General features: G+C 29.8%; 9 protein-coding genes and 1 long non-coding RNA gene across 19 annotated transcripts in view; 6 read left to right on the forward strand and 4 right to left on the reverse strand.

The window, feature by feature from the left end:
- Positions 1 to 4468: 4468 nt before the first annotated feature.
- Positions 4469 to 5306, forward strand: LOC112708084 (calcium-binding protein KIC). The gene has a single exon (XM_025760214.3). The coding sequence runs from the start codon at positions 4575 to 4577 to the stop codon at positions 4977 to 4979; it is 405 nt and encodes a 134-aa protein (XP_025615999.1). The 5' UTR covers positions 4469 to 4574; the 3' UTR covers positions 4980 to 5306.
- A 1098-nt stretch (positions 5307 to 6404) lies between these two features.
- LOC112708085 (serine/arginine-rich splicing factor RS31) lies at positions 6405 to 9159 on the reverse strand. The gene is made up of 6 exons (XM_025760215.3): positions 8990 to 9159; positions 8734 to 8853; positions 7559 to 7671; positions 7215 to 7438; positions 6836 to 7105; positions 6405 to 6737 (listed from the first exon to the last, which is right to left on the reverse strand). Exons 2-6 carry the CDS (start codon positions 8837 to 8839, stop codon positions 6707 to 6709), a joined length of 744 nt encoding a protein of 247 aa, XP_025616000.1. The 5' UTR covers positions 8840 to 8853; positions 8990 to 9159; the 3' UTR covers positions 6405 to 6706.
- An 8007-nt stretch (positions 9160 to 17166) lies between these two features.
- On the reverse strand, positions 17167 to 19882 carry LOC112708087 (uncharacterized). 2 transcript variants are annotated; one of them, XR_003156244.3, is made up of 6 exons: positions 19460 to 19882; positions 18685 to 18809; positions 18471 to 18536; positions 18205 to 18277; positions 17808 to 17869; positions 17167 to 17684 (listed from the first exon to the last, which is right to left on the reverse strand). It is a non-coding gene; the product is annotated as an uncharacterized lncRNA (long non-coding RNA). The 2 variants fall into 2 exon arrangements; XR_003156243.3 differs by having other exon boundaries at positions 18652 to 18809; positions 19460 to 19817.
- Positions 19837 to 24004, forward strand: LOC112708088 (uncharacterized protein At4g14100). The gene is made up of 2 exons (XM_025760217.3): positions 19837 to 20890; positions 23660 to 24004. The coding sequence occupies exons 1-2, from the start codon at positions 20413 to 20415 to the stop codon at positions 23845 to 23847; spliced, it is 666 nt and encodes a 221-aa protein (XP_025616002.1). The 5' UTR covers positions 19837 to 20412; the 3' UTR covers positions 23848 to 24004.
- Positions 24005 to 24376: 372 nt separating this feature from the next.
- Positions 24377 to 32970, forward strand: LOC112708089 (chromophore lyase CRL, chloroplastic). Of its 9 annotated transcripts, none has more exons than XM_072201598.1 (10): positions 24377 to 27615; positions 27708 to 27757; positions 27997 to 28057; positions 28307 to 28342; positions 28527 to 28577; positions 29178 to 29270; positions 30309 to 30413; positions 30514 to 30609; positions 30970 to 31123; positions 32216 to 32970. In XM_072201598.1, the coding sequence occupies exons 1-9, from the start codon at positions 27442 to 27444 to the stop codon at positions 31108 to 31110; spliced, it is 807 nt and encodes a 268-aa protein (XP_072057699.1). In that variant the 5' UTR covers positions 24377 to 27441; the 3' UTR covers positions 31111 to 31123; positions 32216 to 32970. The 9 variants fall into 9 exon arrangements, with proteins under 9 accessions (XP_072057699.1, XP_025616004.1, XP_072057700.1 ...); XM_025760219.3 differs by having other exon boundaries at positions 32468 to 32970; XM_072201599.1 differs by having other exon boundaries at positions 32482 to 32970.
- Positions 31710 to 32753, reverse strand: LOC112708091 (uncharacterized). The gene is made up of 4 exons (XM_025760223.3): positions 32497 to 32753; positions 32362 to 32420; positions 32140 to 32257; positions 31710 to 32047 (listed from the first exon to the last, which is right to left on the reverse strand). Exons 1-4 carry the CDS (start codon positions 32751 to 32753, stop codon positions 31963 to 31965), a joined length of 519 nt encoding a protein of 172 aa, XP_025616008.1. The 3' UTR covers positions 31710 to 31962.
- A 1965-nt stretch (positions 32971 to 34935) lies between the features above and the next one.
- Positions 34936 to 38326, reverse strand: LOC112708092 (probable beta-1,4-xylosyltransferase IRX10L). Its single transcript, XM_025760224.3, has 4 exons — positions 37570 to 38326; positions 36282 to 36670; positions 35871 to 36112; positions 34936 to 35624 (listed from the first exon to the last, which is right to left on the reverse strand). The coding sequence occupies exons 1-4, from the start codon at positions 37673 to 37675 to the stop codon at positions 35111 to 35113; spliced, it is 1251 nt and encodes a 416-aa protein (XP_025616009.1). The 5' UTR covers positions 37676 to 38326; the 3' UTR covers positions 34936 to 35110.
- A 5211-nt stretch (positions 38327 to 43537) lies between these two features.
- On the forward strand, positions 43538 to 48011 carry LOC112708093 (glycosyl hydrolase 5 family protein). The gene is made up of 4 exons (XM_025760225.3): positions 43538 to 44002; positions 44921 to 45162; positions 46580 to 47106; positions 47503 to 48011. The coding sequence occupies exons 1-4, from the start codon at positions 43562 to 43564 to the stop codon at positions 47949 to 47951; spliced, it is 1659 nt and encodes a 552-aa protein (XP_025616010.1). The 5' UTR covers positions 43538 to 43561; the 3' UTR covers positions 47952 to 48011.
- A 5376-nt stretch (positions 48012 to 53387) lies between these two features.
- Positions 53388 to 57376, forward strand: LOC112708094 (uncharacterized). The gene is made up of 6 exons (XM_025760226.3): positions 53388 to 54130; positions 54477 to 54732; positions 56140 to 56176; positions 56287 to 56392; positions 56973 to 57083; positions 57174 to 57376. The coding sequence occupies exons 1-6, from the start codon at positions 53924 to 53926 to the stop codon at positions 57288 to 57290; spliced, it is 834 nt and encodes a 277-aa protein (XP_025616011.1). The 5' UTR covers positions 53388 to 53923; the 3' UTR covers positions 57291 to 57376.
- Positions 57377 to 69021: 11645 nt separating this feature from the next.
- Positions 69022 to 71442, forward strand: part of LOC112708491 (protein UNIFOLIATA-like) — a 3736-nt gene continuing 1315 nt past the window's right edge. Inside the window, exons 1-2 of the mRNA XM_025760632.3 lie at positions 69022 to 69575; positions 70160 to 70572. Of these exons, the coding sequence (XP_025616417.1) occupies positions 69098 to 69575; positions 70160 to 70572 (891 nt within the window). The 5' untranslated portion in view covers positions 69022 to 69097. The remainder of the gene's footprint in view (positions 69576 to 70159; positions 70573 to 71442) is intronic.

The raw sequence follows: 71442 nt of genomic DNA on the forward strand, positions 1-71442 counted from the left end.
GTAAAAGGTCTAACAAAATATAATATATATTTTTTATTTTCTTATATATATATATATATATATTTTTTTCAAAAGTATTAGGACATCCATTGTAATATGTATCTATAAACTACCATGCATGTAATCAATCTTCAGAATACGTACCAAAGCCAGAGATTAATGTTTATGATGACGATATGATTTACTATTTCCGGTAATAATAATATTTTAAGAAAATTATATATTTTTTAGGAAAAAAAATATTATGATTTTAAATGAGAGGCCCCATGTGAAATGGATGGCATCTTTGTCCGATTTTAATGAGATATAAATTATATATATGATTGAGAAGAAGACAATAGAGTACATAATAATATCAAAATCTTGGTAAGATTGAATGAGGAAGAGGAAGCTTCATGGAAGCCCAAGCTTTCAAAAACAGTTCCAAGAACAATTAAATTAAAGATGACATCTTAGCCAAGAATATCCCATTGTTCCCACCAAAGGCAGCTTCCTAGAACCTATCTCAAATTGATGGATATATATAAATAAATATATTCATATTTCATTACACCATTGAAAATAAAAATAAAAAATCAAACGAATTTAAAAAAAATGGCATGGAGATGACAATATGCCGACTTGGTTGTCCAAGATTCCATAAAAAATAAAGTATTTGACTTGGTATAAATTCCATCCCCAATAATGCGTAAAATCCAATGAAGTACTAAAACTTCTCTTGTGAACACTATTTTTCTCTTATTGACATATTAGCTTCGTGGTTTGAACCAAAACTACCTCAATATTTTAGACTTAGGGGACATAAAAAATATCTTTGTAATTATTTTTGTTTTGAATAAACACTCAATTCTATTTTTGTCTATTTTAAAATAGGACAAGACGTCTATTATCAATAAAATGTATCAAATTCGACCCTAGTCCATAATTAATGTGAGTCATAATAGTTTTTCTGTCATATTTCATCACCAAATTTGATGGAAGAGTCCTATGTGATAATTAACGTTGTTTATGTGAACGCTGACTCTTCGTTAAGTATTATGCTGGCTTAGGAGAAATAGATATGGATCAATCTGTCTCTTTCTTATATTTTATTGATAGTCATCGCCTTATCCTATTTTAAAATAAATATGGACCGAATTGAATATTTACTCTATTTTAAATAAATTACACAATTTTATGTGAAAATTTTTACTTATAAAGTAAACAAATAATAATAGGTACTTAAATAATTTTAAATTAGAAATTTTAGTATTGAATAAATTTTAATATTTATATAAGAACGAAGAATAATTTATCTAAATGATATTTTTGAAATCTATTCTGTCTTAAAATTGAGTTTGTTAAAAAAGTTATTTATTTACAAAATATATTTTAATAATTTTATTAAAAAATATAAAACTAATTTATCTAAAAAAAATAAATTTTAAAGACCAATGTGAATATATCCTAAAAGATCTATTGCTTTGTTTGTCCCACACAATTTATATATATCTGTTATATTTTCACCGAAAAATTGAATCCTTTTTCTTTTTAGCGTTAGAAAAATGAATAGATGTTAAATTATTTACTAAATTGCAATTATAAAGCTGAATATTTTTTCATAATATTACTTTAAAGGACTTTTAAGTTATTTCGAATTGTCCTTTTCTCTAATCATCGTCTCTTATCCATAACTATTTTATTTTCAACCTATATGATCTGTTATTCATATTGCTTTTATGTAAATTACAAAAAAAAAATTGAAAAACATGTAATACCCACTAAAAATTGTAATGTTTGGAATCTTCAATTAATCATGTTTAATGTCTTAAATAAGAGAATACAAGACCGCACTTAAAAAAGAATGCCCATATAATTATAGAATCTTGTCTCTCAATTTTATAAATCAATCTTATATTGCCTAAATAATAGTCTCAAATTCTTCTCTATTACTTGAGTATTGTTCATTGATATGGTGGCAATAGTCTTGTGTGAGATAATGTGACAATCTTTTTCTACTCAGGTTTAGCTGCTCTTTTCTAGTTTAACAAAGCTTTTATCTCATTTATATTTATTGGAGTCCCTCTAATTATGCAACATAAAATTTTTGGCATGCCAATTATAGGTGTCACATTAAATTATTAATAAAATTTTATATTTGTCGAAATAACTTTGTTATGTTATATATCTACTAACGCAAAAGTAAACAGTATTAATACTACTATAATCTAACTCTTTAACCTAGAATAAAGAAAAATATGAATCTGAAGCTAGATATTTTGAAGCGCATATCTGTAAAGATTTAACCGTTAAGTTAATTATTTTGAGTCATTATTTATTTTTTTAAATATTTTAAAAAGATAAATAATATAATAAAATATAAAAAAGGGACAGATCAACCCTTGTATATTTTAAAATAAGACAAGGTAAACCGTTAATAAAATTAAAAAATAAATAGATCGATCCCTATTTAACGGAGATCTAGCGTTCACATCAGCAACGCTAATTACCACGTAGGACTCTTCCATCAAGTTTGGTGAGGAGGGGTGACGAAAGAACTGCTATGACTCACGTTAGTCATAAACAAAGAGCTGAATTAGGTGCATTTTATTGTGTCATAAAGATACATTTTAAAAATAAGATTTAACTAATACGTGTTCAAATGCGCATGATAAACTTACTACAAGTGAAAAATTTTAAATGTTTTAGTTTAATGAATGTAAAATAAATGCATTAAAAAATTTAAATTTTTTATATTTTTAATATATTTTTTATTTTGTAATTTTAACATTTGTCTTTAGGACACATAATAGATAAACCCTTAAAAATATAATAATAAATATTTTTAAATATTTATTATGTATTCAATACATTAAAAGAGTAAAGGTATTAATTTTTGTAATAAATTTTATAAAATATTTTTTTATGGTATACTTAATTTATGTTTTCAGGGCACAAATTAGCAAAATCTTTAAAATTATTAAAGATTTATCTATCTTGTATTTTAAAAATATATGTTAAATTTATGAATTAAAATTTTTTTATTAAAAATATAAAAAATATAAGTTTTCAATATATTCATTTTATATTTATTAAACAAAAAAATTTAAATATTTTTACTAATGATAAACTAAATCCAATTATTAAAAATAGAAAACAAATTATCTATCTGTTAACTAACTTGTTAGTGTTAGTAGACAACACTTTAGGAAAACAAGGAACTATAATACCTAACCTTTTTAGGTTTCCTAGCTACCTATGTAACTCTAGGTTGGGTATAAAATGGACTTTGGAGGACTCTTTAATGAAGCAAACTTCAAACTAGGGGGTACCATCAATGCATAATACAAATCAAGACATGAGATAGAAGATTTATTACACGAGAGCTTTAATGACTACTTAAGACCTCATAAATTGTGCACACAAAAAAATTTGCCTTCTTTCATTCAGAATAAAAATGTGCAGAAAATAGAAAGAATAAGAGTGAATAATATATGTTATGTGTTTCATCATGTAAAATTGTTTAAATAAAATATAATTATAGATATATTGTATACCTTTTCTGTATCATATGTATATTATTAATCTGTATCGAGTATTGGCCTAAAAATAATAGGCAAATCACACACATACACCAAATTATCTTTAACAAATTATCCTTGCAGAACTTTACTTAATTACTTGCTATAGTTGTGATACATTTACTATAATTAGTTAGTAAATACAATTATATTACGTATATACAAAAAATTAATTATTATTTAGTCACTATATATAAACATATGTATTTAATATTTTATAAATTTTTTTATTATATTATTATAAACAAATTTGATATTATTCATCTATTATAGATTTGATTATTCTATTATTGTAAATTTGATATTATTATCCTACTTAATTATTTAGTTAAAAAAATGTGTAAGTCATCAATATGTGTACATATATATAAATATATAATAATTAATTTTGTAATTAAATTTTAGTATACATGTAGTTATTTTGTGAATAAATATATTTTGGATAATATTTGAAAGAAAAAAATCAGTGCTACTTCAGAATTTATATATATATATATATATATATATATATATATATATATATATATATATATATATATATATTCGTGGACAAAAAATTAACCTTAAAACAATCATTATAGAAATATAAGTATAACAAGAATTTAGGCAAGAGAAAAATTAGATTATTTTTTGAAAAATTATATTATAATATAATTCAATATGAGCTCTTAACAGATAGGAACATCAATCAGAATAGACAAATTGCTTAAAATTACTTGGATATAACTTAATTATTTCAACCCTATATAATGGGTGGGACCATGAAGAATAATATTTACTTCAAAAACAAACGGTTGAGATCAAATAGGAGAAGCTGTCCAATTAATTTGATGCCACCAAGTTAACAAAAACGCTACCATAAGAGAGATCCTTACAAAAAGGGAACAACTTTTCTATATAAAAGGGTCAATTCTCCTAACTAGGTCTCATTCATTCATTCATTCCTTCTTGTTATAATAAAAACTATTCAAACTCTTCTAAAAAGGTCACTTTCTTCCTTCCAAAGCTTCTTCTATGGAAACTAACACCAATATCAACATCAAGAGAAGAACTACAACCATGGATCAAGAATCAGAACAACAACAATTCGAGGACTTGCTTCCGGTCATGGCCGAGAAACTCGACGTGGAGACATTCGTCTCTGAAATTTGTGGGGGTTTTAAACTCCTAGCAGACCCTGAAAAGGGCGTGATCACGAGCGAGAGCCTGCGTAGGAACGCGGCTCTCCTCGGCATGGAAGGGATGAGTATGGAGGATGCTGAGGATATGGTAAGACAAGGTGATCTTGATGGTGATGGAAAATTGAATGAGACCGAGTTTTGTATACTTATGGTTAGGCTTAGCCCTGGCATGATGGAAGATGCTGAGTCATGGCTTGAAAAAGCAATTGAAGAAGAGCTAAGGAAATTCTCAACTTAAACATAAATTTATAACATGTAAGTTTAATGAAGCTAATCTATGTCATTAAAGTGAAGGGTGTATTCAATTAGAGGTTTTTATTTGCATAGTTAATTCAAATTTAACTGATTATAATTAGTTTGAGTAGTGTTATTTGAATATCTAAAAGTTTATAGCAGTGAAATACTAAAGTAAGATATAAGAATAGAAAATACGAGTTTAAATTATTTTTTATTTATCCGTATTTAAACTCAATTTAATTTGTGTAAAAATATAAGATGTTAGATTTGTAATTATTGCAGAAATCTCTTATTTGTTATTAATGAAAAGAATCTCTCTTGTGAAGCATAGGATTGGTGAGGTTTTTTAGAATTCATAACATTAGTAATTATTACTAATTAACATCATTTGATAGCTTAATATTCAGAAAATGAATCCTCTCCAGTTTTTTTAACACTTGACAAAATACAGTTTAATCTCTCACCTTTGATTCTATAAGTAGGACCAGAAATAGATAAGAAAAAGAGAATAATAAATGGTTAGATTAAGCACTGGATACCATCCAGTTTTTTTTCACTGGAGAGGATCCACTCTCTAATATTTATTAGGCATTCTAATATGTACACATAATATTTTTGTTTCTTTTCTCAAATGTATATTAAATAGAGTTATATCAACTTTAAGCTATTAACTCAAGTGCTTAAAATTGAGCTTCATTAGATATAGCACTTCCATAATTGAAATGAGAAAAAGGAAAGAACCATTGACCATTAATTAGTGGCTTTAAGTCTTTAACTGTCAAAGAAATGATATTGATAGATGGTTTTAACCTCCAAAAATAAACTATTGAAGAATGATGTTACTATCAGATGCTACAAAATTTTAGCACCCACCATTTTGTTGATCATGATGCCAATATGTACACGTATGGATAAGATCATTTTGTTCCCAAACACATGGCAATGTGATATCAACATGATCACACCAAATCCTCCAAAGAAAGAGGTGTCTTATTATTTCATTTAATGTTACACTTTACAGTTTGGTAAACAACTCTGAAATTTCCAATACTGGATTAATAAGAGAATACTAGTGGTTTTAACTATTATCAAGTAAAACATCAATTAATCGTTTAAGCAAATATTATATTATTGAACGTAATATATTTTTAGATATACATAAATAAAATTTTTCAATTATATATTTATTAATATTCATCCGATTTTGGTAAAATTTAATAGATAAAATATATATCTTAATCATTTCAATAGTTAGGATCATATACATTTTTAGCACTTTAAGAAATACTAAAAAAAAACCATGAAATCTCTTGTGAGTTCCTGGAATTAGTAACACCCAACAACTTGAAATGAAAAAAGGCAGCTTGTCCAATAATCAAAGCAATTAGAAAGTTCCAAATTCAGTGGTAAATGGTGACTCAGATAATAGCACGAGGGTAGAATGATATTGATTTTCAATAATAGTACTGTAGTAGACTAGTAGCAGATAAATAACATGTCACTGCAAATATATGCATTCATAATAATTCCTATAACCACAATTGGCATGGACTTACAACAAAGCTATTTGCAAAGCCAAACCAAATCAAACTAAAAACTGTGGGGAGTACCCTTTACTACACAATGTATCATTCCATTAGTTACTCTAACAACCAGAAAGTTAAAAAAAAAAAAAGGTGCCACTCGCGCCTGCTTCTTTACCACAGAAAACCGGGTCCCGGACCTAGCCTAAGTCCTTGACCTTCGAACTGGTGAACGGCTGTAGATACCAAAAAAAAGAAGCAGCTGCTTGAGCTATAAAATAAAATTAAATCATGCAATGGCCAATGATAAATATAGCATGCACGGTTATAATACCTGCGGTATCTGCCATAATCAGGACTCCTGTGCCTGCCATAATCTGGGCTCCTCTGCCTGCCGTAATCAGGACTCCTACGCCTGTCTGGTCCATTATATCTATCATACACAGGGCTGCGTGGATGACCGTAGTCAGGACTTGGCCGCCTGCGATAGGCCGGACTCGGTGATCTGTCATAACCACCTCGTCTCGGACTGTCATAATTGTCACCCCTATCACCATCATCCCTCAGTGCATACTCCACAGACACCACCCTGTCCAGTATCTTACTGCAAACAAAATGAGACCAGAAATTCATTATTTATACATAGCATTAGCACAAGAAACCAGCAAATTCTTACCACTAGATATCGCAGTATCACAATTCACAACACTGACCTCATATTCGTACACTCAAGAGCTTTCGTAGCATCTTCTTGTGTTTCAAACTGCACAAATGCAAAGTTCCTACGAATTCGAACATGAAGAACCTTCCCATAAGGTTCAAAGTGCTTTTCTATATCCCGAACTCTAGTACGAATTGGGTCAAAGTTGATCACAAATAGGGTTTTTGTCGGCTTCTGGTTTGCCCTTGAGCCATCACGATGACGCCCACGTTCACCCTGTAATGGTAAAACAAACAGACAACACAGATTACATAGGACATTGTTTTAGTCTGACAAAATGACAATCTCATCAAGAAGTAAATACAACCGAACATGCTAAAAAAAATAGTACCATACCCTAGCCCATTCAACAGAGAGCCTTCGCTTTTCATAGCCAAATGGAAAATTGTCAAGTGCACGAATTGCTTCTTCAGCATCACGCTCATCCTCATAATAGACAAAAGCAAAACCTGCAACGGAACTAGTATTAGAGACATAAATAATGATGAAGTGCTTCAAGCATGTTATCCCTCACCAGAAGTACATCAGCCAAATCAGGAAATCATTTTTCCCTGTCAGGAACAAAGGAATACAACACCTGAAAATATGAGTGGGGGTCTGATGGACAAGAAGCTGTAGAGAGGCGTGGAATGATGGATAAAATCATGATTGCAATTATAAGGTTTAAATCCAAAATTCAGATCTGATATTGTGAGTGCCAAGCATGCTTCTCCATTCAGACAGCACAGGTGAATTCAGAAATAGTACATTGATGCCCTATATGCATTGAAGCTAGGCATGGCTTAATAAATTCATTGATTGATTGATTGATGGTCCCCTATGTACATTCTGATGGATGTCAAGTGTTGGGTGATGAGGTAAGTGAGTGTTGAATAATCAGGTATGAAAATGCAGAGAGCAAGCAAGCAAGAAGGTTCGCTTCCAAAAAGGAAAATTGCAGAGGTTGGCGAGCCAAAAGATAGAACCTCAACGTATTTTTCCTTAGAGAAAGTTCCTGCGTCAAAACAAACACTTAAAAATCCAGAGGATTTCCCTAAAGACATTGCACAATTTTGGTGTTTTTTCATATATTTTCCAACAGGTTATCCGAACTAGGCAATTCAAGCCACAAAAACTACTCACATGTCCGCGCCACATCCAAAATATCGCCGTCGCAATATCTTAGGTTTCAGTGGCCTGTTTAGATCAAACATCAATCATATTTTTACAAAATGTGGTTTCTTGTGAGTGACAATCCCACTTCACAGCTCACTAATGAAAGTTACTATTAAAAAATCTTCATCATTCATTCCCTAGTCGACACAAGCAATTACCACCGATGAAATTGATCATTCAGAATGCCGCATTAAAAGATATACAAATAAATGAAAAATTGCATTTCAGCTAAACAAAATTGCAATTTGAAAGACACTAGAGCTAATACATTCAAAAAATTAAAACCTGCACTTGAGCCATTCATAACCAATCAGCAAAACTTTTTACCACATTACAGAATTAATAAAAAAAATTACCAGATTTCATGTCAACGCGGTCAATTCTTCCATACTTTGAGAACAATCGCTCCAGCTCCGATTGTCGTGTATCATACTCCAAATTCCCAGCAAAAACAGGCCTCATCTTCTTCTTTTAACCTTTATCAAACAGAAGAACTCAAAATCAGCCCAACAATTAACTAACAAAAAAAAAACCTAGAAACAGATAAACCAAAGAACAGAGAAATATCCAAATATCTTGAAACTTAAGAACCCTCATCGCATAGATTTTCACCTCTGCAATATTCACAAACCCTAAAATGTGAAGGGAGGAGGAAGAGGTTGGAGGAGAAAAAACTCAAAAAGGCGTCCTCGAAAATGGGGAAAAGCGTGGAATTTTTGGTGTGCGCCATTTTCAGCGTAGTTTGGAATAATCCAATAATCCCCAACGGGCAAGACTGCGATGGGCCTAGGATGACCCGATGAAGAGCGGGTTTTGATTGGGGACGGGGCGGGATCGGGTTTAGGGTATATCCGCCCCGGTATTTATCTTTTAGAAATTAGGGTTTATTTCATTCGGTGCCTCACTCTTTCGTAAATCTCAAATTCTCAATCCTCACTCTTTCTTCCTTATGGATATCGATAACCTTTTACTGCTCGCCAATGTCGTACAGCAAGTGCAAATGTAACAGGCTGCTGGCGTAGCTGCTGACGTAGCCGACCCCGGAGAAGTCATCGATCCTGCCGGTGACAATGAGAACGCTGAAGCTGCCGCTGCCCATGGTACCGCTGTCGGCATTCAAGCCATTGGTGTCGTCCCCGCCCCCGCTGGGGCCGTCGACGAAGGTGGCGACGGAGAGGACGAAGTCGCCGACGATGACGGGGAGGACGAAGTCGCCGACGATGACGGGGATGACGAAGGCGCCGACGGGGACGATGAGGGCGGCGAAGACGGAGACGATGAAGGAGACATGGATGACAATGATGGAGACGGCGACGGCGCGGGTGGAGGCGGTGCCCCGGGAGGTGGCGCCGCGGGCGGAAATGACGAAGCTGGAGGTGCCGGTGGTGATGGGGGTGACCAGAGTGAAGTCATTGAAGCAAGCTCGCCGTCTTCCTCCTCCTCCTCCGTTAATCAACTTTTCGATGGTCTGGCGAGGTTGGATTCATGTATCTCAAGTGTTGGCCAGACAGCTGTGATGACTAGGGATCATCTCCAGGTAAATGGTTTGTCTTTTATTTGTGTTTGATAAATGGTTTTGAACTGAGATTTACACATACAATATAATGCTCGTTTATTCAGTTAATAAATATTTTGTTAGTTAATCAAAAATTTAGTTTAGGTTAATCAACCGAATTGTTTTACATGACAAAACCGGTATTAACAGGAGAGTAAGAAGCCAAAACCCCAAAAGCCTTTTTAATGAACAGGTAGAGTAGAAAACTTTGCAATCCCAATTATCATGATATAAATATAACAAGATCCAATAAAGGACAAACTATGAATCCACATACTAATAGTCTAATATACAGAAGAAGATTTGATTATGGATACTAATATATAAGTTGTTACTTCCAGAAGGGCACTAGACCCTTGATAAAGCAAAGAAGCATCTAAGATTCTGAAATTAACCCTTTTCCAAAAGGACAGAATTAAAAACCAGAACAGTCCTAATAAAAAGTTGCACTAAATTCACAAATTTCAGTTAAATGATTGCAAAATTTTGTAGATGAATCAACAGTACCAAATGAATACAAGTTAGGAAGATTGGAAGCTATAATTACTTAACATCACATCAACATGATTCTAACAAAGCTACTATGAAGTATGAACAGAGAATCTGGTATTTTGTTTCAATTAGCTTTGGAGAGCACCTAGCAGTTCTTGAATTTCCTCCACATAGCTCAATCTACGTAACTAGTATAGTGCAAGTTAAACAATATACTAAAGTAATCATAAAATACAAATGCTAAATGTTTTGGGTAAAACACTTTCCTATCACAATTCCAGAGACACCAACCATTCTACATGCTTACAACCTAGTTTAACCATTCTAAATTAAAATGAACCAATATTTTTACACATTATAAACCAGTCAACCCCTAGCTGAACCAGTTCAACTATGAACCCATTTTGTATATGTTTCATACATTCTCTGATCAACCACACAAATTAACCAATTAAACCAATGAAGCAGTTCTATATCTGCTCTGCTCAGTTTTGGTTCATTGCTTGTTTTACTGAAATCTTCCTTTACTAAGTCCAGGATTAGGCTGCATGAGTTGGAAGTCCTGCCTGTATTTTCTGCCATCACTTGAAGCAGAACTGGTATGTACTGTTTTCTTTACCATTTTTTTTTGTCTATGTCTTGTCTCGTCTCTCTAAATATCACATTGTTTCTTTTTTTTGCTGTTTGTTGCAGGACTATTTCTTCTTTTTGAACTACGTTGTTCCTTTTTTTTCTGTTTGTTGCAGTAGTATGTTCGGAAGGTATGAACTTCGTTTATGGTTACAATCCTAAATTAGGTTACTGTTTCTACATAGAGATCGCCTTTTCTAATCTAGAGACACTGATGAAACATTCTTTGAATGTTCTTTTTCTGGTACCAATTAGGATTGGAATGATGTTTATTACATTTTGTTACTTGAGTTTTGATTTTTATGGTTGATGTTGTCATAGAATACAATTTCTCAATTACATATCAACTAACTGATACTAAGAATGTAAGGGTGTGATAGGTTTAGATCATTTTTATTTCTATTATCAATGAAAATGAAAATAATTAATGAAAATATGATTTAAGAATTTTCAAAATATTTTCAATGAAAATATTTTTAAAAAATGACACATGAAAACGATATTTCCTTTTCAATTTTTTCTTTGAGGCAGAACGTGGTCCGAATCTCTCCAACCTTTTTCATAATTTTATTTTTTATTTTATTTAAACTCATATCCTACTTGCTTGAAAAGATCCTCTCTATTTCTAATTTTTTTTTGGTCGGGGATCCTATATTTTAACTCGTATCCTACTTGCTTGAAAAGACCCTTTATTTTATTTTAACTCAACTCCTCATTCTTTTTCTATGCGGATAATTTTATTGCCTTTTTCTCTTGTGACTAAACCAAAAACTTTAATAAAAACACCCTTTTTTAATATCTGTTTTAAGTAAGTCATTAATTGAATATGATATTGCACTTATTATTGTTTATTTGGTTAAATTGTATCTCTTTACTAGAAATGCAATTAATTAATTTGGGATAATAATTTATTTTGTGTTTGATACTTTAAAAAAATAATTGTAAACTTGATAAAATATTAATTAACTAAAATTATACTTTTAATATAATTATAATTTTATATTTTAAAATTAGTTGTAAAAATATATTTTGAAAATAAACCAACCAAACATATTTTCATTGATTTTAGCATTCGGGAATGAATTCTACATTTAAAAACCAATTGCGTTTTTTAAAATATAAAAATTTGAAAATGAATATCATTTTCAAGAAATGAAAATAGAAAATGAAAGTAGAAAATATATTAATGAAGAGATCGTTAGAGTTTCTTTTCAGCTCAATAAAATCAAATTGCACCCATAATAAGTGAGCTGAGTAAGAATCTAGAAGATATCAGACTTAGTTTTTTCATAGTTTGCTATTCCTGTTCTCCAATCTCCACCTTCATAAATCTAGTGCAAAAGTATCCCACATCATTCATTGACTGCATAAGCTAAAGTGATTTGTCAATAATCTTATTCAGTGATTTTATCTGCAATTTTTCATTTGGCTCTCCAACTGTACTTTAGTTTCAATATTCCTTCCGTTGGTGAGAAATTTGAGTTTTATTGCTTTTAAGTGCAAAGTTATGCTACGATTTTCATTTTTTTGCCCACATTTTTCCAACCAATTTCTGAACATTTGCTGCAGAATGGCCAATGTCTTTCTTGTTGTTCAAGAGGCTTGCAAATTTGTTTGAGGGTACACTTAGCATTCGCAAAGGTGGACAAAGGTATATCTTATTGTTGGACCTTATTCTTGACTGTTATCTTATATTAGCCCAACAAAAGTAAATATACATAACTGTGTGGGTGTTCGTCTTTGTTGGTACATTTTTTTTTCTTGTTGCCTGCCATATTTTTCAGCTTAGGGACCTTGCTTGCAAACTGAATTCCCCGTGGAATTAACAAAAGTGGTCTTGTGTATTATATTTATTATTGTTATTTTTTATAATATGAATTATTAATCATGTTAGACAGACCAAATTAAATAAAAAAATTAACTATAAGTCATATTAGAGTGGTAACTAGTGAAATATTATAGTAAAAAAGTGCTAAAATAATGTAGAACTAACTTTATATATATATATATATATATATATATATATATATATATATATATGTACTTTATGGGTGTTTTATCATTTAATTTAATAACTCATTTACATTAATATGTTAAACTATTGGTTTATTCATATATTTTTTTCTTTTTATCAATACTATCTTTTATTCTCATCTTATAAGAAGCGGGAACAATCATGTTTCAATCTGTTTTTTTTCTCCTTTGCTTCTAATAGTTTTTCCATCAAGAACTTTTAAATTGGGTTTCAGATAGCCTCAAGGTACATATTTTCTTTTAAATAGTTTTTAGTGTCCTATTCTAAGTTTTATCTCTACTTATCTTTTATTGTATTTTTCTTGGTCATATGATGGATGTTCTTGCTTTTTTTTCTTCAGCGTTCTCTCATGTATATTTTGATGATTTTTTTATGAAATTCTGTGTTTGTTGTTCGTGTGAATCTTATTTTTTTTATTCACGCTCATGTTACTTGTTTTTTTTTATAGAGTTTGATTTGTTTGTTTGACTTTGTAGAATTTTGTTGTTGGTTCTTGTGTATGATGTTTATTAATATTTTTTATACAACGAGTTATTGATCACCATTAGAAAGACTAAATTAATAAAAAAAAAAAACTGTAAGGACTTGTTTGTGTGAATTTTTAAGAAAAGATATTTTTACGAGTTATCTTTTTTTAAAGATTTTTTGAAAAAGCAAAAATAATTTTATGTTTGGATATTTCATGTAACAAATATTTTTTTGTTCATTTATTATGTGAAAAACATTTTTTTAAAGAAAAAAGATCTTTTTAAAAAAAGATGTAAATTGTAGCTTCTCAAAAAAGATTTTTTTTTTTATATTTTTCTAGTGTTTTTATTTTTACTACTAGAATTTTGCCAAACACGCTAAAAAATAAAAAAGATATTTTTCATTAAATTTTTTTCATCAACTTAACGGCATCCAAAGAAGCGCTAAAAGTCATGTTACAGTCATAAGTAGTCAAAGAAGACTAAAAAAGAAAAAGTACTTTATGGGCGTTTTATTATTTAATTTAATAACTCATTTACATTAATATGTTAAACTATTGGTTTATTCATATATTCTTTTCTTTTTACCAACACTATCTTTTATTCTCATCTTATAAAAAGCACAAGGAACAATCATGTTTTAATCTGTTCTTTTCTCATGTGCTTCTAATATTTTTTCAATCAAGAACTTTTAAATTGGGTTTCAGACAGTTTCAAGGTACATATTTTCTTTTAAATAATTTTTAGTGTCCTATTCTAAGTTTTATCTCTACTTATCTTTTATTGTATTTTTCTTGGTCATGTGATGAATGTTCTTGCTTTTTTTTTCTTCAGCGTTCTCTCATGTATATTTTGATGATTTTTTTATGAAATTCTGTGTTTGTTGTTCGTGTGAATCTTATTTTTTTTTATTATTCACGCTCATGTTACTTTTTTTTTCTAGAGTTTGATTTGTTTGTTTGACTTTGTAGAATTTTGTTGTTGGTTCTTGTGTATGAAGTTTTAATATTATTTTTTATACGAGTTATTGATCACCATTAGAAAGCCTAAATTAATAAAAAAAAACTGTAAGGACTTGTGTGGGTGAATTTTTAAGAAAAGATATTTTTACAAGTTATCTTTTTCGGCTATGGATTCCTTGCTCCTACATTTCTGTAGGTTTATCATTAACCATCATAAAAATAATTATAAAATGTACCCCCTTTTTTTTTTTGGAAAATTGACTAATTAGATTTTGACCCCTCAAATTATTAGTTTTTAACTTTTCTTCCTTTCTCTTTCATTTTCAGATTCAAAGACCTTTAGAGAAAAGAGGTCTGCTAGGGTTTCCTCTCTTTATCAATTTCTGCTAGAATTTTCAATCTCTGTCTCTCTCTCTCTTCCTCTTCCCCTACCGGAAATCTCAATATCTTCCTCTTCCCCTTGCTGCCGCAACCTGCGCCCGCCGCCGCCGTCGCCGCGCAAGACGAAAAACTGAGAGAGATTACAGTTCTTGGAGAGCATCAACGAGACTGATTAAATCTCCTTCCGAAATAGAGTTCTGAGTTTTCTCCCTAAACCTCTCTAGCAGGTTTCTTTCCTTTAGATTCATTCATTTCCTTCTTTGTCATCCTTCTTATGCAAAGTTTCATTAGATTGAACTTGTTCGAATTGGATTAGTCATTAGATTGAAGATCATGCCAAACCCCTTTAAGCTAGCCAAGAAAAGTTTCTTAATTGAATATCTTATTCTTGTTTAAATGAACTATGATTTAAATTGTTTCAATGGAACCAAATTTAGGTGCTCAACTGCTCACAGAAACTATATGCATATATAATCAATGAGGAAAATGCTATTTCAGATAGAATTTTTAGTTATTAGCAGAGCTAATCTTAACAAATTATTTTGTTATTTGTAAATTACCAGTCTATAATTAGGAGTTTTAATTTATCTTTTTATTAAATATCAAGAAAAAAATGATCTTTATAGTGATTTTTAATTCAAACAAGTACAAATATCAAATTTCCAATTGACTTGTATATAAGAAAAAATCTTTATTCAAATATATGGGTTTAACATTGTCTTTTGATATGAATTAGCAATCTGGTATATCCAAGAAAAAATATGGCCAACAGATTATTATTTTTACCAAAACAAACGAAGGAATCAAGATCTGGAATATCTCTTGGAATCATAAAATCAACGAGGCATTCTGTTATTTGCTTGTTCTTAGTACTGTAATGATGCCTTGATCTCATTATCCAATTATATTTATTTGATTATTGTCTTAGTGATAAGTTGGAATTTCTGATGAGAAACAAACAATTTGCAAACCCAGCAGCTTAGTCAGATCATGGCTTCTCCTTCTCAAACTCACCTCAATGTTGCAATGCGGGTCCTTCTCAAACATCTAAAGGTCGATTGTCATTTTGTTTGACAAAAAGTTCAAGCGGGTGTGATGAAATTACTTTCAGTTCCTTCTTCTCGACGATTGACCGACATCCTTATCAAATCTTCCTCCACTCAATCGTTTGATGCTAATAAATCTTCCTAGAGAGGTCTGCTAGGGAGCACAAAATTGGGGCAATTGGTAAATTTTAAATTGCTTTTGTTACTATATTACCCTATTTGGTTGCATGTCATTGTTTTCATGTGTGTTTTATGTAGATATTAGATGTGCTTCTCTTGTAGGTTTAACTCTAATGTTATGTTTTATGAAGCTGTTTTAGTTTCAATATTTGGAGATTGATTTCCCCATCATCAGGTAGCTTTTTCTTGCCTTGTAATGATTCAACTCTTAACCTGCAGAGAGCTTTTTTAAATTATCCTCGTTTTAGCTTTTTATTGTTATATTTCAATCTCTCTTGTCCATCCTCTCATTTCTGGATTCTTTTTCTTCTAATGTTTCATGTATTCAGTCTTCATTAGAGCTTGATCATTATTTGTATCCCGGATAAAGGTGATGAATCAGGGCCAATCATACTTTATCTGGATTTTTATATGCAGCAAGTTTATTTGTACTTTCCCTCCATTTTTCCAAATAGGTTATTAGTATTAATTTTTTTTCTTTGTTATTTTGAAGTGAAATATGTAGTTTGTGTTTTCTTTCTCTTGTTAACCTATATTCATAGGATGTGATTTGGTGGGGATGTATATGGATAGAGCAAAATCCTTGCATATTTGATAGGATAAATTATAGTTCTTTTTACTACTGAAACTATTTAGTCTTTATGTTCAGTTGTCTGTCTGTGTGTGTAGCCAAATATAATACCCAGAAATTTGATATTGCTCCACTAGTTTTTCCTACCAGAGTTGTCTGCCTGTCATTACTATTGCTTTGATTCCTAAATCAATGTGCTGTTTTTTGACCTTTTGTGTGTGTGTGTGTGTGTGTGTGGCTATGCTTAGCCAAATATAACACCAAGAAATTTGATATTGCTCCACTAGTTTTTCCTACTGGAGTTTTCTACCTGTCATTACTATGGCTTTGATTCGTAAACCAATGTGCTGTCTTTGACCTTTTGGATGACTCTAGCTGAAAACTTGAACCACACTGCAGTATGATGTTAGCTTTTAATATCTCTACTTATGACATTTTCACTTTGCTAGATATTTGAAGCAGCAAGCATCTTTGGCAAATAGATCGTTATCCAAGTATAATTTTTTTAATACATATTTCTACAAGAAGCTTCAGGATTCTGTTTCGGTTAAGATAATATATTATCTTTATGCACATGCATAGCTGTATATTTAATTCAATCTTTGGAAAGAGCTCAAGAAGGGCAAACGAAGCATAGAAGTGCACATCATATGTGCACCATATGATATATTCAACACCTTCCAAGTACAGAAACCTTCCAACATCATCTCTGTCATATTGCTGGTCCATCATTGCCAGAGTAACACTAGCATCACTTTCTTGGGAGAGATCACCACGATGTTTTTCATCCACGCCATCTACCATGCAATCAACGTCACTGGCACTATCTGTTGTATACTCAACATCATAGGTGCTATCTGTTGTACGCCCAGCATCTGCACCTTGTCTACGACTCACTTTGGCTTCAGTCACTTTGACTTCTGTATTTTCCAATTCTTTTACCTGATCCCGGCTTTTTTCCTCATATTTGAAGATGGCAAATGCGAGTCTGGAAGACAGATCAAAGAGTCTTCATTTATTAGACTAATCTGACAATAGCAAAATCCACCAAAAAGCTAGATTTTATGCAGGTTACTCGATCACAAAACAATATACTTAAATGAATACATACCAATCCAAATTGTTCCTCCAGCAACAAGAAAGTAGGGTTCACTAAACAATGTGAACTTGTACCTGTAAATGAAAATTTAGTTATATTATCTAAACCAACAGAAGCTTCAAAAGTAAGAGTTGATCAAATGGAGAACAGTCTGATAAATATGGGGAGAGGATGATCTAGGAAAGATTGAGAGAAACCTTTCTTAGTTAAAATAAATAACAAAAATTTACAGACAGAAGAGCTAGTCATGAACTAGCAAAGAAAAAAAAAAGAAAAGTTCTGTTTTATGTTTTTTGCACATACTGCAGAGGCTCTAAGCTAATATATACCTGGCAATTATCCATAACAAACAAATACACAAGTTGATGCTTAAAAATTAAAATGTCTTCATGCTTAAACAGAGAATTACCATTCTGGTAGTGACTCATCCTGAAGAATAGGATTTTGCCATTTCTCAATGTCTTCTTCCCACCGTTTGTATTCTGTTTGGAATTTAAAACATAACAAGGTTTGTAAATATTACTGACAGAATCTAAAACCACTTAGAAACATTACTTTAGAAGCATTCATATCTTTTATCCCTTTTACGGTGTGTGTAGATCATAACATATAATACTAATGCAGATAAACCATAGTAAGGAAGAATATCAACTTCAATCCAATCAGACAACATACGAGTTAATGCATCATGGGCCAAGTCCTTTGCAGCTCTCTCAGAAGTCCCATAAAATTGTGTATCTCCTGCAGAGTAAAAGAATTGAAATTATTCAAACAAAAGCGCACCACACCACAAAAAAAAAGGTCGGCATACTACGTCTTGCTAGACATTTACTGAAAGTAATTTCATCACACCCACTTGAACTTTTTGTCAAACAAAATGACAATCGACCTTTGGATGTTTGAGAAGGACCCGCATTGCAACATTGTGGTGAGTTTGAGAAGAAGAGGCCATGATTTGACTAAGCTGCTGGGTTTGCAAATTGTTTGTTTCTCATCAGAAATTCCAACTTATCACTAAGACAATAATCAAATAAATATAATTGGATAATGAGATCAAGACATCATTACAGTACTAAGAACAAGCAAATAACAGAATGCCTCGTTGATTTTATGATTCCAAGAGATATTCCAGATCTTGATTCCTTCGTTTGTTTTGGTAAAAATAATAATCTGTTGGCCATATTTTTTCTTGGATATACCAGATTGCTAATTCATATCAAAAGACAATGTTAAACCCATATATTTGAATAAAGATTTTTTCTTATATACAAGTCAATGGGAAATTTGATATTTGTACTTGTTTGAATTAAAAATCACTATAAAGATCATTTTTTTTCTTGATATTTAATAAAAAGATAAATTAAAACTCCTAATTATAGATTGATAATTTACAAATAACAAAATAATTTGTTAAGATTAGCTCTGCTAATAACTAAAAATTCTATCTGAAATAGCATTTTCCTCATTGATTATATATGCATAGTTCATAGTTCATTTAAACAAGAATAAGATATTCAATTAAGAAACTTTGCTTGGCTAGCTTAAAGGGGTTTGGCATGATCTTCAATCTAATGACTAATCCAATTCGAACAAGTTCAATCTAATGAAACTTTGCATAAGAAGGATGACAAAGAAGGAAATGAATGAATCTAAAGGAAAGAAACCTGGTAGAGAGGTTTAGGGAGAACACTCAGGACTCTATTTCGGAAGGAGATTTAATCAGTCTCGTTGATGCTCTCCAAGAACTGTAATCTTTCTCAGTTTTTCGTCTTGCGCGGCGGTGGCGGCGTCTTGCGCGGCGGCGGGCGCAGGTTGCGGCAGCAAGGGGAAGAGGAAGATATTGAGATTTCCGGTAGGGGAAGAGGAAGAGAGAGAGACAGAGATTGAAAATTCTAGCATAAATTGATAAAGAGAGGAAACCTAGCAGACCTCTTTTCTCTAAATGTCTTTAAATCTGAAAATGAAAGAGAAAGAAAGAAAAGTTAAAAACTAATAATTTGAGGGGTCAAAATCTAATTAGTCAATTTTTTAAAAAAAAATGGGGTACATTTTATAATTATTTTTATGATGGTTAATGATAAACCTACAAAAATGTAGGAACAAGGAATCCATGGCCTTAATTAACCACATAAGCTAAAACATGTTTTTTTTAAACTTTATCGGATCGGGGAAAAAAAAGAAAGAGAAAATTATATAGACCAAAACATTAAAACAAATATTTTATAGATATTGAAAATTTATTTAAATAATTTTTTTCTACTATCTTTATTTTTAAATATTTGTTGTCTTACCTTTTTTTCATTAAAAAATAATCTATTTAGACTTATTTTGTATAAAAAATTTAATCGACAAAAAAAATGTTGGTTGCCTAGCAGAATTAAAATTTTTATATAAAAAAAGACTTGCATATAATTCATAAAAAACGCAAAATGCCAACGCGCTAAACTTCAAATAACATATAGTCTTTCCATTTTCGGCTAGAGATTTTAAATTGGAGTTTCATTTTTACTTTTAGAAAAAAAAAATAAAAAACACAGAATATTTGTTAAAGCATTATGGGGTGAATCTTGAACCTCATCTTTTATACTTCTTATCTAGTTTTGTTTTGTAAGCATCAATGGGGGCACCCATGTCTTCTTTGTTCTTTCTCCTCCTCCTTCTGCTTCTACTCCCCCTTTCTTTATCAATGGCATCAAAGCCACCACCACCAACCCCATCAGAGTGGCCACTCCAATTCCACTCCCTCATATGGTACAACAGAACCGGTGTCCTCCAGAAGGTGGACCTATGGTACGACTTCATAAATGGCAGAAACTTGAACATCATCGAAGAACAACTCACGAATCATGTGTTGTACGATGTTGAGTGGGACAATGGCACCTCCTTCTACTACACTCTTGATCCTTATCAGAGAGAGTGTGATGTGAAGCATTTCCCTGTTGGGATTCTGAGGCCAAATTGGCTTCATGGTGCTACTTATTTGGGTCAGAGGATGGTTGATAACTTTCTTTGTAATGTTTGGGAGAAGGTTCATTTCATTCGCTATTATGAGCATGTTGCAACTAAAAGGCCTGTTAAATGGGTCTTCTTTGAAGGTACATTGCTATTACCACAATTCATGTTTCCATTGGATTTTAATCATTCTCAGATATTGATTTCATGGGTATAATCTAAAATGTTAAACTATGATTTCGAAGGGTGTATCTAAGAAAATCCCTAGTATTTTGTTGGCTAGATTTTCAGTAAAATAGCTTAGATTTTTATTAGTAAAGATGGAAACATTATTTTCTATAGTATATTTCAATATAGTAGGTTAAAAATTAATTTATTGTAAATTTGAGTTTTATTTAAAGGTTGACGTTAACTAATAAATTACTACATATACAATCAGCCAAGTTTATCCGAGTAGTAAGTGAACTGAATTTATTTAAGCAGACCTAATATATGCATTTATTTTTGTTAAGAGACTCACCGGCCATAATTAGATGTGTGGTTCTTATAGAATCCGCATATTAATTGGGTGAAACTTTAAGACGATATTAAGTCGGTAAGTGAATTGATCACTCCACCCATCAAAATACTTAAAGCCTTGCAATAACAAATTGCAGTTATATGAAATTATGAAAGTAGTGTATTTGCTAGGGGTGTTCAACAAATAATAAAATTGTGGTTAATCGGTTAAAAAATCATAATTACATTTTGATTAACCAGTTTAATAAAACAATTTAAAAATTATATCCATATTTTTTAGAATTAGTTAATCAAAACCAAATTAAAAAAAATTAATTTTTAATCGGTTAACCAAAACCAAAATTAAAACCTAATTTCAAATTCACACTTCGTCTTCGATACTTCGACAAAAGGAAATGAAAGCAAACTACTCGGTTTTGTCGAAGTATCGAAGACGAAGAGTGAATTTGAAATTAGGTTTTGATTTAGGTTTTAGTTTTAATTTGGTTTTGGTTTTGGTTAACCGATTAAAAATCGGTTTTTTTTATTTGATTTTGGTTAACCAATTATAAAAAATATGGATATAATTTTTAAATTGTTTTATTAAACTTATTAACCAAAATGTGGTTATGGTTTTTTAATCGGTTAACCACATTTTGGTTATTTTTTGAACACCCCTAGAAGAGATTAGACTTACTAAGTTAATTGTTGATGGGGGTAGCTTTCCCTAGATGAGAATTTCGAGTTCTTTTCTTTGATGCTCATTCTTTGCTGCTTCTTTTAGTCTTGCAATGTATGATAAACTTGTCAAAAATTTATGCCCACTAATTTATGATGTTATACACTTTGTCTTGTCCACATTTCCAACTGTAATTCTTGAATTTAGGTATTGTTCGTATTTTTCTTTGTGTATGCACTTTGTGCAAGTTGACCCAGGAATGATTCTCATTATTAATCATGATAGATTAAACAGGAAATGCTCTTGGGACCATTCTTTTTCTTTTATCACCCTATTAGCCTGTTTTACTAACTATTTTTCTATCCAATATTTAATGTTTTACTTTCATTATCTTTAGTAGGTGTATGTGATAAGTATTGCTACCAAAAATTTAGAAAAGTAATTATAATTTATAATGGAAGGAATTTTATTATTTACAAATGTTACTTGTATTATTTAGAAAGAAAAAAAATTAATTTTTAGATTAAAAAAATAATTTAAAAGAAAAAAGGTAAAAAATTTGGGTTTTTATATGTAAAAAAATTAATTTTTGTATAAAAATTGATTTTTGGATGTAAAGACCAATTTTTTGGCATAAAAACCAATTTTTTAGTATAAAAATCGATTTTTTGATATAAAAATCGGTTTTTAGTGTTAAAATCAGTTTTTCCATATAAAAACTAATTTTTTATATAAAAACCGGTTTTTCTATATAAAAATCGGTTAATTTTTTAAAATCAGTTTTTGTTTTAATAACCGATTAAAAATTGGTTTTGAATTTTATTAACTGATTAATAACCAATTTTATCATATGAAACCAATTTAATTCATTCATCAATACTATATTTTTGGTTAACTAAAAAACTAGTTTGATTTTTAGATTAACCAAACCATGAACACCCTAGTATTTGCTCGGAACCACTAATTGTTAAATATTAGGGGTGTGCATGGCCCGGTCCGACCTGAAGACCCGACCCGCCCCCAGCACTTTAGGGCCTAATTTGGTATGATTTCATCGGGTCTAGGGCCGGGTAAGGGTCTCAAAAATAGATCCGGTCATTATTTCGGGTCGGGTCCGGGCCATGGCTCGGGTCACCCGAAGTCGGCCCGGTGGCACGGTCATCATACACAATTAATATTTTGTGTTATTAGTGATGGATGATGGCTATTCTTATGTGGAATTTAAGTATTGTAAACCTTAATATTTTGTGTTATTAGTTATTATAAGACTATAAGTTAATGTTTTATGTTTAAAATGCATAAGATTTTAGACTAATGCATAAAGTTGTGTTATTTGTATTGATTTAAATATTTGGTGTTATTATACAATATTAGTATTGATTATGATTATGCTTTAGTTTTAGAGAAGAGTCGATTCTTGTTTTTCTAAGTGAATTTTACCATGTCAAATCATAGTTGGAGCCTTAGAAATTTGGATATTTTCAGATATTAACTTATAAAAATGTATTAAAGTAATGTAATGTTAATGGCCTGATTTTCACCCGATTTTTACCCGGTATAATCGTGGCCCAAAAGTATATAAATTTCATCGGGTCTAGGGTCGAATTCGGATCTAATAAATAGGCCCGGTATATATTTCGAGTCGAATCTAAATCATATCAAACCTGATTTCACCCGACCCATGCACACCCCTATTAAATATGATGCTAAAGTATGGTTGGTGACACTACTACAGGTCCACCGGGGTACACTGCACATGTGATGACATTTGAGGTTGGTGCAGTTCTTGATGATCCAAATTGGCAAGCTCCTGTTTACTGTTTCACTGACGAGGCTAAGAAGGAAAATCCCAATCCCAAGATTCCTTCTCTCCAGAGTTTGATCATGACATGGATACCCTTTTGGAAAACGGCAACTATGTAATAGTTAGTAAAATGCTTATTACATTGTGTTTTAGGATTTGTTTCCTTTCTGTTGTTTTTTTTTTTAATTGATGTTTTCGGCAAAAATATGAAATATAAAATGCACCGCATGTACGTGAATGCAACCTATTTTTTAGAAGTAAACACAAAATTGAAAAGATTATGAGACTGATAAAATAGTATTTAAATTTTATTATTAATAAAATAATTTTGGAATGATCTTAAAATTTGACAAACATACTTTTGAATTCGTCAAAATATGTATCCCATGAAAATATTGCTAAATTGGCTACAAATACATATCTACGTAAAATTTTTAATTAATTAACTAAATTTCACTTGAAAAATCTTACTCCATAATTTAATTTCTTTTCTTGATGTACTGTCTGCATTTTCACTCTGAAACGAGCCAAAACAGCACCTCAACCTTCCCACTCTCATAGAGTCGCTGTCGCCAACATTGCATGGTCGTCATCTCGCCGCTAGGTCCTCTGTACCCGTCAGCTCCGTGTCATCTGTTGTCAGTTTGTGCTTTATGGTGGCTCACTTCTCTCCCTGTAGTCAAGCATAAGAAACACACATAGCAGTGACGTCTCATTGTTGAAAAATTTTCTATGCCGGTGAATGTGAATTTTCTGTTGTTGAAACAGAGACAGCAACAACGATTTCCTCAATAGCTTAAAGGGCTTTGGCACCATCATCATCAATGGATGAAACAGCCATTACCTTTTTTTTTTTACTTCAATCACTACGATTTTGTTCACTTCTTCTCTCCCATATCACCTTTGTCTGATTTTGGGACAGGTTCAAGTTCGAATTCAAAAACTTTTTCTTTCTCTTTCTTTTCACTTTTTTTCAGCAGTTACATCTTCTTCAGGCTTGTGTTATTACTTGGATTGGTTAGAGACAGAGAAATGGTGGTTAGTAAGAACTTTCTGAATGAGGCTCTTGAGTTATTGTATATAAATCTATTTGCTTTTTCTTCTAAATGAACTTTATTATTATTAATCTTCTTTAATTGTAAATTAATCTAAAATGGGCAATTTTTAGTGATTTGAATTTTTGAACTGATGGATTTTTTTAGTCTGTAAATTTGGGGTAATTAGAATCTATGAAAATTTTTTAATCTATAATCTACTGATGAGAAGTTTATAAAAATTTTCTAAATTTGGGACAATTTTTCAGGATTTCAAAGAGTGAGAGGATAGAATACATTGGGAAGGGGATTTGGAAAAAATAGGGTAAATTTGGTGTGATTTGAAAATTTTTTACTTATTGTTGTTTTAATTTAATTATTAATTACACCTAAGTAATTAGTTTAGGGATATTGTCATTTAAGCAAAATACAGTACTAGTTTAGCAATATTTTCGTTGGAAATGTGTTACAACGAATTTAGGGATATGCTTGTTAAATTTTAAAATTATTTAAAGATTATTTTATCAATAACAAAAATTAGGTACTATTTTATTAGCGTCAAAATTTTTTAGATACCAATTTAATATTTACTTTTTTTAATTTTACATTAAAATTAGTTATCAAACAAAAATATACATTAAAAATAAATTATATATATATGATTGAGTTTAATCGTTGATGATGTGTAAGTAGTTTGTTTTAATAATAAAAAAATAGGTCTTCATAATAATAGTTTTAAACATATTAGTTAAGAAGTTTAATAGAAAGAAATTTTATAACAACTTTAACGACACTTGTTATTAAAAAAATCAGCAAATATTTGCTTTTTAGATATTTGTTAAAGATACATAAAAAGTTAAAATAGGAACTTTGATACTTTTATGGATTAAATCTTAAAAGTATATTAAAAATGCTAAAATTTTCATCTTCTAATATTTTCTTTTTTAATATGTATCGTAAAAATACATGTTAATCAATTTTTTTAAAAAAATTACAGGAGATATTATCCTCGCAATCCTAGGAAATGGGACATTTAGTGGGTATTTGTTTAAAGATTAAAAAAAATATTCTAAGGGATTATATTTTCAAGAATATGTTGATTGGGAATAGTATACCCGAATATTATAAGAAAAATGTATTTGTTTAATGCTATAAATGGTTGAACATTCGTTTAAATATTTTCTAAAATAAATTAGGGTTTGTTTTATTATTTTTTAATGATAGATTTTTAAAGACGTAAAATATGAAAGTGTAAAATTGTTCGACTTAGTAAATTTTTTAGAATTGATTGGCTCATTAAAAATTATGATATAAAAAAATTTTAAGAGTTAAATCGAAATTCTAATGATCATAATATTAGGAGTTAATATTTTTAGTAAAAATAAAAAAATTTGTTAGTGTTAACTCAAATATAAAATAAATATAAATAAATAATATTGGCCATTTAATATTTATTTTTTTTAACTAGTATTTTTCAATTCAACAAGACAATGACTAATTTGTCATATATTTAAATTTTATTTAAAGATTTATCGTTGACCATTAAATTGTCACTTTCTACATATATAAGGCGGATTTCAAAATCATTTATCCTAATAAAATGATGAATTTTTGTTTATTGTTCACGGTATCTTTTAACCTGACTAAAAACTAATTTACTACATATTTAAATTTTATTTAAGAATTTGTCATTAGTCAATCAATAAACGAGGAACTCTTTGACAGAAAAGAATAACAATTATACATATAATAGTAATTCACATATTAATTTTTATTTCCTTAATATAAGAATAATAAAACTTTTTATTTTGAATAAAATGTTATTTTTAGAAATTAAATTTTAAACTTTAAAAATGAACAACTTAACAAGTGTGCCTCTCAATTTTTAAAGTGTGATCCTTTCATTTCATAATTAAATGTCCAAAACATAACAAAATGGATATAAATAACTAATATTAATTTATTAAAAATATTAAATGACTAACATTTTTATGTTTATTTTATATGAATTAACATTAGTTAAATCCTTTTATTTACTAAAAATGTTGATTCTTAATATTTTCTAATTCAATAATCATTAAATTAAAAATGTCATTACAAAAATTAATTAAAATCATTCTGATATTATAAATAAACAATTATTTATATATTGTTTTTCCTTTTGGACCCATTTAAAATGAAAAGAGTAATTAGTAAGTGTCCATAATTCATCACAAACAAAAAAACAGAGTCATTAATTTCACCTAAGAACTTCTTTTTGTTTGTCGATCCTGGGAAAGAAAAAACTGAAAACTGTGTTTTTCTTTTCTTTAATGAATTTTGGTGAATTTGTGAGTTGAAGGCAAAGAAAGTGGGAGTGACAGGTGGTGGCAAGTGGGGGTTGAAGAGAGATTGGAACCTCTTTTCTTTTCAGCTCTCTCTATCCCTCTCCTTCTTTCCGTGTTGAAGAAAAAGAAACGAAACCCTCTCTTACTCCAATTCCGAATTTCCGATGTTCATCATCTTCTAGAAACACTTGCTGTTTTCTAGTTACTGTGCCGATATGGTGTTTGTGTTAATGCCTCTACTAAAACCACCCACAACCTGAAACCAATCCAATCAAATTCAATTCAATTCCATGATTTGATTCCTCAAAACCAAACAGCACCTTCATTTCTTCGCCAAAAGATAGATAGATAGATGGGTAATAATGGGTCGGATTCGAACAACACAAATGTGTGGAACCGCGCAAGAGGGTTGGCTGTGAAGACCCTTTTGCTTATTGGCGGTGCTCTTCTCGTTAAACGCCTCAGCAAGTCCACCACTCGTTGGGACCATGCCCGTTTCGTTGCTAATTCCCTCACTGGAGAAAAGGTTTCTCCTTTTCCCCTTTTTTCAAAATGGGGTTTGTTTGTTTTGTTTCTGTTATTCTTAATGTGTGAAGTATTGTCTTTTTGTGTGTGTAGTATTCAAAGGAGCAAGCTGCAAGAGACCCTGATAACTATTTCAACATTAGGTCCGTTCATATTGCAATCTGTGTAACACTTAGAATGCATTTATATTGTGGTGTTTTTGTTGGTTACTATTGTTCTATGTTGTCTCTTGTGTTAGTAGTAAGTTGGCTAAGAGAAATTCTTATGTGCTTCTAGACCACATTTAATGCATGCTCTCGGAACATTCATTGGGAGTATGTGAGAATTTTTAAGTTGGTTGAGAGGAAAAACATTTACAAAACTTTGAATTTGGTCTTTGTAGAGCGCTTACATGCCCGGCAGCCGAGCTAGTGGATGGTTCGAAAGTCCTGTATTTTGAGCAGGTGAGCACTATGGTCAAGTCTCTAAGTTTCCCATAGTGAATTGAGAAAGAAAATGAGGAGGTATTTATTGTTATATCAATAGATTGCATTGCGTTTGAATCTTCCCAAGTTATCTGAAGGTGAATAACCTCCTACTTTCTCCTTTTACAAGGAATCCCACTTTATACATCCAAATCATTGTTTTCTTTTTCCTTATTTTTGTTTATGTTTTATAATTAGCCCAGTTAAGTTTTTTCTTTGTGCTTCCAGGCCTTTTGGAGAAGTCCGCAAAAACCCTTTCGGCAGGTATGATATGATGGGAGTTGCAACATGTATTGCATTTACTCTTTGTTCAAACTTGAATTCTTAATAGGAAACTTAGCTTCCATAAACCAGGAGCTTGTGTGAATGTTGTCATGAGTAAAGATTTTTGTGTTGTTGTTTACAATTGTCCCTATAGTACAAATTCTCATGTTTCATCGTTTTGCAGAGGTTCTTAATGGTGAAGCCCTGTCCAAAAGAGCTGAAATGTGATGTTGAGGTATGCATTTTGTCACTTTAATAATAGTGGTTAAGTTATCCAAACTACTCTTGTTTTCAGTACCATGATTTACATTGTAGTATTAATGGTGCAAATGTCACTTAATTTTCACACGTCTAGCTATTTTCATAAAACAATACTGAGATCCTCTTTAAAGTGTTGAAGCATTTCTGTTCAATAGAAAGGAATTGAATAGATAACTTTACATCATGCCTTCCTTACCAAAATGGAACAAAGAAAAACTCGTTTTGAACTTCATTAGACTTCTTTTTAAGTGTTTCTGGTATTATGTATGCACTGTGAAGCAGGTCAAATGGGGATAATTGTAATGAAATGTTAGTTGATATTTGGACTTTGTATACGAGTAATAATGCTACTCTATCTTGAACTAGATACCACTCAACTTCCACATTTAACCATAATTAATCCAATTATTTCCCTATATTACATTGATGCATGCTTTATATGCTTGTTCTGGTTTTCAGACACATGATTCCATTTTTTTTTTCTTTGGACGAATAGTATACCCTTTTCTTGCTACAAGTGAATGTTGTATTTTGTAGAGAACGAAATCGAATACTAACTTCTGTTCAATGGCAGTTAAGTACATATGCAATTAGAGACATGGAGGAGTATAAGAATTTTTGTGATCGATCAAAGGATCAGCGTCCCCAGCCGGAAGAAGTCATTGGGGTGAGCTGTCCTTCATGTTTGTAATTGTATTGTGATCTTAGCTTAGGGGTGTCTTTCTTCTGTATGCATTTGTCAACTTCTTGTTAGGGAAAGAGAAGTAGACAGGAACGAGTTTAGACTAAAAGAAACAAAAACTCTTCGATGTTAGAAATTCAGAGTTAAGGGTATGGTGCTGAAATCACGAAAATAAAGAAAAGCAAGAGAGAAAGAGACTATTAAATGGTACAAGATTGTCTTTTGGATGTTCGAGTGCTATGTAGATGTATACAATCATAAAAAGAAAGGCAAGTATAAGTTGTTATTGGGGAAAATTGGAAAATCTTAGTGTTAGGTTGTTTAGGAATTAGTATATGACATTGTAACTATTGTATTATCATTCTCCTTATGTTAATGATTTTTTTTCCTTAGTTATTATTATCAAAATAAAACATTGTAGTTACGGAATGAAAGCAAGAAGACCCTTTTGGTATTGGGAAAAATCTTGTGTAAACCTCCTAGGATCATCACTTTTATAGAGAGGAGCTCCCCTATCTATTTTAGGTGATTAGAGACTAGACTTGGCAAAATCAATCATTGATCTGTGAGAATTTTAGATTAAAAAAAAAAATCATATGGTTGCTGTTTTTATCAGCAGCAGTGGCTTGTGTGCCCTATAGTTGCTTGAGTGGTGGTTGTTTCTTCCCATATTGTGTATTGTATCGGTTTTGCAGTAAATCATGAAAAGAATTAATCACAAATGTTCACTCTTCGACTGAATTTAAAATCAAAGGATGCATTAACTCAGGAATCAAAGAAGAAATTTCTGTTTGTACTAAGGTTACTTCATATTCATGACTAAATTGTTAAGTATTGCACAAAAATCTGTTTCATCAACAATTTGTTAAGTATCTACTAAGTGGGAATTCTTGATAAATTTATGTCTGTTTGATACTTTGTTGTCTTTAACTGGAGTGAATCACACAAATTTCTTTATTTAAAGGTATCTAGCTTTTTAGTTAAGTAAACATATACTATAATACTTCATTGTTTGGATTGCAGGACCTTGCAGAACACTTGACAACAATACATCTTAAACGTTGTCCGCGAGGGAAGCGTTGCTTATATGAAGGTTCAACCCCTCCTGGCGGGTTTCCAAATTCATGGGTATTTCAATGAAACTATTATCTTTATATCCTATTTACCATGTTCTTTCTCCATTACCACTGTATTTTGATCAAACTATTATCTTTATATCTTTATATAGCAGAATGGAGCAACCTACTGTACTTCAGAAGTTGCTGTTATGAAGAACAATGAGATACATACGTGGGATAGAGGTTTCGATGATGATGGGAAGCAAGTGAGTTTACTTTTAACTCTTTTGTCTTATTTAAATGTTTAATTTGATTTCTTTACCTCTATAGTTCTAGTTAATATTGGGTGTGTTTATTTAAACCTATTTTTGAGAAGAAAATTCACTAACTGAAAAAATAATTTCACATTTTTGTATATATTTTATAAAACAATCATAATTTAAAAAAAAAAAAAACTTTTAACTTCCCTTGGGAAAACTATGTAGAATAATTTTTAGCAAAAATAAGATTTTTTTTAACTATATAAAAGAAAACAAGTTGTGAATTTACTCTCTCTTATAAAAGATCAGATGTGCCCAGAAGATGGAGAAAACCCTAAAAATGTATTGTTTCTTATGTGATTGCAGGTTTGGGGACCAAAGGAAGGCCCTTATGAGTTTAAGCCCGCACCAACCTCAAGCTTTAGTGATATGTTTTCTCCATTAAATTTCCCTCCTCCACCTTCCATGGATAGAAGAATAGAGGGTTCATTTGTTTTGCAAGATTGAAAATTCACAATGTGTATGCTACTACACCTGTGTTAATATTAGTGTCCTTTTCTTTTATCATTACTATCTTCCTGTTAATATTTTTGGTATCCGTCATTCAGTCTCAATTTAATAGCCATAGCGTATACAGAGCAGGTGTTTTTCTTCTTTTTCTTAGGTAAAGTTTGATGGATATTCATAGCATATTTATGAGAAGATAAGAGAGGTTAGTTATGATGAAACCAATAAGTTCTCTATTGACAGAGTGATGAGGAGAATGGATCTTCTAATGTTATTTTTCACATGATTCTTTACATGTGCTTTTCACCACTTATTTTCTATTACATGAATAGTGAGACATCATACATGATAAGACCATTTAAAAAATCATAGAAGATCCATTCTCAAACCATGACATCAACATTGCGTTTGAAATTACCTGAGTTGAGGTATTAGATTAAAGGGTTTTGTTAAGAGTATTGGTTAAAGTTATCATTTTTAGTAAGTCTTTGTTAAGTTGTGTTTCTTTCTTCTTTTTATCTATAAGCCTAATATCTCTTGACCATTGAATTTATTGAAGCTAACTTAAATCAAGTAAAAAAAAAATACAAAAACTTGAGTTGTAGAAAATATCTGTTGTTTCAATGTTTCTTATCACTGGTATACACTATGATATCAGAAGAAATCTTGTGTCCCAAGGTAATAATACAATATCTATTGAAGCTCTTTGCTCAGTCTTAGAAAGCAAAAAGAACCTAACATACTGAGTTCCAGATATATCAAACTGAACAGAATGAACAAAATGGAATTAGTGAAAGGTGAACAGAATAAACAAAAAGAAGATGAATAAATTAGAAGCACTTGTCTGATATCCTAAACATTGCTGCTATTGAGATAGAAGTAGAATCCAGCAGCAAGCACTACAATTCCCACAACAACTGCAATAGGAACTGCTTTCCTGCACAAAGTTTGTCACATAATGTTATGTGAGTGAATGATTCATGAACAAGAAGCAAGATATAAAGATGGATGAGTGAATGAATTGCTCACTCAAATGCTTCTTCTCTTTTGATTTCATCTTTCCTTGCCTTTCTAACATCAGTGTCATTTGCATTTTTTGTGACAGCTGGTGCATATGATCTAAACCTTCTTTTTGGAGCACCACAAACTGCATAGCAAAACACCACCATTTTTGACACCTACTTAGCTCAAACGCCCTACTTTCTTGTCTTCATAATAGTATTGAAATTGAAGAGAGAATGGAATAATTACCAGGGCAGAAATATTTATCAGGCAATTTCTCAAATGGGGTTCTCTCATTGTAAATATAGCTGCATCAATATCAATCACAAACATAAGATACATTAATCATTGACAGTTATTTTGAAGCAGAAGGAAGATTCGCACCCGCAATCACGACAGATATAGGCTTGCTTGGAAGTGACACGCATGGAGATCCTCGGAGTGGTCGAAGTAAGATTGTGCATTTGTTTAGGATTAAGCAAGAGGGTGAGTGAACCAGAGAATGATGATGAGTTCAAGGCAAAAGGGTTGAAGAGTTTTGTTTCATTTCTAACAAGGCTACCATTGTTGCCATGATGATACTTTGACTTTGACTTTGTAGTGCAAAGAGTGGTTGTATGTGGCTGCAGATGCAGGGCCATTGTTCTTCTTCTTTTGCTTTCTGTTCCTTAATTTGTGTCAATGAGTTTAAGAACAGAAGATAAAGCAAATGAGTGAATTGGTTTGGTTTGTGTATGAATCCTACATGGAAAACGTGGCATACATACTCCCCACACAGGCTTGACAGAATAATCATGTTTTAACAATACAATCATCAAATATTTTATGTAATAATTAATATTTTTATGAATACAAAAACTCACTCACTAATCGGCACTACTTAATTTTTGCACTTTTATTTCGCATTTTTATTGTAAATATAAATTTAATTTAATTACTTATAAATATAAATTAATTTTGATTATAATATTTATAAAATTTGACTATAAATATAAATATGAAGTCATTCTGTATTCCTGCATAAATGATTTGTTGATGGTTGATATTTTTATGTTCATGTAGAGTGGTTGTATTTTCAAACATTTTATATTTGGATTCACATTACAAAAAAAATGTTTGATATACTCAATTTGTGTGACAAATTATGTCTAAAAACACTATTAATATAGAAAACACCTTTGAATCCGAGTAAAATTATAATTATTATTATTAATTAATTATATATTTAGATTATCTTTTGATTAACAAAATGCCAAAAAAACTTGTGTATTTGTATTGATTGTTAATAATATTAATGTCAAAATAGTGTCTGCTATGAAAATGTGTAGCAAAATTATTTAAATTTATTCCATTTATTGTTATATAGTGTGAATTTAAAGAAATGCTTATATGTCTTTAGTGCATATTTAATATATTTTTTAAGAATATTTATAATTATTTTGTATTTTTAATATAATTTTTAAATATTACAAATAAAATTAATTCATTGTAAATGTTATTAGAATACGCATTAAATTAAATATCTTACACTTTAAAATAACTTATTTAATTTACTTGACTATCTTCTTGTTAAGTATTAGTGTGAAATGCTTTGACACTTAAAACATAATGTATTTATAATATATGGACATGAGACACGTGAACATATAAAATTTAAAATTTTATAAGACATGAGACACAATATATATATAAAATATAAAGTCTTTTTAAATGAATTACAATAATATATTACTATTTTATTAATATTAAAATAAAAAATATTTTTTAATTGTTTTTAATATCATTTTTTTATTATATAAAATATTTAAAATATTTTTTATTTTAATAAATAATAATATATATTATTTTTAAATTTATTTTAAAAATTCATGTTAAGAATAAGACTAGACACGTTGACACGTAATCATATTTAGATGTATCAAAATGTGTTCGAAGGTGTATCAAAATGTATTCGAAATTTTTTTTTAATTTTTATTAAAACACGATTGAATACGCAAACACAGCGAAATATCCGTCATTCGTAGTAATGTTTATTTTGGGTTGCTATACTTGGGTTTTCTTATGTAATCTTTTTCTATGATCTTTTTTCTTTTCCTTTTTCTTTTGGAATAAAAATCAACAATGAATGAATGAAATGTGAAATTGGGTCCAAGTTCAAATATTTTCTTTTCCTTTTCTTAATTGGTCAAAGGACACGTCATAAATTTGGAAACCAACCAATGACAAAATTCTTAAAACCACATGATAGAATACAAGGACAAACGCCAAAATAACCAACCGTGTTGAAAATATGAAACTCCATTGTTAATGCCAACCATATCAATAGGACCACCCTAGCAACCACTTCCTTAACCAACCATATAACAATTCTCTAATCTTCAACCTTTCTTTCATAAGAATCAATATCTTTTATGAAATCACAAATTAGTGATTAGGAAGAATGTAAAAAACTAATCATGTACTACCAAATCATCATCATCATCATTATTATAATACTCACATGATACTTATGATTTATAAACAAATTACAAACCATTAGTCCAACAAGAATCATTCATTAATCATTATTCTAAAGTTATGTACTGTCATCAGAAAAAACATACTTAAAGAAAAAACTTTGCCATCATCATTATTATTATTCTTCCTTCCATAATTGAAACTAAGTTGTTGACATAAGGCAACATCCCGTAGCATAAATACAACAATAATAATGATAATTGAGAAAATTATCTCAGCAATCGAAACAGGCTACACGGATCAAACAATGCTACTGTATTCTGTAGACAACAACACATTATAAAGAGTAGGGGCATGACAGCAATAAAGCTTGTAAATGAATTGTATTTGTATTTATCTAATGAATTGTCTTGAGAAAAAATCAAAATTTACAATCTTAACAAAAATCAACAACTCAACTACAAATCCCTATGAACACTTTGGGAGTATTGACCAAGATATGTAAAGAATTCTAGATGCTTTAAGAAAACTGTTACAATCATTACCAGGGTTTGAGATCACCGACCGGGCCGGCAGTCCAATTCAATAACTTCTCCCCCGGTTTCAGGTATATACTCCGGTCATGTGGCAGCTTACGCGCAAGGCCATTGAGTACTTGATGGAATGCATCTCCCGGTTGAGCTGGTTGTGGAAACAGCATAGCTTGCTTCATGGTAGGGTTTGCAAGCAATCTCTGCTTTCTTAAGATAACTTCAGGTGGGATTGATGTTAGTATAGTGTCCAATTTAGGGACATCTTCCTCATCAACAAAAACGCCTATCTCTTCCCATGGAATAGCATCAGCGAATGGCAGAACAATGTCATCGGCAATAATGATGGGAATGCAGCCGAAAACCACGGCTTCGACCAACCGTGGGCTCCACGGGGCCCAGCCGAGCGGGCACAAACAAAACACAGCTCTTTGCATGTCCTCATAGTATGTGGTTGGATGATCAGTGGAAATGTCAAACAGTGGATTGTCCTTGAAGTTCTCCCACACTGCTGCCCTTGCACCTCTGTAAAACAGCAAAGTACAGTCACTTTAAGTTGAAGAAATTTTACTATTATTCTATTTTGCTATAACATCATCAATAAATGGCACCAAGTTTCATACATTTACTCAGTTTTCAGGGGAAAAATGATCATGAATGGAGTTCATTTTAATATGCCTAATCAGTTCCAATAACCACTAAATAAAACCTAGAAGAATGAGAGCCATTGATCCTTGCCTTTTTGAACTCGATATAATAACTATGACATACCTTGCATAGTAACCACCTTCAGGGTCATTTCCGACATCATAAAACAGTCCTCGGAAGTAAACAAAAATGGACCTGGGAGTGTTTTCAGGAATTAGGTGGGCATATATTTTCTGTGGCGGAGCATATGGTGGAATAGTGATTGAGCCGTCTTTCAGGCATACATGATTCCTCTGACCAAATGTTTGGACCAAGGTAGCTCGCTTTAGCAATGTAAGAATTCCTCTTTCAATTGCTTTCTCTTCCTGTAACAAAATAACACAATAAAAGTGCATTTCATGACTCACCAGATCCATGTACAGCAATAGTGGAATCCAATGCATCTCTCAAGAAACCACATTATAAATTCAAATATCAAGTAGAATAAACAGTGGTATAATAGAAAACTTTTAAGCAATAAGCTATGCTCCTTACTTGATAATGGAAGCATGCTCCGAAGTCATGAGGGGTCAGAAAGAAATGATCTGCCCCTTCTGTCCGGTTCCAGTAAGGCCAGTTTGAAGAAATAAGCTGTATGGCACTTCGCATCATTCGCGGTGACTTAAAAGGTAAAGGGAGTCCATTTGGCGTCAAGTCACAGGTGGTGTATACGGGGGTGTAAAACCAATCAGCTTCTTTGGGATTAAGGGTTCGCACAGGACTCGATAAGAGAAACCGGTGCATAAAGATTTCGGCAGCAAACATATGATTAAGGCATCTTGGGTCCTTTTGCAGAATTTTCTTGTTATATTTGCTTGGAAGTTCGTAAACAAAAACCTTCAACCTTCCAACCGGATTATCTTCCAACACATCACCAGCACTACCTACAGTTGGTTCAACCATAGAATGCTTAGTGACCCATTTCATCTAAGTGAAATATAGAATGCTTTTGTTTTTATATGTTTTTCAGATACCGAAAAAATTTCCCTATGGCCAATTGAAATCAATCAAACCTATAATTATGATAAGGATATCATTTCAAATTTATTATTTTTTAAAGTGTTTGCTGGAGTTGCAGCTACCCTTCTTCGAAGTTTCCTTTGGTAAGTTTGCTAGAAATGATGAGGTGTTGAAATGGATAAGCCACAACGACAAAATCAATACAAAACTAACGCAAATGCTACTCCTCCTATCCTGTTAACCAGTTCACAGAACTCACCAAAGTAATGATTGAGAATAACAAGAGCCTATGTTCAAACATAAGACTCTCAAAATGTTTCTTTTTCAAATACTCGACGTTTCAATCAATGGCTTGGTGAATTCCTAAAATGGATTCCGCTACAAAGGGTTCAGGCTATCACCATCAATTGAACCAGAAAAGTGTTAGCATGTAGTATCTAAGTAGCAGGTTTGATTGAGACTTTGAAATTGGGACTTCTAGAATAAATTGCTACACCAAATGTTCAATAACAAAAGTTTTCTGTTTGAAATACTAAAATGAAAACTAACATATCTCAATTAAAAATACAAGTAATAAACTATTTAACAGATATTTCCTAGCAACCTCAAACCAAATAGATCTTAATCAAATCCACACTCAGAATACACATAAACACAACTTATGAAATAGTCTAACCAATATGGTAGCAAAACCGTAAATAGATTTATCATAATCAAAACCCCAAATCATCATAAGTGAACCAAACTGACTACTAAATCAACAGAACATAGACAAAACAGAAGACAGAAAAAACAAAATTTTCAAACTTTGAAGAAATCCCACCTGAAATTCTCTCAGTAGGTTGGTTTCGACCGAGCTCCACAGCACCAATTCTCAAAACAAGAGCAGCACAAAGAAAACCAAAGAAAACCCACTTCCAAAAATCCATTTTTATTCACACCCCAGACACCAGAAACACCTTGATCCAAGTAAACCTCACTAGGGTGCACCAAGGGTATCACAAAAAGTAGCTAGCTGCAGCAACTGCACCAAGGAACAACACTTGAGAGAGAGAGATTATAAGGGGAACAAGAATTTAAAGTCCAAATTGTGGTCAACAGAAGAAGGTAGCAATTATGGTGATGAATGACGGTTAAGATGTCACAAAGGAAAGTAGTTGTGAGAGATTTCTTAGCATTGAGGTTTCATATAGGCATTTCCTCAAACATCTGGAAGACAGTGATATGGGTTCTTCCCCAGCAGCACAGAGAGAGACACATATGAGGGACCAAAAAGGAAATGGGAGCTATGGTGGATTTGCTTTGAAGAAATAGGTGGCAATTAGCAATGTTTATCACACACCAACTTCAGAAAGAGAAAACAAATTGGAAAAAGATGGGTTCGTTCTTTCTTTTTTAAGAAAAAATATTGGTGAGGATTGAAGAAGAAGGAGGGAGGAAGAAGGGTGGCTAGTTTTGCAAAATTTCTGGTTTGGTTTGGTTTTTTTATTATGTTGGGTTTGATCATGCGTCCATCTCATAATAACATATGAGGAACAGAAAAAGCAAACTATGTTCCTAATTTCATCAAACAATTAATTAAAAAATATTAAAAAACAACCAGAATTTTTTATTTTTTATTATCAATTAATTATTAATATTTAAAAATATAAAATAAAATATATTATTAAATTAATAATTAAATGATAGACAAATATAATAAATTCTAATGACTCATAGTATTTCTCTTAATTAAATTAAGGCAATTTAATTTAATAATATAGTACCTTTTTCCTTGTGTCAAATATTCAAATGTTTCTTTCAACCTGAATTTGTGCTATTTTATTCATCGTTAAAAAAAATTGAAGTACTCTAGGAGCAGTGGCGGATCCACGGGGGACCTAAGGTGGCCATGGTCCCCCCAAATTTTTTTAAAAAAAATAGTAAATAGTAATAATTAATAATATTAAATTTTTTTATATATAATATTAAAAAAAATATAACTTACAAAATTTTATAAATTAAAAAAACTAAAAACTGCATTATGTATTAGATATTTGAATTATTGTTGTTCTTGTTAACAAATAGCCAATTCTAATAATTAATAAAAATGGTTCTATTATACTAGCCCAAGCCCATACTATTAATTAAAGTAACCCTAGTACATTTTTCAAATATTTGTTTCAAACTATCATAGGCATAGCGCCACTTTTCTCTCTCTTTTAGTGATTCCCAAACTTTTGGTCTTCTACTCTTCTCATTCTAATTTTCTTTCCATACCAAAACAAGACATATGAAGAAAAACCATTGAAGAGAAGTGAACAACAAAATATTAACCATTGAATGCACAACAAAGATTCAAAGAGGTATATTTCAATTTTTTTTTAAGTTAATGACAATGTCAAGTATTATTTACATTATTTATTTAAAATAATTAATTTATTTTTTTTTTATAATGGACAGTGTTCAAAGATTGAAGTGAGGACAAAACTCAATAGAATTTTTTTTTGTGAGACTTGGAACAAAAAATAATCAGGTAAATCAATAACTTTATTTTTGGTTATTATATATTTGTGTTTCTAAAATTATTTGTTATTGCTCAATAGGTTTAATATTTTTTTTTAAGAAAATAATATATATGCAATTATTTTTGTTTTTTTTGTTAGATAGTTCAAGTTAAGTTAAAAATGTCAAAGATGAAAACAATTCACTCATTTTTCAAGAGAAAAGAGAGAATATATGATGAACAAAATTCAGCTTCAGATTCTTTGAGTAATGTTCAAAATATTATTGAACAACCTGTGACACAACTTGTTGAGCAAGATATTCAACCCCCTGCTTCCAAAATAGCAAGGACTGAAATAGATCAAGTTAATATTGATACATTGATGCGTGATCCCGGAAAGCGTCCGCAAATTTGGAATTATCCTATCAATCAACAAGATGAAATCCGTAGAGCATACATAAAGTTTGGACCATATCAATTTATTATGGATGAGTACCCTCTTTCTGGTCTAGAAAGTCATCCTCGTCGTTTCAAAGCTCATTGGTTTAAGAGTTTTTCTTGGCTAGAATATTCGCCAGAAGTGGATGCTGCATTTTGTCTTCCATGCTATTTATTTTCTAGAAAATCAAGTCCATACTGAGTACATCTCTAGATCCTAAAGATGCTTTCAAGTTATTCAGTGTTTGCAACATATGCAATCTTGTAAAGAATTTCTATTCTTTAGATTTTTCTGAGCAAGAAAAGATTCAATTGGATTATGAGTTACAACATTATGAACTTGATGTGGTTAAAGCTCCAGATTTTCAGAATTTGTCTACTCTTGCTGAATTGTGTCAAAAATTGACAGAGACAGGAAAATCAAATATATATCCTTTAATTGATAGATTAATTCGTCTTGTTTTGACTCTTCCTGTGACAACAGCAACAACTGAACGGGCCTTTTCAGCTATGAAGATTATTAAAACAAGGCTTCGAAACAAGATGGAAGATGAATTTTTAGCAGATTGTATGATTGTATATATTGAAAAGGAAATTGCTTCAAAATTCACTTCAGAGATGATAATTGATGATTTTAGTTCCATGAAGCATCGTCGAGCAAGTTTAAAAATATCAAAATCTTAAAGTATGTAGTTGAACATTGACTTTTATATAATATAATTACTTTTTTGATATATATGCTACAAATCATATTTTGTTAATTTTTTGTTATATTTTATATTTAATTGGCCCCCCTCTTATGAAATTTCTGGTTCCGCCACTGTCTAGGAGAATATATTTAAATTACTAATCAAAAATATTTTCATAGAAAAAATATAAAATTTAGTTTTTAATGTATTTATTAAAATAAAAAACTTTACAAAAATTTTATATCCTTTATCAAATTAAAAAAAATAACAGTTTTCTACAGAAAATTTTTATGGAGACAGTAGAAGAGTGTTTTTTTTTCTTTTTATTAATTGATTATTATAAATAAATAAATTAATAGTTGGGTTAAATATAAAGCAAAAATTTTATATATTATTTTCCAATAATATTAAATATAAGATTTATATTGTTTTTGCCATAAACATTTAGCTCAAATTTTAGCAAATATTGTTTAGTTTAAACTTACTAAATTTTACATAAGTTTTGTTAAACTTGATATTATGTTAACATAATGTATCATAAATAAAAATTTTGCTTCAGCTTGTGCCATTTAGAGAACATAACCTTTTTCCTTCTTTTAAAAGGGTCTAAAACTTACGTTTAGCTTTAGTTTACTACTACAAAATAACTAGATTGGACCAAGAAATTTGGCGAGGATAATGATATAAATCAGATTCAATTATTAAAATTTAAAAGACATTATAAAACACTTTCCAGAGCTGACGGTTGGTTAAAAATAAAGTATAGGAGTAAATGGATAAATTTATTCTTAATTTTTTTTAATTAGTTCTAGATTTTTTTTAGTTAAATTTATTTTTTAAAGATTTTAAATTAATTGTGTTAATTTTTTTGTTATTTTTTTTGTTGACAGTATCAAAATTTATTAATGTGGCAGGTTAAGTAATACTACAATGTATATATAAAAGTCTTAATTAACTATTAGTACGATAAATTTATAAAATTAAATTAAGTCAAAATCTAATAAAGGGAAGAATTTGAGGTATTAGAATTCCTCAATTTGAAATAAATTTAATCAAATTTCATAAACTTATCATGTTAGCTGCGAATTATGACTACTTGGTGTGTGTTGCGATGTTATTTAACGTGTCATATCAATAAATTTTGATGTTATTAACAACAAAAGTAATAAAATGACTAACTTAAAATCTTTGAAATACGAATTTAATTAAAAAAAATTTTAAAATCTAATTTGGAAAATGAATAGTATTTTAGAGACTAATTTAACTATTTACTCGTTAATTCTTAAAATAATTCAAATATTGTTTATTTTTTATTTCAGTAAGACAAGTATTACGAGAATACAAGAGATTTTATAAAGGCGAAATTCAAAATTTTTAATATTTACTTAAATAAATAAATCAATACTTTAACCAATCTAAATCAGTTTCATAAAATTTAGTCTTTTACCTCACCAATTTTTTTCGGTAAACATCAAGATCAGCTTCAATTGTCTTTACCTCACCAATCTTTTTGGTAAACCTATACAACCACTCACCCAACTGATTTCAAAGGAGTTTGAATCTATGATTTTTTTTAATATCGAATAATAATACCTCAAATCAAAAAATAAAATTTTACTTCTATTTAGACTGCGATATTTATTATGTAGAAAATAATTTTATTTTATTTCATAAATCGTGAAAATAGAATTAGAGCAAGAAAGAAGAAGATAACACAGTCATGTATTCTAATTCAACTGTCTTGTTCAATGCAATCTACATTTAGTCTTCACCACAACATTGATAAAATTTTTACTATCTTTTTAAATATTACATACATCAATTTCTAAAGATTCAACCTAATTTTATCAGGATAAACCAAGATTCAACGTAAGCTTGACTTGTCCAGGTTAATTTACTAAATGAATATATTTAAAAAAATTTAATAATAATAAACTTATCATGTGTATTTAGTACACATATTAACTACTACGATATGGGAGAATTGGGGCTGTGCTAGGTTTATGTTCAAATTGTTAGGGGTTAAATTGATGCTTTTAAAATTTTGGCCATGTCATCTAACCGTTATAGTGTCACGTGTCATTTAAAATTACCAGCTTTTCGATGACGAAAAACGTCGAAAGGACCAAATTGAAGCACGGGTCAAAATTTCAAGGTACAATTTGAGCCAATTAAAATTTTAAAGACTAAATTGAGTCGAATGTTAAATTTTAAAGACTATTTTGAATATTAACTCAAGTTTGTAGTAGTAATATTTAGGTCGAGTTGTGCATAGCTAGAATAATGACATATATGATGGCGATAAAAAAAATATAAAGTGATATATAAGCATGGTCATTGACGGAGGAGTTAATAAAAAAATATATAAAATATTTATTGACAATTATATATATATATATATATATATATATATATATATATATATATATATATATATATAATAGTAAATTGAGATAATTTTGTAAATATTTTGCACAACTCCATTTGATGAAACTCTCGTATAAAGCTCCATCAAATACTTTGCCATGAGTTAAACCCATGTTTCAAATACTTGGGTGCAGCTTCGTATAAAAACTAACAAATCTATCATTTATCTCATGTCTCGTCTCAGTTGTTTGGATTATTTAAGTATCTAGCAAGTATAACGTTACGACGGTATATCCGTATATATATAAAGTTCCATCATTTTAGCACATAGAAAATAACGATGGATACAAAAACAAAATATAAAGTTATAAGTAAAATAGAAGTTATGATTTAACTAAATGAATTTTCTAAGACATTGGCTAAGAGAGTTAAAATATATGTTTTTTTACTCTTTGGTATTAATTTAGAAAAAAATAAATTTTATATTTGTGGATGCAATGTTAAATACATTGTGATCAATTGTAATAACACGAAAACTCATATTTAATTTTATGTAAAGTTAATATTTAAAAATCATTAAATAATTTGATATGTTTGATTAAATTGTCATCTAACGACTCTCAACTCTCAAGTATCAAATTCATATGAAGTTAACTGTACTTGAGTTTCTTATAATAATAGTGATATACCATCCTAATTAGGGTAAAAATCTCAATAATTAAGAGTTTTCCAATGATAGGAAAAGTTAGTCACGAGTGACCACCCTCCATATCCTAATAAGTAGCATGCATTGTGTGTATTCATATGCATTATTATTATTGCATAAGGCACCATCCATGGCTAGATTCTCTTGCACCAAAATTATTATTATTCTCTTCTATGTTCTTCTTTTTCTTCTTCTATCATGTACTACACTCCAAAATACCAAAACCAAAGTGAAGGCTTTTCCATTTCACACCAATGGAAGGTGGATAGTGGATGAAGAAGAAGGAGGGAAGAGGGTGAAGCTTGCATGTCTTAGTTGGATGGCCCATGGGCTTGCTGTAGTGGCTGAGGGCCTAAGCAAGCAACCACTTGACTCCATTACAAAGAGGATAAGGCCCATGGGCTTTAACTGTATTAGGCTCACTTGGCCTCTTGAATTAGTCATCAATGAGTCTCTTGCTTCTCTCACGGTTAAAGAATCATTTAACAGGCTTGGGCTTTTTGATGATATTAATGGTATTCAAGCCCACAACCCCTCTATCTTAGACCTTCCCCTCATCAATGCTTTTCAGGTAATTTTTTATGATAAACCTTCTCAATCTATGGCATGTTTAGTTTTTTTCTTTTTCTGTTTTATTTTTAATATTTGTGTGTTTTATGTGAAATTAATAGTGAAAATAAGAAATAGAAACGAAGTGAAATTTTATTATTTTTAAAAATTTATGTTGAAAATAAAAATAAAAATAGAAACCAATGTTTTATTTTCATGGAGTTCTATAATCTTTTTACTCTAAAAGCAAAAAGAATTATGTTGGCAAATTCAGATGTTTCTTACTTTTTACTAAGTGTAGCTGGTATTCATGTGAAGTATTTAAAAAGCATTTATTTATTAGAGGAAATAAAAGTTTCCATTTTTTCATGCATGTTATCAATAATTCAATACTTAGGCCCTTTAAAAATAGTTTATTAAAACTAATTTTCTAAAAACAGATTTGTAAAATTTGTGATTGCCATGTTTGGTAAATAAAAATATAAGTGATTTTCAACTACAAAAGTTGTGTCTAGTAAAATTGTTATATATTTAACATGACTTTAGTAGACATAATATAACCGTAATAAATAGTATTATAAATATACGATTCATTAATATATAAAATTATATTAGATTTTTTAACTTTAAAAAGTATAAATTAATTTCAGAAAATATCTTTATAGAACTATAGATGATTTCAAAACCATCTTTATTTTCTTAAAAGTATAGTCACATAATATTTTTTAATCTGTCAAGCAAAAAAAAAGATATTTATTACTTTTCAAAAGGATAAACTCTTTTTTAAAAAAATTCCCACTTTAATCCTAATGTTGGTTTCTAGTCTCAAAAAATAAATTGACCACTCTTCATTATTTTATTTTATTTTATTCACTAGTAATATTCTTTTCTAAAGATATATATATTTTTTTGTGTGTGCATATTTACTAATTTACCTCAGGCAGTGGTGAAAAGCCTAGGAGACAAGATGGTGATTTTGGACAACCACTGTACGAAACCATCAATGTGTTGTTCTGAAACAGACCAAAATGGGTTCTTTGGAGACAAGTATTTTGATCCACATGTTTGGATCAAAGGCCTTACCAAAATGGCCACCATGTTTAATGGAGTCACTAATGTTGTGGCTATGAGCTTAAGAAATGAGCCAAGAGGTCCCAGATCCAACCTCAAAGATTGGTACAGGTAACTAGGTTTCCAATCTACCCTATCTACTTCTGATGATTGCATTAAATACTATTTCTCTCTAAAAGATAAAAAATTTTCAAATATATTTAAAACACTAGTATTTCAGTCATTTTAACAGTAAATTTTAATTAATATATTACATATTTTTTTTATAATTGAAATAACAGTTAAAACTACTAGAACATTAGTATTGTTCTAGGTACATTTAAAATTTTTTCAAAATTTTATTTGGTTACTAAGACAAAAACAAAAAGTATTATACTTTTTTTCAATCTAAAAAAATAATATTCTCTGTATTTTCTAAAAGTAGCAATAAAAAATATATTTTTTTATCTCTATATGTTTGTCTCTTTGTATTTGTATTCCTATCTCAAAAATAGAATTTAAAGCATATACTTAAAATTCTAAATCTTATGCATACTTAATTTCACAGTAAAAAATATATAGTAGTTAACTTTATTATTAAAAAATTATTAATTTTTTTCTCTCAATAATTGAAACATAAAACGATTTCAAAACATATTTTACTTTAAAGAACGACAAACAAGCTTTTATAAAATGAATTTTTTTAACCAAGAAGCCATTATAATTAACATTTTTTTTTATAAAAATCATAATTTATAAATTTTATACACAAAATTAATTTTGTTCAAAAAAAAAAAAAAAACCTAACCTACCCTTAACTAACATTTGAGCTTCCTGGTTGTCATTATATTTTATCTTAACTTCATTATTCTTAGTGCATGTTTAGGTGCTATTATTTTGTTCAAAAAAATATTTTTTCAATGAAAAAAGATCTTTTTTTATTTTTTAATGTGTTTGGCAAATTTCTAATAGTAAAAATAAAAGCACTAGTAAAATAAAAAAAAAAAGATCTTTTTTGAGAAACTGTAATTTACATCTTTTTTTAAAAGATCTTTTTTTCTTAAAAAAAAAAGATGTTTTTCATGTAATAAATAAACAAAAAATACTTTTATATTGTTATACCTAAACATAATTGATAGATAAAAAGACTTTTTTACATGAGATATCCAAACATAAAATTACTTTTACTTCTCTATAAGATCTTTTATAAAAAGATAACTTGAAAAAAGACATTTTCTTAGAAGCTCATCCAAACAAGCCCTTAATGCAATTGTTGGCCGTCAAAAAATAAAACTATAAAGTATTAAACGGCTTTTAAATAATTAATCTTGATACGCTGATATTCTGATAATATAAAAGTTTTACATGACAATCCAAATAAATTCATACGTTTAAATACTTTTAAGTAATAAATTTAAAAATTAATATTTTTCATTTATGATGTAACAATATAATACGCTATTAAACGTATGTATAAAATTAAACTCTTTTTATATTTTCAGTATATAGAAATTAAATTCTTTAAATAATAATACATTAATATTGCTAGGTACATGGCTGAAGGAGCAGAAGCCGTTCATGGTGCAAATCCAAATGTTCTAGTAATTATTTCTGGCCTAGTTTGGGATCAAGACTTATCATTTCTTAAGAATCAACCATTAAAACTCTCCTTCAATGGAAAACTAGTATTTGAGGTACACCAATATAGCTATGGGAAAGGCCCAGGTTGGCAAATTGAGAATCCAAACAAAATGTGTGCAAAGATCTTAGGAGAGGCAATGAGGAACTCTAGCTTCTTACTGGAGCAAGGTCGACCAGTGATGTTGAGTGAGTTCGGCGTGAACATGAAAGGCACAAACTTGGGTGATAATAGGTTTTTGAATTGCTATTTGGGTATGTTGGCTGAACTTGACATGGATTGGGCTTTGTGGACACTTGTTGGCAGTTATTACATTAGAAATGGAGATTTTATAGTTGGAGCTGGTGAGGTTTATGGTGTTCTTAATGAGGATTGGATTAGGGTTAGGAATGCAAGTATATTGCACAAGATCTCAGCTGTTCAACTTCCTTTTAGAGGTAAAATATTATTTGTTCATACATTCATAATTTAATGTATTTATTAATTACACCAAAATTTTCTAAATAAACCATAATTATTAAAATTGAACCGATAATTAATCCGATCATATGATCGGGTCAATGGATTACTGGTTTAATTGATGGGTTACTAATTTATCCAATTAATTATCGTCACTGAGAGATTGAGAAATATAAAGATATAGAAATAAAAGAATTGCCATTGGACAAAATTCATGCAATTTTTTTTCATAAGAAAAACCACTAAAAAAAACATTTTATTTTATGTTATCTTAATATCATATCTTAGTATTTTAACTTTTAAAAAATAATTAAATAAAAATTTCCCATTTTATAAATTTTGGTCACCCCAACTATATTCCTATTTACATGCAGGGCCAGGATTGTCATCAAAAGCTAATAAGCAACACAAAGTGATTTTTCATCCGTTGACCGGTCTATGTGTTTTGACAAAGTCAACAGTTGACCCATTAAGATTGGGACCTTGTTCTAATTCTGATCATTGGCAATACAAACCACAAGAGACAAAGCTATCAATAGAAGGTACCCTTTTGTGTTTGAAAGCATATGGAGAAGGGAAGGCACCAAAACTTGGAAGAGAATGTTCAAGTCCCAATTCAACATGGAAAATGGTGTCTGATTCTAAGATGCACCTCTCATCTAGAGTCAACAAAAATGGTTCTAGTGTTAGGGTTTGTTTGGATGTAGACACTACTAATAACATCATTGTTACCAATACTTGTAAGTGCTTAACCACACATAAGTCATGTGATGCTGAAAGTCAATGGTTTAAGCTTGTTGATAGTGTGGGAGGAGGAGTTTAAACTAAATAAATGATGTATGCTCCATTATTCTACTAAATAAATTTGGAAAATTTTAGACCATACCATAGTAAATTAGTAATTCTCTTAAATTAACACATAAAATTTGAGTGAGTTGCCCTAATCTGTAATACACTTGTGTAATTCACTATTCATTCATGAGTCCTAAATAATTTTATTAACTTGGTTACTTCAAAGTTTAGTGCAATAATACTCTATATTCTTCTAATTGACAAAATGAGAATGATTTTTTTATGAAAGATGTTTGATTATATTATAGTGTATTATATATATTGTTTAAAGTTTAACATATTATAAATAAAACAAGCATATCGAATTCAATTAAAGTATGGATACTGACACGAATATACGATATGATATGATACGAAATATATGGATACACAAATTTAAAATTTTTATAAGATACGAAAATACGGTATATATATAAAATATAAAGTATTTTTTAGATATATTATAATGATATTTTAGTGTGTAATGGTATTTAAGTGTGTCTACGTGTGGTAAAGAGTTTTTTATTTTTAATTAAGGTATGATTAGACACAAAAGACATACATGTTGAACAAGTATCGATAAATTGTGTTCAAAATATATCCTATATGTAGATACAGCAAATAAAAAAAATGTAAAACACACGTGTCAACGGATATTCGATCATATTCGAAATATGTCTCACACGCACGGCAAATCAGATCCGTACTTTGTAGGTTTCATATTATCCTACTATTATTTGTTTTAGAATCGATTACCAACTTGTTCATTATGTTGTCACAAGAGTCATAAATCCTAATTCTTAAATTCAAGACTCTGTTAAAATGTTAGTTGGTTAATTATTTTGTGATTGATTCCAAGAACGAGCATCCTATCACGCAATCCCGGATTTGGAGCGAAAAAATGAAGCTTGAGAGCTACACTATAAGGAGCGTAGCTCTGAATAGCAGTGCAACCAAGAGAGTAGAGAGTTCTGGAGGTGACCTTTATGAAAGAGTAGGGATGTATGAACTATGATTGAAATCTTAAAATGTTAGTTGATTAGATATTTTAATGTAATGAATTTTTAATGTAGTAACGGTGAATATTATGTAAATCTTTTTTACAAAATTCTAAAAATCAAATTCGTTATCGAATTAACAGAATTAAAAATTTAATTGAAAATAAATTAGGTATAACAAAATAATATATTTTAGATTTTTTTTTGTATGTTTTATTATTTTAAAAATATTAACTGTTAAAAATTATATCACTCAGTTAAAAATTCTTTGACCGATGTATTGTTAATTAATTTTGTTATTTAAATCAGACCAATCTAATAATTGATTCAAAATTAACAGAGTTAAACTGACCGATTGAATTTGATTCTCATGATTTCTGGTATTGAAGTTGCGTACTTTTTAATTCCTAGGTGGAGGTGGGGACCACTTAATTAATATAGGATTTTGATTTCTAATTTTGACCCAACAAGATGTGGCTGTGTTTCTTCCATTCTTGGGGTAATTGATTAGTGCGGCTAATATGTGACCACTTAAAATGTACTTATTTCACATATTTGCCACCCAACTCATTACTCATCCTATTATGTAATAAATCCGTATATCATTTAATTGAAAAATACTGTATGTAAATCAAAATGTGAGTGCTACTTTGATTAACTTTTATAATTTATAATTTTATCTTTTATTTAAAATTCTTTTACCTTTTTATTTTTTAATAAAAAAATACCAATACATTTTAGGAATGGCTAGAATGTTACTATTTCACTTATCTATGCCAAAATACTTTTAGAATTTTGCAGTAAAACATGCTGTGCATATTATTAACGAGTAAAGCTAGGGAACCAAAAGCATATCAGCCAAAATCCAGCCAAATACTTTTGGATGAATTCAAAATTTTTACGAATTAATATATATGGATGTTTCTTCTACTAAGTATTAGAATGTTTCTTTTTCATATTAAATGGATGTTTTTTTATATATTTTTCGAATTTGTGATTGTTAGAAGTAGATAGATTAATGTAAGAAAAAAGAAGAAGGTTTTTATAGGTTTTAATTAGGTTTACTTAATCAATTTAAAATTTTTTAAATTTTGAATTTAAAAAATTTTAAATTAATTAATTATTGATATAAATTAATATAGTTTTATTTAGTTTTTAGTTGATAAAGTTTTAGTTCCTTATACTTTTCCATTATTAACATATTGCCAAATCAATTTCTCAATAACAAATTATCTTTTGAACTTCTTTTCAATTACATTTTTTATCTGTCGAGTTTAAAATTTTTTTGGTGTCTTGTCTATGTCTCAACTTTTATAAATGGAAGAATTAAATTGGATTCAAGAGCATAAAAATATATTTTTTTTAGATTAAAAAAATGAACAAAAAGATTAAATATAATTTTTTGTTGAACCCGTCATTAATGAACCAGCTCATTCTGTAAATGCTGCTGAAGAATTTCAAAATCATGCATCACATATATCAAATCCAAACCTTCAACCAATTGAACTCAGAAAATCAACAAGAATTAAAATATTATCAAACTATCTCAAAGACTATCATTATAAAACAACACAGTTTTTAGTTTCTAGTTTCATTAATCTTTTTTGTAGGTATCTAATTTTATAACAAATTTCTTATGATGCACTAAGTCCAAAACAATAAGATGTTAGCGCAGTTAAAAATGTGAATTAGAAAAAAAAATTGAAAAAGATGAAAATTGTGATTGATTCATCTACGTTTTTGCATTACATACCAGGGTAGGGGGCAATGATTCCCTAACTTGATAATTTTTATACAAAAGTTTATTTATTTTACAGTTTAGCCTTTCTAATTTTATGTCTTTTCTCTCTTCTCAAGTTATTTATTGCATGTTGGCTCCTTCTATTAAAAAATTTTTTAGCTCCACCTTGATTACACAAGAGTAGCAGTTCTCTAACAATCCAATAGACTGACTGCACTAATTTTTTATATTGAGCTAACAACTAACTAACTTAATCTGCCTAACTAACTTTGTTAATTAACAATTCTAACTAACTAAGACTAACAGCAGTAATTAACTAACTAATAAGTTCAGCTTTCTAAATCCATTAACTTAGGCTACAACACTAATAACTTTTTTGTTAAAAAAAACTTGAAAATTTTCAATGACCTAAAAAAAAGAGTTAAATCTAGAGCCGCTTTTTAAGTTTTTTTTTTAATTTTAATTTTAAGAACAAATTCTGCTGTGTCTACAAAGGTGATTATGTAGAAAATAATTTATTTTTGTCTCATAATGAACGAACTAAAAACAAAATAGAGAAAAAAAAAGTATATATACATATATCTTGGTTCAACCACCTTGTATAATATGGTCTATATTCAATCTCTACCATAATTATGATAGAATTTTCACTACCTTTACAAATATTTACATTCATCAATTTTTTAGGATTTTTTCTAATTCTATATGAGACAAACCAAATTTTTAACCAAGATTGATTTGTCTAGATTCACTCTCTATACTTTCAACACTAAGTGCTCACCTAATTTAGTAAGAAATACCTCTCAAATACAAAAAACAAAATAGAAATAGATTATAAAAGAGATAAAAATAATCTTTTGGCTTTTCTCCAAACTAACTCTCTTTGTCTTTTTTTTCAATGACTTTTTTTTTAATCCTCACATTTATGCCATTTTTCATTGATTGAAACAAAGAAAGATAAAATCGAAGAAAATAGAAGATTTGATAAAGAACCATGAAGGAGAAGAATAAAATAGCTTGAAAGCTATAAGTATAACCCGATTTTAGAACTCTTAAATGTTGCCTTCCATCTTGATAGAATACTCCCTTTAGTGTAGGTGTATTGCTTCCAAAACTTCAAACATAAGTGGTGAAGGTGTTGGGTAGGTTCAAATTTGTGGGTTCTCTCTCTTTATTTCAATTTCTGGCCGTTTACTCTTTTATATAAGAATAAAACTTCCAAAATTTGAACTTGGTATAATACATTTGACTTTGTTCTTCTTCCCAAAAATTAAAGAAGTGATGGAATCGAAGCAAAATCACATGGCTGGTGGAGTTGGCTAGCTGCTTCTCTTTCTTCATTTTTCTTTTGACTTCAAATATCGGAACCATTAAATTCATTTTTTGGCTCTAAATTTCAATTTAGCAGAGATAAAAACCTGTATTTTTTTCTTCTTACCAAAAAATGTACAGCAAGTGTTAACTCATCTTTTTTAATTTTTTTCTGCATCAAATCAGATTTGATTTTATTTTTTGACTCTAACTTTTGACTTTTTTTTTTTCTCTTTTTCCCTTTTAATGCATAAGTGTGGTGATCCATCCTTTTTACTTTGCTTGAAAACATCTGAACTTCCCATTTGATTTGTAAAATATCTTTTCATCTTTAATTTGTGAGTAATCACATAGGTTTTGGCTTAGAAAAGAAAAGAAAGTGTTTGGGTACAGTAGTTACGAGCTAATGAAGAGAAGAGTGTGTTGCCAAGAGAATTTTGGATAGTTTATTTTTATGTACAATAACCAAACAAATTACACACACTATTAAGCTTTTAGCCCAAACCATTAATATTTATCATCATCAAATAAATGTTATTGTTCTTCTCAAACTCAACAAAACCTTTGCCCCGATAGGTCAATCTGCGTCAAAACTCACGGGCTTGCGCGATTTTTTTTTAATTTAGCAAATTTTAAATTTTAATCCAACCTACTCTTTTTGATAGGTTTAATAGGTTAGTCCACCCCATTTTGTCGCGTCTAAATATATGATTGATTTTTTTTCTATTCTTGTTTAATTTGGTTAATGCAACTAATATTTGACTACTTAACCGACATATCACTTAATTGAAAAATACTATATGTATTAGATTCATAGTTTATAATTTTATCTTTTATTTAAAGATGAAAAAGATGAAAAAAATTCAAAATTTTATATTTTTCAGATGAGTAATAAAAAATTATATTAGTGAATAAATTTATTGATGGTTAAAAATAAAAAAAGATACAGCTAATTTTTGAAGATAAAAGAGAAAAAAAAAACCATATAAGAGACAATTAAACAGCTATAATTTTGTATATGTGAAGCATAAATTTTGTTACTTCTTATCTTAATAGTTAATTAATTTCAAAATTATTATTATTATTATTATTATTATTATTATTGATGATAAACTATCCTCATATTTCTTTTATATAATAGATAAATAATAAGAAAAAAAAAAGACAAAATCGCTACTTGCTATTTAGATATTTTAAAAAAAAATTTCAAATCGTATAATACCATTTCATGACACTTTTATTTAAGGCTATTTTTTTTTGAACATGGTAAAAATTTTAGTGTAATACTCAATTATTAAATTTTATAATTTTTTAAAAATTTTGGGGTGGAACAATATGTCCCGCCATATTATATACCATATAATCCAATAATTTTATCAATATCTAAAAAAATAAACGTTCATTTAATGCTTAATTGCTTATGACTACATTTCTCTTGTACATTGAATTTTTTTAGCCGAAAATTTCGGAGAAAAATTTGACTTTCTAGCATTTTAACACATATCACTATATTCATATTATTATTCTTAATTGTTGTGGTTTATTCATATTATTGCTGTTCTTATTCTTATCGATATTGTTATTATGAGCAGGAAAAAACACCAAAGGAAGGATGCAGAAGAGACAAAAATGAAACAGAAAAAAAATCAAAGCACACAACTTATTGGGAATACGATGTGGTAGTTGAAGTTGTGTAAATTTCAAACCACCAAAACCACAGAATCGCTATCAGAATTTAATTTTAATGATGAAAAAAAAAATCTTCCCTTTCTGGCACCATCTCAAGCACTTATATATATTTGATAAACTATGATCCATATTATTCATTTATTATTATTATTATAGGGATTTTGTATTGCTCTTGAGGCTCAAAGAAAAAATTCCCAGAAGAGAAATCTAAAAGAGAATATAATAATGAAGTCAACGAATCCTGAACCTGAAAAATCATCATCACCATCATCATCATCAAAGGCAGAAACATTAGATTCGGTGAAAGAAAAAGAAGAATCAACAACAACAGCTCAAAATGGTGGTTCATTATTGAAGGATAGCAGTGATGCTGAGGTCACAAAAATCACTCTCATGAGAGCTTTTGTTGAAAGCAAAGATCCGGCTTCTAAGGTACCAAATTATAGTTTCCAACATCATCATAGTACTTTTGTTTTTCCTAATAATGTTGGATCTGTTTTTTACCATATTGATGTTAATTGATGGGGATATCAAATCCATTTGGATGAATAAATTTTCATGGGACATTTTCTTTTTTAACCATTTGTGGCATATAATTTGGATCAATAGATATATATGTTATGATTTGTGAATCGTTGACCTTGATTTTTATGCCTTTTTGGATGATTATTAAGCATAATTGAAGAATACCCATTTTTTGTTATGGGAAAAAGTTTATAACTTTGATGATTTGAATGCAAATTGTGTTTGTTTTTGATGATGGGTCATGGGGTGGTAGGATGTAGATGATTCAACACTTAGAAGGTTCTTGAGGGCACGTGACTTGGATGTGGAGAAAGCTTCTTACATGTTCCTTAAGTACCTGAAATGGAAACTCTCTTTTGTGCCAAATGGAGTGTCTCCATCAGAGATTCCTGAGGAGCTTGCACACAGGAAATTGTTCTCTCAAGGCTTTGATAAACAGGGTAGACCTATAGTTCTTGCATTTGCTGCCAAACATTATCAAGGAAGTGATGGTGGTGATGGCTTCAAAAGTATGTTACTCATTTCTCACTTCTATTTCCTAAATTAGCATTACCTTAATTAATTGTCCATGTGTTGGATATTAAAAGGTGAAAACACAAAATTCAGAGGAAGATGTTTAGAGGGGTTTTGTAAGTTTAAATATTGACACGTATTATGTAGTTTCAACTAATCGTGTTTATCATTAGGGCAGAGTTAGCATAAAATTTGGAGAGGGGCCAAAGTTTAATTTTTGAATATAAACAGATTAAAATAAAAATTTTAAGAGAAACCAAAATTTATACACAATTTAAAAGAAAAAGTTGAAATTTAGAGGAGTTATTGCCGCCCTTGACACATGAGAGATTCCGCTCTTGTTTATGATAGTATTTTCAATAATCTTTTATTTGTACTAGAATCAATGACATATTAGATCTAAAACTTATATGCATTTCAAACAAGTTTGTAAATATATAAAAATAAAACGAATAATTCTTTCAGTTAAACTGATAAACATATATGTCAATATTTGAATTTTTTTTATCTTTATGTGAAAATAACTCTAGACATCTTGGTCGGAATTTTTACCAAACGACAATTAATTAAAAAATGGTTGACAAATTTCAATGCTTCTATACCTTTTTTCTTTTAACTCTTCAACAAAGAGATCTCAGTTCAGATGAATATTGTAGTTAGAAACATGAAAATCAATATACTAAGATATGATAGACCATACTAACTCTGCTCAAGTTAGATTAGTTTATTCTAGTGGAATTTAGATTTTACTACAGATAAAAGAAAGAAGAGAAAACATGCAATTTAATAATTCAAGATTGATTCATCTGAAATTTATCTCTCTAAACTTTTTAAAATGTATAATTTGACTTCTTAAAAGTCATTAAAAAGTGCAAAATCTATATATTTTCTGCTATTTTTTCCCCATAAATTTATCTCCCTTAATGTATTATAAGAATAAATTTCAATAAAAACTTAGCAGAAACTTTTCCTTGGCAACATTTTAAAAATTAAAACATAAAAAATTGCACTAAATCACATTTTCTCCAAGAAAGAAATATATGAAGTCCTTGTAATAAAAAAAAAAAAAAGAGTATTCTAAGGTAAAACTTAACTGTGCATTAAATCTTAATTTAATTTAAGATGAAAACTCAGGTGTAGTCAAGTTCACGTGAAGTTAATAGTTGAGAGCCGTTGAATAATTTGAGTGATTTGACTAAATTTTCATCTAACGGCTATCAATTATCAATTTCACGTGAAGTTAACTGCACCTGAGTTTCTACCTTGATTTAAATTGCAACATTTTCCTAAATTTGAGGATAGATACACTCTTGCTTTCTTTTTATAACTTAGTAGGAAATTCACTTTTGAGAAGGTTGTCCCCTCATGTGTTTTTCCTTCTTTTATGTGTTTCTGTATAACAGGGTTCGTAGCATTTACCATTGATAAGCTATGTTCAAGGTAATTATCCCTTTCTCTTATATAATTTTGCTTTTAGAAATGAAAAGCAAGAACCTTAAATTGTATTATAAGACATTTGTAATAAGAATGTTTTAATTTTGATGAATCAGGATGCCAGCGGGGCAAGAAAAGTTTTGTGCTATAGCAGATATTAAGGGTTGGGGATATGCAAACAGTGACATTCGTGGCTACCTTAATGCTTTAACCATTTTGCAGGTGTGCCCTACTTCTATCTTCCATTCTTCTTAGCTTATTATGAATTGTTTACCAATATTTTTAATTTGTTGAAGTAATTGCAGGTAGTTAGTGTCCCTTACATTTCTATTTTTGGTGTTGTTCAACTTGCTAAGCAGTTAGTTGATTACTTTGAACATTGTAAATGGAAAATAAAAAATATTATCTTCACACAAAAAAGCAGCTACCAAGCACGATTGATTTTTTGTATGTACGTAATATGTTTGATATAAATACACTCGTTGATAGAATCTATAATAGAAACTTAGAAGACTAATTAAAACATCAATAATATTAATAAGGGAAAATATAGGAAGCTAATGAAATAGAAAATTAATTTAAACGTAGTCTGTTCACATCTATTATTTTAAAATATTTTATTGGTATTTTTTTTAAATTAATTTATTCGAAGTATAAGTTTTCAGGATTTATTTGTCAATTAACCCTTAATTGCTAAGTGATAAAATACATTTGACTTAGAAGACGGTAAACTATTTAACTTAAACACTTTGAATACAAAAATGATGAAATAAAAGGAAACAATATTGTTTTTTGGATGCAGGATTACAACCCAGAAAGAATGGGGAAGCTCTTCATTTTGCACGCACCTTATGTGTTTATGAAAGTGTGGCAAATTATTTATCCTTTTATTGACAACAACACCAAAAAGAAGGTAACAACACACACTTCATGTTGTTAATTAAGTTGAGATATTAATATTAATATATAAATATTTTGAAATTTTGCATTTATTATTGTGCAGATAGTATTTGTGGACAACAAAAAGATAACACGAACATTGCTAGAAGAAATAGATGAGAGCCAGCTTCCAGAGATTTATGGTGGTAAATTGCCATTAGTCCCAATCGAAAATTGCTGATTAATTAAATAATCACACATTCACAATTCAATTAATGACAACATAGAATTTTCTAATTAAAAGTTATTATTAAGTTCTAAGAAAAATGCACTCTGCGTATTAATTTATATATATATATATATATATATATATATATATATATATATATATATATATATATATATATATATATATATATATATATTGTTCAATTAGTACATCTCGTGCTATGTACAACAGATTCGAGCTATATAGATAGTCAAGACTATATTGGTATATTCAATTAATTTTTATTTATTTATTATTTATTTATATTATAACTCAAATAGTATAATCTCTCAATACTCAATTAAAAAAAAATTAGAATAAAAGTTGAATTATTAAGATCAAGCATTTAGTCCAATTCATGGATTCAAAAACATATATATAATATAGTTCTACACTCAAACAGGGTTTCTTTTTTCCATTTCCTAACCTTATAATATCTATTAATTTTTGGATAAATAACAAGAACATAACAAAGCTCATTTAAGGAAAAAAAACTAAAAAAAGAAAACTATGGTGTGTGTGAGATTGTGTGTGTATTCATTAGCAGTATTTTTTTGTCAAATGCCCAGTTTTTTATTGGGCTCGAAGTTTGGGCTTAATTTAAAAATTCTGGCATAACCGCATCATAAGTGTAAAGTGTAGTACACTTGGGCTTATTGTTCATCCTTAATTGAATTTGAGTCATGAAATACGGATACTTCGCTGAATTATCATGTTAACGTGTCAGATATATTTTAGACACGATATTTATCAATACTTGTATGTTCAATATAATATCTATTGTGTCCAACTGTGTTTTACTAAAAAATAAAAATTTATACTCTGAACACACTTAAATACTGTCACATATCAGCATGTCCGACCTTATTTTTAACATGTATTCTTAAAATAAATTTAAAAATAGTATATATTATTATTTATTAAAATAAAAAATATTTTAAATATTTTATATAATTAAAATAATACATTAAAAATAATTTAAAAATTAATTTATATTTTAATATTAATAAAATAACAAAATATTATCATAATTTATCTAAAAAATATTTTATATTTTATATATATACGTGTCCCCATGTCTTATAAAATTTTAAATTTGTGTGTCGATCCCATGTCCGTGTCAGTGTTCGTACATCATTGCTCTACAGTCTACACACAGCCACACCAAAAAGAGAAAAAAAAAATCCTACGGTGACAAAAACAAATTTCGAATGTTCGAACCTCACTTTGTACATATAATAGTGACATATTTTTAAATGGAGTTCAGAATAAAGATTATCCTTTTTAGAAAAAAAAAAGGTAATAAAAAAAACTATACAATACAAGTGTTCTTTATAAATTTAGTAAAAATGGTTATTTTTCACTCTTATACTCTCTTCGAAAACTTTCACCCTTTTAGAAACATCCAACAAATCTTGGACTTGGAGTTAAAAACTTAAAACCCTCCAATTTTGAGAGTCAAAGTATAGCCAATGAAGCTCCTCCTCGTGTCAAATTCAAACACACTCTACCACTCTATACAATAAGGGCAAATTATAAAACATTGTGTGTGTTTAGATCAATACATAATAGGTATGAATTGAAAATTATATTGTTAACTCATTAATATTATTGGAAAATTTTCCCGATTATATTATTTTTCATAAAAGAAACGAAGGTATTCACTGTAAAGAAAAATATAATTGCGGATGTTCAGACTAATATATAAGATTGAAATATTAAAATAGATATAACCACATCGAAACATGTAAATAAGATTGATTAATTAGAGTGTAAATAGTTATAAAATATATATAAATTGATTCCTAAGTATTCTAATACTTCCACATCTGTGAGAAAACAAAAAACAAAAAATGGGCTTTAAAATAAACACCAATAAAAAAATCAAAGATATGAATAAAATCATGAAAAATGTAAAAAGTATACTTTACATTATCAAATTATAATATTAAAAAAACTGTATTTACATAAAAATATTGAACACATTCTCACTCCTGACTTTATTTTTTTAATATAATTATTAAAAAATAAAACTATAATTAGATATTAAAATCAAGAAACATATGTGTTAGAGTGGATAAACCTATATTTGAAAGTATAAAAAATAATTCCTTCACATTTTTTTATAACCATAACTTTAACAAATCACTATTCACTTTTTATTACCTATTCAACAAATAATAAGTGTTCTTTTTGTCTTTTTTTAAAAAGATATTTGTCAATGAATAGTTCTCTTTTTTACAGTAAATTTATTATTTTTTTTTAAATTATTACGATTTTTTTAGATGAATAGACGAGATAATAAGAATTAGTTATTTATTTAAATAAATGAATTTATGTTTTAACTGTCGTATTCGATTTCTATGAAGTTAGGTAACTATTTAATATAAATAATATTAACTAATTAAACTTTAATTTTTTTTTTTAGTCTAACTAAGTGATGAGTCAAAATATGAACAACTTTAAATTAATTTACAACACAAATAAAATTTAGGGCTATGCATGTCTCATGTTGACAATACATATTAATGTGCAATGTGATAGCATATATAGCTAGGTAGTAATATATAGTAATTCAACTACTACAAAATGAAGGCTTTATTTAATTTGTGAAATGTAGATGGATATGATATTATGAGGGAACACGTTATTCAAGATTTTGTTATGAATATTGTAAGAAGCTAAAGAGGTGTAGGGTTGTAATGGGGACCGAGTGCATTGGCATTGCATTGATGGATCATGATTCGTTACTGTTAAGTGTGTTAAAAGAGAATCAGATCAAATCTCACTGAGGTTTTTAAAGTTAAAGGCCTTTTCAGATTGCAGGGTTTCCTGTCCTCAGACAACATACAACGTCAATACAGTAATTTCATTTAGTTTAATCAACCATCATGTTTAATTTTACAAAATAAATATGTTATTCCTATACTAAAATAAATTATTAAAATTAGTTATTAATATATTTATATTTTAATATATATTTTATATTAATAATTAAATTTTATAATTAATTTTAGTATATATGTTGTATAACTATTTTTAAAATTTTAATATATTTTTAGTATAAAATAATTTTATATTTGTATTTAATTATTAATATTATATTAATAAAAATAACTTTTTTATACTAATTACATAAATAATAATTTTAAAAAATAAACATAATTAAATAACTGTATAAATTATTTTATACCGTTAATACGTTAAAATTAAACTCTTAAATATATTTGATCTATAAGTTGGGTCATTTTTTTGGTTATGGAGAAGGGATTGGTGTTGTGCTGGGATATGGATTGAGTGGGTGCTTCACTGGAATGTGGGACAGATTTTGGTCAGATATAGAAAAGAAATAATCGGACCTTCCGATTTCTATGTTTTAGAAATTTTGCAAGCAAATCGGAGGGTCCGTTTTACACTTGAACAATGGAGAAATCGGACCGTGCGATATGACCCCAGCAAAACGGTGGATCCGATTTCTTTGTGTGAGATGTATTTGGTTCGTCAAAGTAATCGTTGGGTCCGTTTTGTGGTTGAGAAAATTTTGTTTTTTAATTTACACTAATAGAGGAACATTTCTAGCTTTAATTTTTCCTGACATTTTTTGCTTCGGTTCCTCACAAAGCTGCTGCTCAGAATGCTGAAGGAGGAAGAAGATGGAATTCAAGTGTGTTGGTGGGGGAGGAAATGAATCTGAACTTGTTTGGTATGCATGCAGTGGGTTTGGTTGGGATAAAGGGGCACCATTTGTGGGGAGCAAGCATTCAGCGACGCGTGGCCTTCCTATGCACAAATCGGACGGTCCGCCTCAGTGCATGCAACTCGGAGGGTCCGAGTTCCCCTCCTCCACTCGCTGGGTCCGATTTCCACATTCACTGACACTACAGAGAAGTAAAGCTCCCCCCTCCTCCATAACGTTGTTCAACTCATTCGAGGGCTCCATATAGAAAATAAAAAGCGTCTATAAGTTATAAGATCCACATTTATCTATAAGTGAGAAACTTAGCAATTAAGTAAAACGTGCTTATTCAAGCACACACATACACTAATACCTATAACAGACTTATTTTGTTAAACCTCATAAGTGGTTACTAATTACATATTAGATAAAAAATTAAAATCATATATAGTTAAAAAAATAAAAAACACGTTATTAATTCTAAATATTTATTATTCATTTCACATCCTTTTTTATTTGAATATCAGAATAGTAATTTTATAAATATTTACTGTTATTTATTCTCTTAAAACTGATGTATATCGTATCTATTCCAAATAAAAACGAATTTATATATGAACAGAATGAAATATATATATATATATATATATATATATATATATATATATATATATCATCCGTAAGACTTACCACACAAGAACAATATTCAATATCGTTTTATTATTAAATTTAAAAATTATATTTAACAACTTAATATCAGTAATATTATTAGAAAGACAAAAATATGAGTTAAAACATTGTGAATTTATTCTAATTAACATTTATTTATTACAAAATGCATTAGAATTTAAAAAAAATGATAATTTTTTGCTAATATTTTTTAATTTCTCCTGTAATTTTATTTGTTGAAAAATATTAAATTCATTCGATTGAAATAAAATTATGATGTTTTGAAGATAAAATTAAATAATTTAAACATTATCAACTGAATAATATTTTATCTTACTATTTTTTTTCTTGTGTGTCTAATTTTTTATTTTTAAAGTGCCCACTTTTAATTTATATATTAAATTTTTTTATTGTTTCTAATATAATATTTGAATCTAAATCCTTAAAAAATAATAAAAATATTTATTATTTTATTTAGTTTCGCATTTATTACCTTCGAAACATTTAATAAAAAAGTAATAATTAATTAAAAAAGTAAAAAAGAAAAAGAAAGAAAAGACACATAGAGATACAGTGATGCAGGGAAAGTACAATTGTTCCAGTTGGGCTTTAAAGGCTCCCTTTCAAAAAGGCTGAATTGTATGTACTTGTTCTTGGAAGAAGCCACTGCACTACTCTTCAGTCTTCCCCACTTCAACACCTCATACATAGAGAGAGAAACACAACAGACTCTTCAATCTTCATTACTCATCTCATCAATCACTCTCTCTCTCTCTCTCTTTATTCCCAATGCAGTCATTGCACAACTTGAATTTTGAGTATGTGGAAACTTTCCTTCTTATCTTAGACACACAATTTATCATTGTATGAATGTATGATGAACTTTTTGTTTTTTCACATTGGAGTGGGAATGGTATTTTATTGAAATGTAGACACTTGAATTGTTATTTTTAAATGTGAAATAGTTTAATTAGAAAAATAAAATTGAATTGTCTAATTTATTAGAAATATAAAAATTGGATCGTCTGATTTATATTAAAAAATTAAAATATTTAACGTACAAAAATTAAATATTTTAATTTGTATACTTTTTATAATTTTAAAAACATAAAAAATTACAATATCATATTATTATATCACTATTTTGATTTTTATACCCAAAAAAAACTAATGTATGATTATGGAAGAATGTAAATTAAATGAATGTTGAATATGTGTCATATTGAAAATAATAGATAAATAATTTAAATTACCGGTTGATGCTAACTTGCTAAGTTTTAATTAGCTTTATGTATAATGTAAAGAAAAATTACAAATTAATATTATTAATCAACATTGACTCAACGTTTTATAATAATATTCATATTCTTCTTATTCATACTCTATTTTATTAGATGATTGTTAAATTATCCACTTGATTGATATTTTTTATTTACAATAAATAAAAATGTAATTCATTTTCAGTGTATTTGTTTTATATAAATTTTAAAAAAATTAATTCGTTCCAACGTTTTGTTATTTTCAAATTTGTCCATGGTATTTTGAAAAAAAAAAAACAGATATAATCTCCATCTTTAAATATTTCACTCTTATTTAACCTCTATAGAATTTTTTTTGGCGTGAAAATAAATTTTATGGAAAATTATTATTAAGTGTTCTAAAAATATTAGTATTACAATAATTTTACTATTAATTTCAATTAGGACGGACCTTCCAAACCTTATATAAATAATTAAATATAAGGGGAAGAGCACAAAAACATAGATTGCATTTGTGAGGCAATTAAAGAGAAGCAGAAAATAAGAATCAAATCAGAGGGGAAGGTCAAAGCACAAAATGAGAAGATATGGATGAATGAATAGGAAATATCTGCACACAAAACTAATACCGAGGTAGCTGAATAATGCTAACAACATTATATCTTGTTTCTTTTTCTTACAAGTAATAAGTAGTAATATATAACCTCGTAAAGAGTAAAGCCACATAGAAGTAGCTAGCTAGCTAGTTCGATTTCTTAGATAGACAGTAGTATATATATACATAGTCCAGTTAGTTTTCAACAAAATCTTCGTACTAAATGCCATTGCTCTTGTTTATTTCAAATCAAATGGAACCTTCATGAAGTTACACGTTAGAAAAGAAAGGAAAGGAACCGAACCCCCCAAAAACGTGTCTCGGGAAAACACCACTACTCTCCCACTACCGGGGAAGAAACAACTTAATAAGGGTCCTAACCCTCGTAATCATGCCAATTACATTTTTTTTAAATTAAAAATGAGATTTGAATTCGAGATCTTAAATGAGTACAAAAAGACTATATAAAGAATAAATAGTTAAATTAATCTTTCAAAAATTATGCAATCTTTAATTTAGTTTCTAAAAAAAATTTTAGTTAAATTTATCCTCAAAAGATTTTAGTTTAGTCACATTAGTCTTTCCGTCACTTTCTACATTAACGACGTTAATGAAAAGTGACGTGACACGTTAAATTACTTGTCAGCACATCCCTCTACATCTTAATTGGTAACCAGCACAATATTTTCATAAAATTTGGTCAAATCAGTCCCTAAATAACAAATCCTAATTCAAAAATGTTGCATATATATCCCCTTTCTATACAGTATAATTGCAGCAGTTCATATGGCAAAATTTGAGGTTGTCGACATGATGGTTTGTGAAGATAGAGGTCTCAGTGGTGGAACTAATCAACTTTTAGCTATTGAAAATGTTTAAGCAACTAGACGAAACTCTAATCTCTAAAACAATTTTCAATTTCAGTCAAGAAACACCAACAAGAAACAGAATTTAACAATGGTACAATCCTAAAAAGAAGTTTAGTAACATAAAAAATAAATAAAAAATTTTCTTCCACAAAATTGAATTTCGCAAAGAAAATGTGATCCCAAAACTAAACAACAAAACAAACACTAAACATAAACAATGATAAGAGAAATTGGTACCTAGTGCTCCTTTAATATTAAGAAAAACAAAACCCTTTATCAATTTTCATGAATCAACAAAGAGCAAAACCCTAACCCCACAATTGATTTTCAATTCCAACAAAAAATACCAACAAGAAATAAAATTTTTCAATAACAATCCTAAAAACAAGGTTAGTAACCAAAACAAAATAAAACCTTAAACAACGACAAAAATAGCCGTCGGTCACGTCTTCAATTACTGCGAAGCCACTCCTCATCGGCGATCTTGCAAACACGCTGCGCTTGATACTTCAATCGGCGACGATGATGAAGGATCCTTCATCTTCTCCTTAGCACGTCGAAAATGAAATGAGAGGGAGAGTCTTGTGAGAGGAAATAGAGACGTCACACCAGATGCTTCGATCAACGACGATGATGAAGGCTTCTTTATCTTCTCCTCAGTGATGTCGAAAAGGAAGTGAGAGGGAGAGTCTTGTGAGAGAAACAGGGACGCTGCACCGGATGCTTCAATCGGCGACAAGGATGAAGACTTCTTCATCTTGTCAGCGACGTGAAAAAGGGAGGAGAGAGAGACTTTTTGTCTTGTGTGTTATTGTGACTTGTGAGTGAATGGAGTGAGAGAGATCAAAACGACAGTGTTTTAATGTTTATCTGACTCTTAACGTGTCACGTCACTTTCCGTTAATGCTGTTAACGTAGAAAGTGACGGAAGGACTAACGTGACTAAACTAAAATCTTTTAGGGATGAATTTGACTAAAAAAATATTTCAAAAACCAAATTAAAGATCGCGTAATTTTTCAGAGACCAATTTAATTATTTACTCACTATATAAACTATAGTTTATTATGCCAAAACATATTATTATTATTATTATTATTATTATTATTATTATTATTATTATTATTATTATTATTATTATTTACTTACTAATTTAAATATTATTAATATTAACTTGTTATTATATAGTAACTAATTATATTAATCCAAAATAATGAGTGAAGTAAAGTTTCTTCAATTTTGATTTTATTTGTTGAAATAAAAATAAGCGAACCAAATAATTTATTCAATAGAAAAAGTTTAGAATTAATTTATTTTTTAATCAATAAATATTTCTCTTTTCCTAAAAAGCTTTATTTTTTAGCTTTGATTATTTATTATTTATTAGCCAATTATTAATTAAAAAATACTTATTAAAATAACAAAATACAAAAAGCAATTACCAAATTATAACTACCATATAAATTATGACTATGGAGAACGACGACGTGGCAGGAATAGACAACGAAGGAGGTTAAGAACAGAAAACAGAAGACGTTAAGCCGATGGAGCCAGGCGACGAGAAGTCAAGAACGCGAGCAAGGCGACGAGAAGTCTGAACCGCAAACCACAAACCACAGTCACGGAGAAAGCAATGGCGACAGGCGAGAACGCGACGAAAGGGACCAGCCTGACTATGCGTTTTCGCAAGGAATAGCTTCGAGAGGAAGCACGCTACGTAGAAGGAAGAACATCATGAGATATCCGGCGAGCAACTTTCGATGGTGGTTAGGAAAACTGGCTGATGAGTGGTTTGGTGTCTCTGAGGGTGGGTGAGAGATTGGGACTTGGGAGTGAATGGTTACAGGTTGCAGCGTCGTGAACTCGTGAAGTGCGAGATTAGGGTTAGGTTATGGTGAATTGAATTTCTGAAAGGCTGAAAATAACTAACATATATATTTATTTTTTTAAAATTCTTATTGTGTGGATATGTGGATCTGCGGATACAAAGCAGATATCCGTGATTCGATCCTTGAAAGGTGCAGATTGGATCCTATCCGATCCGATCAGTCTACGGATCGGATATACGATTTTCGGATCGAATACGGATTTCACCGTAGATCTGCGGATACTATCCGATCCATGAACATTCCTAAATATGATTCGAGTCGTCCTTCATGTCTACATTTTTTAATCTTGTGGTGTTGTTACCTAACTTTTCCTTTTAGGGTGCGTTTTTGTGGTGGGAGAAGTTGTGAATTGTAATTCGAAACAACTGAATTTGAATGGTATATATAGGTGTTTATACAATAAATCTAGGCTAATACATTCGATTTAGTTATAGTGACAATACCTTTAAATTGAATTAGATCCATTCAATTTACTATGGATATAATAAAACGAAGCCTATACATTCAATTTAGGGTTAAATACTTTTTTCGTCCCTAAGGTCTGTGGCGAAAATCAAATTCGTCCCCGACTTTTTTTTGTTATTAAAACCATCCTCAACATTACAAAACATCATAAAATCATCTTTTACTACTTCAATTTTATTATCTTGATCAAATTACCCTTTATAATTAATAAAAATAATATTAAGAAAAAACAAAACAACCCCTCCCCCCTCCCTCCCCCCCGGAACCTAAACCCTGTATCTCTTCAGTTTCTTCCCTCTCATCCCCTTCTTCCTACCCTTCCTCCTACCCCTTTCTTCGGAACCCTCCTTCCAACCACAACCCAAATTCTTACTCTCTCTCTTTCTGTCACCCTACCATCTCCACCCCCGCCTCCTTCTCCACCTTCTTCTCCCTAATGAGGTTCACAACCTCGCCGCCCAGTCCCACGTCGCCGTCTCCGTCGACAGAAAAACGCACCCAACCAGCGAGTCCAATCCTGTGAGCGTTGCAAGAGGTCACTGTCATGGACAGCGAAGAAGTCGATGACTCTGTCCCTGCTATTGGCTTGCAAGGCGTGAACGACGTAAAAGCGGGGAAGAGAAGTTTGGATTTTGGAGAGCGTAGCAAGGAGACGAGGGGCAATGAGCCTATCGACTTGGAATTTAGGAACGTAGAGGGAGAAGATGAGGTCGATGATCTTATTGACATAGAAGCCCTTTCCAAGATTGGTTCGGAGCTCAGAGTCGTAGGATTGGAGAGTGTTGGTGAAGCCTCGGAAGACGAGAAACTCCTGAAACAGCTCCTCCGCGTACTGCATGTTCTCCATTAGCAGAGAGAGCGTGGGTTGGGGACTGGCAGAACGCGGCACTCTTTTAGAGCATTTGTTGGCTATTTTCTACTTTAACGATTGTTCAAGTGGTGGTGTTAGGCTATTTTAGGGGGTTTTGGATTCATCTTCGTTCCTCCTTTTTTCGTTCTTCCATTTTTTTTGAAGAACATAAACATCATTTTTTAATTCTTTTTTATTTCCTTGGTTGTTGATTTTGGATTTGAAGTGTGATTGATGATGGTTAAACTGTTATCAAATTTAAAATTTGTAGTGATTTATTTTGTGGTTGTTGCTGTTGAATTTGCTATTGTTGAATTTGTTGAATTTGTTGTTGTTGCTGCTGAAGAAGAGAAGAAGAATTGTTGTTGCTGAATTTAGTTGTTACTGTTATTGAAGAAGAGAAGAAGAATTGGAATTTTTTGGGTGGGAGAGAAGGAGGAAAGGGGAGTCCGAAAAGAGCTGAAGGAAGGGGATGGGAAGGGAAGAGACATTGGAGGTGGGGGTGGGGTGGGGAGAGGGTTTTTTGTTTTTGTTTTTTATTATTTTTATTAATTATTAAAGGTAATTTGGTCAAAAAAATAAAATTGAGATAGAAATGATGATTTTATAACGTTTTGTAACGTTGAGAATTATTTTAATAAAAAAAAGTCAAAAACGATTTTGATTTTATCCCAAAATCTTAAGAACGAAAAAGTATTTAACCTTTCAATTTACTATCTGTTAGTCATTTTAACATTTTGCTATGCCTACTAAATTGAAGCTATATATTTCGATTTATATATATTTTTATTAATTTGAATCTTATTCAAGAATGTAATATATATAAACACAATAAAAAAATCATGTAATATTATTACATTTACGATTATTACGTAATATTAACTTCTGTTTAGTTTGTTTATGTGTTTTATTCTAAAATATATATTAAAATATAAAATATATATAAAAAATAAAATAAATCACATACAAACAAATAAAAAAAATTAATTTAATAACTAATTTTACTGTTTTTGTCTTTTGTGAGAGATTGTATACGATGCAGGGTTATATTCTCTTTATTTAAGGCAAAATACCTAAATAAACTAAAATCATGCTAAAATTACGCCAATCATTCAAAATTAAAAGCGTTACGTATATGCTTTTAATGAATATTTCTATACAAATCAATTAAGTAATAGGTATACATGTAATTCGATTGAAACAGATTCGATTTATCATATTCACCAAAATATATAAATTGATGTATATTAATTTAATTTATTATGGTGCAAATGTATAAAAAGAGTACAATAAAAAGTACATTTAATAATATTTATAATAAATATAATAAAGAGTACATTTAATAATAAATTTAAAAAATAATAATTATAAATATTTTCTATAAATATTTATGTAGACTGAAACATTAGAACACAGTACCAAAACCCTCTCACACAGATACAATCACATTGCATCATTTCTTCTCATCTCATCTCACTTTCCAATCCCTCTCTTCAACATTCAACACTCAATGGACCCTGCTGACGCATTCACAACAAGCCTCTTCAAGTGGGATCCACGCACGGTCCTTCCTCCTCCTCCTTCCTCTGCCACTCGTCCGCCGCCTCAGATCCTTGACTACACGGTTGCTCCCCCTGCTGTCTCCCCTTCTTCGGTGTCCTTCCCGCCACCCAAGAGACCCGACCTAGGAGGTCTCGAAGAGCTTTTCCAAGCCTACGGTATACGCTATTACACGGCGGCAAAGATGGCAGAGCTAGGGTTCACGGTGAGGACTCTTGTTGACATGAAAGACGATGAGATCGACGATATGATGAATAGCCTCTCTCAGATCTTCCGATGGGACCTTCTCGTCGGTGAGAGGTATGGTGTTAAGGCTGCCGTTAGAGCTGAGCGGCGTCGTCTCGAGGAGGAGGAGCTTATCAAACGCCGTAACTTCCTCTGCACCACTGATACCACCACCAACGCCCTTGACGCTCTTTCTCAAGAAGGTAATAACTCATTCTATTTTCACTTTCCAAACAAATTAAATATCAAAGTTCTTAGATTCAACCCTTAGTTATATAGCAACTATCTTTTTGTGTTACATATCATAATCATAATCATAATACTTATATGTATATGATGAGTGAATCTATGTTACACCAGCATTTTGAAAAGTTTGATGGATGACTACTGTTATATTAAGCTACTGTTCTACCATTGCTAATATATACACACATCTTGCTACAAATTAAATGTTACACATATATACCTTGTTTATATTTAATTATTTTATTAATTAACATGATTCATTTGTTGTTATGACTTATAGTTTCAACATATATGTGTGTGTTTTTTTCTTTGTATCATTTTATATATAATGCTACAAGTTAAACAATATATACATATCCTATTATATACGAATGATATGATGTCATTGATACATTAATTAATTAAAGCATATATATGAAATGGGTCTGATTATTAGCCAAAACATAATATCATAATATATAAGAAATGTTTTAAATTTGATACTTTACTTATCCTGAGAAAATATAGGGTAACTCGATGTTAGTTTTACATGTGTACACAGGTTTATCAGAGGAACCAGTGGTGCAACAAGAGAAAGAGGCTGCTGGAAGCGGGGGAGGGAGTACGTGGGAGGTGGTAGGCGGCGGAGAAGAGAGGAGGAAGCAGGTGCAGCAAGAAAGGAGGAGGAGAAGAAGCAACAAGATAAATAACAAGGGAATTAATAGAAGCAACAACGAGGATGGTGAAGAGGAAGAGTTAGAAGGAGAAGAGAACGACATGATTGAAGGGAGCAATGGCGGCAACGGCGGAGAAAGGCAAAGAGAGCACCCCTTCATAGTGACGGAGCCTGGGGAAGTGGCACGTGGCAAGAAGAATGGATTAGACTACCTTTTTCATCTCTATGAACAATGCCGTGAGTTCTTGATCCAAGTTCAAGCCATTGCTAAGGACCGTGGGGAAAAATGCCCCACCAAGGTATAATATGACCCTAACCCTCTCCTATGTTACCTTCTTTATTCTTTATTATTTCCTACTTTGCTACATTAATGAATGTTATGCATACGTGAAATAAACCAATTTTTTGGTTGTTGATTTGATTCATTATTTATTACGTGAAATAATTGTCTACAATATCATTTATATTTATTACAATGTGGATAAAAAAATAATGTTCTCAATAGATTGGTAGAATAAAAAAATTATACTATCATTTATATTTTTTACAATGTGGATAAAAAAAATGTTCTCATTTAATTGATAGAATAAAAAATTATACTATCATTTACAATTGTGTATTTGTTAATTGTAAAATTCTATACTAATAATATATAAAATTTTTTGTTTTTATACTTCAATTTTTTTCGCACTTACAGTAAAAAATAGTTTTTATAATTATGTATATATTTTCATATTATAAAAACTAATTTTAATTTTAAATTTATTATTTAAAATGTTGTCTAAATATATAAATTTTATTTGATAACCATAGAAATATTTTTAAATCATCGGATATGCATATTAATTATTTTATTTTTAAACAAAACTTAATTAATAGTGTAGGAAATCAATATTGATATCAATGCATCCATAAGAAGAATTTATTTCAAACATGAATAAAATTGATTTTTTTTCTTATTTGTCCTTTTTTATCCTTTGGTTTCTGAGAGTGAGAGTAAGTCTCTGCAGTTTTGATGGTTCCTTGTGTTGCTTAGAAGAAAGAACACGTGACGAGTCAGGGAGTCTCGTGAGAGGGTCCCACTCTTAAACTGAGATTCTGCATCCGTACGGTGGTGAAATGTATTGTCCGGTCACAAAGAAGAACCATATATATAGGGTTTAGTAACC

Source organism: Arachis hypogaea, chromosome 8, assembly GCF_003086295.3.
Source record: "Arachis hypogaea cultivar Tifrunner chromosome 8, arahy.Tifrunner.gnm2.J5K5, whole genome shotgun sequence".
Classification (NCBI taxonomy): Eukaryota; Viridiplantae; Streptophyta; class Magnoliopsida; order Fabales; family Fabaceae; genus Arachis; species Arachis hypogaea.

Coding starts and splice junctions, on each gene's coding strand:
- LOC112708084 (XM_025760214.3), top strand. CDS start 4,575: ATGGAAACTAACACCAATATCAACATCAAGAGAAGAACTACAACCATG.
- LOC112708088 (XM_025760217.3), top strand. CDS start 20,413: ATGGGGGCACCCATGTCTTCTTTGTTCTTTCTCCTCCTCCTTCTGCTT. Junction 20,891..23,659: donor TAAATGGGTCTTCTTTGAAG/GTACATTGCTAT, acceptor ACACTACTACAG/GTCCACCGGGGTACACTGCA.
- LOC112708093 (XM_025760225.3), top strand. CDS start 43,562: ATGGCTAGATTCTCTTGCACCAAAATTATTATTATTCTCTTCTATGTT. Junction 44,003..44,920: donor CCCTCATCAATGCTTTTCAG/GTAATTTTTTAT, acceptor AATTTACCTCAG/GCAGTGGTGAAAAGCCTAGG. Junction 45,163..46,579: donor AACCTCAAAGATTGGTACAG/GTAACTAGGTTT, acceptor TAATATTGCTAG/GTACATGGCTGAAGGAGCAG.
- LOC112708092 (XM_025760224.3), bottom strand. CDS start 37,675: ATGGATTTTTGGAAGTGGGTTTTCTTTGGTTTTCTTTGTGCTGCTCTT. Junction 36,671..37,569: donor ACCTACTGAGAGAATTTCAG/GTGGGATTTCTT, acceptor AACCAACTGTAG/GTAGTGCTGGTGATGTGTTG. Junction 35,625..35,870: donor GAAGGTGGTTACTATGCAAG/GTATGTCATAGT, acceptor GCTGTTTTACAG/AGGTGCAAGGGCAGCAGTGT.
- LOC112708085 (XM_025760215.3), bottom strand. CDS start 8,839: ATGAGGCCTGTTTTTGCTGGGAATTTGGAGTATGATACACGACAATCG. Junction 7,106..7,214: donor CTTGAGTGTACGAATATGAG/GTCAGTGTTGTG, acceptor TTTTGTTTGCAG/TAAGATACTGGACAGGGTGG. Junction 6,738..6,835: donor GATTATGGCAGATACCGCAG/GTATTATAACCG, acceptor TGGTATCTACAG/CCGTTCACCAGTTCGAAGGT.
- LOC112708094 (XM_025760226.3), top strand. CDS start 53,924: ATGAAGTCAACGAATCCTGAACCTGAAAAATCATCATCACCATCATCA. Junction 56,177..56,286: donor ATTGATAAGCTATGTTCAAG/GTAATTATCCCT, acceptor TTGATGAATCAG/GATGCCAGCGGGGCAAGAAA. Junction 57,084..57,173: donor ACAACAACACCAAAAAGAAG/GTAACAACACAC, acceptor ATTATTGTGCAG/ATAGTATTTGTGGACAACAA.
- LOC112708091 (XM_025760223.3), bottom strand. CDS start 32,753: ATGGCCCTGCATCTGCAGCCACATACAACCACTCTTTGCACTACAAAG. Junction 32,421..32,496: donor TATATCTGTCGTGATTGCGG/GTGCGAATCTTC, acceptor ATATTGATGCAG/CTATATTTACAATGAGAGAA. Junction 32,258..32,361: donor TGATAAATATTTCTGCCCTG/GTAATTATTCCA, acceptor TTTGCTATGCAG/TTTGTGGTGCTCCAAAAAGA.
- LOC112708089 (XM_072201598.1), top strand. CDS start 27,442: ATGGGTAATAATGGGTCGGATTCGAACAACACAAATGTGTGGAACCGC. Junction 27,616..27,707: donor ATTCCCTCACTGGAGAAAAG/GTTTCTCCTTTT, acceptor TTGTGTGTGTAG/TATTCAAAGGAGCAAGCTGC. Junction 28,578..29,177: donor AGCTGAAATGTGATGTTGAG/GTATGCATTTTG, acceptor GTTCAATGGCAG/TTAAGTACATATGCAATTAG.